At 43.8% G+C, this 72089-nt stretch overlaps 1 protein-coding gene across 1 annotated transcript; it reads right to left on the bottom strand.

The window, feature by feature from the left end:
* Nucleotides 1-32802: 32802 nt before the first annotated feature.
* On the bottom strand, nucleotides 32803-44098 carry LOC123411454 (phosphoinositide phospholipase C 2-like). Its single transcript, XM_045104438.1, has 9 exons — nucleotides 43642-44098; nucleotides 40043-40239; nucleotides 35696-35831; nucleotides 35196-35411; nucleotides 34160-34389; nucleotides 33932-34049; nucleotides 33670-33813; nucleotides 33407-33493; nucleotides 32803-33303 (listed from the first exon to the last, which is right to left on the bottom strand). The coding sequence occupies exons 1-9, from the start codon at nucleotides 43951-43953 to the stop codon at nucleotides 33010-33012; spliced, it is 1734 nt and encodes a 577-aa protein (XP_044960373.1). The 5' UTR covers nucleotides 43954-44098; the 3' UTR covers nucleotides 32803-33009.
* Nucleotides 44099-72089: the final 27991 nt, after the last annotated feature.

Below are 72089 nucleotides of genomic sequence, written 5' to 3'. Positions count from 1 at the left end.
AGTTGGTGTCTAGACACCAGTTTGTCGCATACAAATACAAAGAACACTCGACAGATTCATCACACTTTTGTTAACTTGAATTTATACTAGCTCATGAAAAATAAAGGCTACATAAACAATCCAATGTTGCATTGACAAGTCACATAACCCACATAAGTGACGAAGATAAGTTTAATACTACCTTCTATTCAAACAGCAATATGCAAGCAGGCTAAACTAAATAATACTATCAAAGAAGAGCCTATACTACATTAGCAGATTTTGATTCACATGAACCTTCCTAAAGCCAAATATTGACAGGATTTTTCCTTTTCCTTTTGTATAATAATAATGTAGAAGCAACACTTGAATAATATTCAATCACATTCAAGGTTTATTTTGTATGGACAAATTATGCCATGCATGCAATACAAGCGAGCCCACAGTAACTAAAAAGCAGCCATATCAGGAAGCCCCATTTTTGTCCTTCTTCTCGCAACTGTACATGGAGTGAATGTGCAGTGAGTAACAGTTCTCCATATATTATATCGTGACAGTAATATTTGCATCCACAATTAAAAGAACTTACACAGCTCCTTGCACTGTTAAACCACAATGTTCCTATCACAGTCCAAACCCACAGAAAGGGGTAGAGAAGAAGTACAAGGACTGAGAGAACAACTATCCTCCCACAGAAACGAGTATATATCTGTTGCCATCCAAGATCTCTGAAATTTGTTATAAGGAAGAGTCACTGATGTACAACAAAGTTTAGAGGATAACCTGGTTCTTTCCGGAAAGAAAGATAGAGAACGAGTCATCTTAAAACACTGATATAAGACTCACAACCATAGAGAGAGTAGCATCTGAGATTTTGTACAATTTTTTTGTCTTACAGACTAACTATCTATCCGTCGAAAAAACCCTACAGAAATAGTCACAACCAAAGAAATGATTATGGCCTATTTTATGGCATAAAGTTACTGTTGTCAAAGAACTCAGATCTGATAATGAAACCACACAGTCCCACTTATCTTCAAATAGATAAGTGGCGCATTCAGTTGGCTAGTTTTGTTTTTGGCTGGCATGAATTTGGGATGATATCAGTTTTTCATATCCAGAAGCAACAACGCGTTTAGAATTGATTGCAACAACCTGTATGGATGGAGGTTTTGCAACCTTTTGCCTAAGCAGAGCATCCGCTGGAGTGACTAGTAATACATACATGTAGAGCAGTAGTGTTGTTTAGAAATCTGGATGAAATATATTGGAACATTCAGTCAACTATAGGGAATGGGGAAGAAGTGGAGAGAGGGGGCTTACAGTCCCATCCCTGCAGCGAGGCCAATGTCGAGGAACATGAGGAGCCGGAAGACGAAGACAGCGGTGTAGTCGTCGACGGTCCATATGTGGAGTGGGTGCGCGTAGAGGCGGTACCTCCTCAAGTTGATGGAGACGATGATTCTGAAGAAGCAAGCAAGTCGTTAGGCGTACGGACATGGATGGACAGAAGCTGCAGAGGCGGAGGAACGGAAATGGGAGCGTGGACACGGGAAGGGAGGGAGGGGGAGAGGGACGTACACGCTGGTGGCGAACATGGTAACATGCATGGAGAGGGACATACAAACGCAGTGCACGGGACCATGGCTGGCCGGCTGGCCGGTCAATCAGTAGGCGCACGAGGCCCCGCACGAGGGAGGGGAGGGGAGGGGAGAGGTCGGAGCATCGCGTCCTCTGCGGGCCTCCTCTGACGTCAAACTGGACAACACAATGGAGCCCGTGGTGCATCCACGGAGGCACACGAGGCCGCGCGACGAGGCGTGGATCCAGCTTGATGACGACGAGTATTCGAAAGGCCCGACGTGGCCATGATGGAACTGGCGTGGATCCGGAAGACCTCGTCGGCGCGGTGGGAGGGGCGTTGGTGGAAGGGAGCGGCCGAAGGTGGTGGTGGGGAGGGGGAGGAAGGAGCCGACGCTCGATCTGGTCGGCCGGCTGGATTTAGCGCAGGTGGTGGATAAGATAGGCGGCAAAGGTGGGGGAGAGGGAGGGTATAGACCAGCGGCGAGGGGAGAGGGAGGTGGTGGCGGATTTGGATCGGGGAGCCGTGGTGGGAGGTAGCAGTGAGGGGAGAGAGAGGTGGGTGGCGGATCTAGATCGGGGAGAGGGCTAGGGTTCGCGTGCGCGAGAGAGAGGGATGGATGGATGGGGATGGAGAGATGGATGGATGGATGAACGCCATTTCATCGATCCATGCCACAACCAATTCCACCAATCAGAATAAAACATATGCAATTGTATTTTTCCTATTGTTTTGCTTCTACTTTTTCACATGATAAAATCCAAATATGATCTCTTGGAGTAGACAAGCTTGCATCTTGGAATTACAAACAATGTTGCCAAAGGGACTTTTCATTTTCTTTGCACGAAAAATCCATTTTCCATTTTTCGAGTGCCCAAAGTGAGTTTTTTTGGGAAGGACCTACCAAATATTTGTTGCAAAATTGGACCAAATCATTTTTCTAAATTTTTAAGTCTTATTAAATGTACAATTGACCAAATGATTTGGTGCCAAAAGCTTTTGATCCACCTCTCGTGAAAAAGACAAATTTCCTTTGATTCACTTCGAAGCAGGTCAAATTTGAACTACAACTGCTTGATAGATTGCTCTTTAATTTTCCCAAAAATCATTTCTAGGTACATAATTATCTATTTAATCAGAGAAACACCAAAATATTTGCAAAAATCAAGCCCTAGCTACGAACGGTCATACCCGCCGTTTGGACCACATTTTGAAATGAGCATGAAAAATTCAAAAAGAAAATTAGAAAACCTTCGCATTGTGTCATCATATGTGACCAAGTTACTAGGTAAAATAATGAACTTGTAACATGGTAATTATTTTGGAAAATTGTTCTTAGAAATGGGCTATCATGTGTGATGATTCATGGCTTTCAAGCCAAATGATCAATCTTATGGCCACATTCATGGCATAGTTTGTTCAAATGATCTCATATTGTGCACAAGGGTGCGTATTGGAATGGCAAACAATGTTTCCTAAGAAAGTTTTCATTTTCTTTGGACGGAAAATTCATTTTCCATTTCTCGAGGACCCAAAATGAGTTTTTTTTGTGAATGACCTACCATATATTTGTTGCAAAATAGGACGAAATCATTTTTCTAACATACTAGGACATATTTAATGTACAACTGGCCAAATGGTTTGGCGTTAAAGGCTTTTATTGACCTGTCGTGAAAAAGATAAATTTTCGTTGAATCAGTTGGAAGCGGGTCAAATTTGAACTCCAACTACATTATAGTTTGCTCTTTATTTTTCCCAAAAATCATTTCTAGGTACACAAGTATCTATTTAATCACAGAAACACCAAAATATTTCCAAGATTCAACCACTAGATAGGAACGGTCATACCCGTTGTTTTGATCGCATTTTCAAACGGCCATGAATAAAAGTGGAAAACCATTGCATTGTGTCATTATATGTGACAAAGTTACTAGGAAAAATAATAAACTTGTAACATAACAATTATTTTAAAAAAGTGTTCTTAGAAATGGGCTATCATGTGTGAAGATTCATGGCTTTCAAGCCAAATGATCAATGTTATGACCACATTCATGACATAGTTTGTTGAAATGGTATAATATTATGCACAAAGGCGCATATTGGAATGTCACACAATGTTGATTAAGGAAGTTTTCATTTTGCTTCTATGTAAAAATCATTTTCCATTTTTCAAGTTTCCAAAATGAATTTTTTTTGTGAAGGACCTACCATATATTTGTTTCAAAATTGTACCAAATCATTTTTCTATAATACTAGGCCATATTTAATGTACAATGGACAAAATGGTTGGGTGTTAAAAGCTTTTATCCACCTCTCATGAAAAAGACAAATTTATGTCGATTCAGGTGGACGCGGGTAAAATTTGAACTGCAGTTGCATTATAGTTTGCTCTTTATTTTCCCAAAAATCATTTATAGGTACGTAAGTATCTATTTAATCAGAAATACATGATGTGGTGGCTTGACGTCGAGGTTTGGATGGTGGTCGAGGGCCCCAAATCCAGAGCGCGTGAACTTGCATGCCAGTCGCATGGTCACCGCCTGACTGTTGCGTTGCCACGCGTTCTGGGTGGAATAGGCATGTCTGGTGGGTTGGAAAATCCCTCAGTAGGTGTTAGGAAGAAGAATACAGTAGAAGAATCTCACGAGTAGACTGAACTAAGCTCAAACATGAATTAGCAGCCAAGTGTTTGATTAGCGGTGCGGGTAATGCACATAGACAATGGGCCTAAATTTTTATTGAGGATGATCATCTACTAAGGAGACTCTCTTGGCAAATTTTTAGCTCAAATGGATGAACCTAGGTAGCACTTGCTTTGCAAAGTAACACACTGTGCAGAAATATGGATGTTGAAGGTGGGATCAAATGAATGAATGGATTGAGCTGAAAGTTGGTGTATGACGTTAATTTGGGCATATGAAGTCACTGTAAAAAAATTATACCATTTGGACATGCGAAAGTGACACTTCCTTCACAATGTGCCAATCTGGACAGAAATTGGTAATTGAAACTGGGCTCACATAGATGATAGGATTGAGCTAAAATTTAGAGGAGGATGATAATTTGGGCACATTAAGACACTGTAAAAATTTCATAAAATTTGGATAAACAAAAATTGTACTTCCTTCACAATGCTCTCTACTGAACACGATATTGGGAAATATATTGAGGGAAACTGGCTGAATTAAATGAGCTAAAATTTGGTGGAGTGAGGTTATATGGTCAGTTTCATCCCGTGGTAAATTTTCATCAACTATAAAGCAATATAAAATGTAGTTGCTTCAAAAAATGAAAATATTACCAGAAACAAAGATTGGATGATGAGCTCACATGGATTGTTAGATGGAGCTAAAATTTTGTGGAGAGCTGTGTTTTGGGCACATAGAAGATGCGGAAGAAATTCAACTCATCAGGATATACCTATCTAGTACTTCCTTCACAAAGCTATTAGCTGAACACAAACTTTGGAATTTGCTAAGAAAGATTTACTAGGAAAATCGTTACGAAAGTTTTCATGAAGCAATGATTTGGATAGGAAAGAGTGCCCAAAAAATATGAGGGTAATCAAAGAAATAGAAATTGCACTTCCTTCACAAAGTGCTATTCTGAACAGAATTGGAAAATGAATATTGCAGAATTATTTTTGAACTATGGAAGGAAGGGTTTTCACATATTTGAGGAATATATGATCCAAAGTATTTATGAGAATTTTTTGAGAATTTTTGAAATGATAGAATAGTAGGTTGCTTCACAAACTAGGATGAGGTGGGATAGAATAGACCCACGAGTGACATGTCAACAGAGTTAGAACATGTTACGATATTTTTATAATCATCGTAAAAGTTATGACGATCTCATCTTATGCGGTTACGACGTTTTTTACTCACATCGTCGTAATTTATATGTAGATTTCATCCCCTCAAACCGTTTACAACGATCTCGGATGAAATCGTCATAGATTTATGACGAATTCATCAACGACATCTTAAAAAACGTCATGTATGAGCATATTTCTTGTAGTGCATAGAGTTGTATCTGTGGTCGATAGAACTTGAGGGAATATTTATTCTACCTCTAGCTCATCATTGGGTTCAACACTCTTACTTAGCAAAAAAGGCAACAATACATCCCCTACACTTGTGGGTTATCAAGACCTTTTTCTCACGCCTTTGCTTGGGAGCAATAGCGTGGGGTAAATATTCTCGTGTGTGCTTGTTTACTTTATCACTAAGTAGTTTTTATTTTTTTATTGTTTTCTATCTTTAGTTATGGGTAGGAAACACAAAATGCCAAAAAAAATTGTTGTACCAACCGAACCAGCGGTGGAAGAACCACCCAAAATCTATCATACTGTTGAAGCTTTTTACTTAGATCATCTTTGATCCCTATGTGCTCGTACTGAAACCCCAACTAGTTTAGTTGAGGGAAAATCATTAGATGAGCATGCTTATTATGTGCGACACCACTTATCTCAAAAAGGGAAACTTTTATGGCATCATATTAATACTTTGCGTTGTTATGCTTGGAATTTATGTGAAATATATAATTTTACTTGTTGTTCTAAAGACCCAAAGAAACACCTTCCCAACCAATGTGAGTTTACTGATAATGGAATCTTATCTTCTTATGCTAAAGGTGTTTATAGTTATTATGATGTCGAACAAATTAAAGAATTTGTTGCTTTTAAGGGTGCTTATGAAATTGCTTATTTGATTTAAAGTATAATGCTACTCTTTACAAATCCGAATTTTTTGCCATACTTAAATATTGGTATGTTAAACTATATATTGAGGACTCCTCTGCTGTCCAAGAAGAGAATAATATTTTGCATGAGTCTATGGAAGAAGAAATTGCTGAAACTGTGAGCTCATTGGATGAAAAGGATGATGAGGAGAGCGAAGAACAAAAGGAGGAAGAGCGGCTTAGCTACCCGTGCCCACCTTCTAATGAGAGTAACTCTTCAACTCATACAATGTTTCATTTCCCTTCGTGATTAACAAAGGATGAATGCTATGATAATTGCTATGATCCCGTTGATTCTTTTGAAACATCCAGTTTTGCTGAATTTGATACTTGCTATGGTTGTGGACATGATGCCAACATGAATTATGCTTATGGAGATGAACTTGCTATAGTTCCTTATGTTAAGCATCAAATTGTTGATATTGCACCCACACATGATAGTCCTATTATCTTTTTGAATTCTCCCAACGACACTATTTCGGAGAAGTTTGCTCTTATTAGGATTATATTGATGGGTTGCATTTTACCATTACACATGTTGATTTTGATGGATATAACGTGCATGTGCTTGCTGCTCCTACTTGCAATTATTATGAGAGAGGAATTAGATATCCACCTCTTTATGCTTCCAACACGATAAATTGCAAGAAACTGCCTATGCTATGTATTGGCCTTTACTTTGTGCGAATGAATTGTTCTTTTATGATATGTAAATGCATAGGAAAAGAGTTAGACTTCATTTTCACATGATATATATCACTTTGTGCTCACTAGTAAATTACAAATCATTGTTAATTAAAATTGGCTTTGATATACCTTGGGATCCGGGTGGATCCATTAGTTGAGCACTTTATGCCTAGCTTACTGGCTTTAAAGAAAGCGTTGCCAGGGAGACAACCCGCAAGTTTAAGAGGGTCATTTATTTTTGTTGTGTGCTTTTAAAATATTAAAAAATTAAAGTGGGGAACTTAAAAAATGAAAAATAAAAGTGAAAGTGAGGAAGGACGAGCACCGTTGAAGTGGGGGCTAGCCATGAACTTTGTTCATGCCCATGGAAACATTGTGAATCTTGATTAGAGAAACTTTTCAATAAAAAATAATTATCCCCTAGTATAAATACCATTGTATTATAAAAATAATGTGTCAAGATTTGCCTTTAGGATGATTAGATTACTTGTTGGTATGTGCGGTGCAAAAAGGGATCGCCGCCGCCGGTTCTCCTCGCATCGTGTTGCTCCTATAGCCGCAACTAGCTAGGTCCATCAAGGGCTCTTGCCAAAGTGCGTCACGAGCGTTAGAAGCCGGTGCAACCCCGAAGATCGCGTCCCCGAGCCCGCCAGGAAGCCGTTTGCGCCAAGACCGGGCCAAGGTCTTCTTCCACGACGTACCCTACGGCCTGTTCTTCCCCTACATCTTTGGATCCGAGCCTCGCCGAAGCACGTCGCCTCTCTATTGACCTCTTGCTACGAATCTGACCCTCTTCTTGTCTAAGGTAGGAGGTATCATCACCTCTTCCATCCCTGGGTTTTTCCCCATCACTAGTCCCTCGTAGACGACGTCGCAGCCATGTCTCCGACGTGTCCCCCTTGCTCTGTCATTTTTTCTGAAGAAGTTTGTCAGGAAAAGGGTTGGGTTTTCTGCTCCGTGTTTGTAGCTTCCCCGTTCCGGTGCACGCGTCCGCGCATATCCCCCACAACCCCGGTCCCTCGGGCAAGTCGTGCTCCCTGTCATGCCGTGCCGAACCCCCGCAGGCTCGCGCGCCTTCCGTAGCGCACACCACTCCATGGCCCGAGATGAGTAAGAGCTCGAGCTCAAGCGCCCCGTCCCCCTCTACCCCTACACCATGCTCCACCTCCATGGCCCACCCGCCCGCCACCGTTTCGGAGGCCATGACGTCGCCGTTGTGGATCACTGGTGTCGAGTTCCTTCTGTGTAGAAGAGGAGAGGACTGCTCTGCTCTCACTTGTGTCAAAACAAAGGTGTCCCCTCTGCTTTCATGAGTAGCGCAGTGGTGCAGTGGTAATGCACTAGGGGTGCCATCGGGAGGTCTCGAGTTCGAATCCCCCTGAGCCCCTTTTGTTTTCCTTGCGATTTTATTGTGTGTGTATGACAGTGGGCCCGAGGACCCAAATTTTATACTCTGAGGGGCGTGGAGTCACTCCGAGGTGGCTCCTAATTTTTGTATCTGTTTTATTTTCACCTTGTGCCTTTGTTATGTTAATTCCATTTAGGACAAGTTTCCTAATAGAGTTGTCCATTTCTGTTTGTTTCCATTTAAGGCAAAGCCAAATCTGGACATAACCATTTTAGTTCATGCTAAATCTGGCAGCTGCCATTTTGCCAAGGTTTAAACTTATAGCTTCAAGTGTCGCTTTTCTGCTCTGGTTTGTTGGTGTTTTCGCTACAACAACATATGAGTGTGATATATAATTTTGGGGTAGAAAAATCTGAGGAATCTAGTGGTGCCATTAGTTTTGTCATTTGTGCAACGCTGTGAAAATGTTTTTTTGTGATAAGATGCCATTTTTGTGAATTTCATATGAATTAATCCTTGCACCCTTTGTAAAATTTATCAACATGAATGTGGTAGTGTTTTTAGGGTACTAGGCCCTGGTAATTTTCCTTGCCATGAAAACTTTGTGTATTTTTTGGGTTTCTTGTTGTGAACATGCCATCTCATTAACGTTTTTGGTGCCATGTTGAAAATATGAAAAAGCTTGAAAACTGTTTCAAGTTGCTATGTTTCCATGATAATTGCCAGGCTTATACAAGTTCTTTGTGCTAGTACTTTGGTGTAAATTAAAGAGCTTGTTGCCCTCTTCAAGTTGATTTCATTGCTTTGCAAGATAGGTGTTGCATATTAGTTATTCATCATGTCAAACATGCTATGATGATTTAAATTGATGGGAATACTCTTTGTGAAATTTGACCAAGTTTGAGAATCTGCTATTATATTCCTGCCACGTTTAGAGGATGCTACCATGAATTATGTGTAGTTTCAGCTCATGCCTAGTGGGAGTGACTTGTACTAGTTCTTGCGCTATATCACTCTGTTAAATTTCATTTCATTAAAGTTGTTGTAGAGTAGAGTTTTATTGTTGTCAACATGCCATCATGCTCAAAACTGCAAGTGTAAGCTGAGATTTTCACAAAGTCCTAATCTATGCTATTTCTTGTCATGTTGAGAGCTTGATTGCCATTCATCCATGAATATATCCATGCTGTTGTTAGTTAGGGATTATTATAATCTTTGACAGCTTAATATTCATGTTTGGGTTAAACTTGTTGGGTAGTTGTAGCTGCTAGTTTCACATGAACAAAGTGGTTTGTTGTTGTTTGTGGACATATTGGTTGTAGAATTGTTGTGTGCTTTGTGTGAGTTGTGCGTCTTTGTTTTTCATGTATTTAGGTCTATTTCACCTAGAATTCCATGCCCAATCCAGTGGCATATTTGGAATGCCAAGGAACTTCCCCTATCCTCAGTTAAATTATGTTTTAACGTCGTATCCTTCCGTATCTTTTTTTGCGAGTTCCGAGAAATCTGTAGCTCGGTTTGCGATGTTCCTCATGATGCATACATTTTTTCTGTATTCATGCATGACCAAATAAATAATCTTGAGGTTTTGTCTAGATTGGTAACAACTTAATAAATGCATGAGAAAGATGACTAGCGTTGCATTGCCATGCTTCTTTCATACCGTACCCATGCATCATGTTGTTTGAAGCATTGTACCTTGTTGTGTGTTTATTGGAGGTGTATTTTATTTTGAATAGAATCGGGTGCTGAGAATGAGTGCAAGGATCCTGTTGAGTACGTTCCTGAAGAGCAAGAGTTGTCCCGTCAAAAGAAGTACTAGGCAAGATGACCGTGACCTTGATATTGTTTCTAATTTTGTTGTGCTTAGATGACTCATTTCCTTCTTTATTTATCTCTGCCTACTACCTGAATATCAAACATCCAAACATTGCCATGAAAAGCCCCTGACCATCCACATCCTAGCAAACATTGATTGGCTAAGTTAGCGCATGCTCAACCCTCTTATAGCATTGTTAGTTGCAGGTGCAGTCTGATCCATGTGTTGACATGGACATTTTGAATATCATCTTATTTATGCTATTTAATTTAATGCACCTATATACTTGGTAAAAGGCGGAAGGCCTGGCCTTTTGCTTGGTGTTTAGTTCCGCCTTTGCCTCCCTAGTTTTGGTTACCGGTGTTATGTTCCATACTGAGTGCTCCTAACACGCTTGGGGTTGTTATGGGGACCCGCCTTATAATTCGTTTTGAGTTAAGACTCTTCCGGCAAGGCCCAACATTGGTACTACATTTGCTAAACAACTTAATAAAAATCCATAGGGAATAGCTACCCCGTGGATAATTAATCAACAACCCGGGTGAGTGCTCCTCATGAGTGTTAGTCCAAACGGGCAGACTGCAGAGCCATGATGACCCACAAGTATAGGGGATCAATCGTAGTCCTTTCGATAAGTAAGAGTGTCGAACCCAACGAGGAGAAGAAGGATCTGACAAGTGGTTTTCAGCAAGGAAATATCTGCAAGCACTGAAATTGTCGGTAACAAGTAGTTGTGTGGTGAGATGATTCGTAGCAAGCAACAAGTAACAAAAGTAGCAACGGTGCAGCAAAGCGGCCCAATCCCTTTTGTAGCAAGGGACAAGCCTGCACAAAGTCTTATAGGAGGAAAAACGCTCCCAAGGAGACACGGGAATTTCTATCATGCTAGTTTTCATCATGTTCATATGATTCGCGTTCGTTACTTTGATAGTTTGATATGTGGGTGGGCCGGCGCTTGGGTATTGCCCTTACTTGGACAAGCATCCCACTTATGATTAACCCCTCTCGCAAGCATCCGCAACTACGAAAGAAGAATTAAGACAAAGTCTAACCATAGCACTAAACTAGTGGATCCAAATGAGGCCCTTATGAAGCAACACATAAACTAGGGTTTAAGCTTCTGTCACTCTAGCAACCCATCATCTACTTACTACTTCCCAATGCCTTCCATTAGTCCCAAATAATGGTGAAGTGTTATGTAGTCGATGTTCACATAACACCACTAGAGGAAAAACAACATGCAACACATCAAATTACCGAACGAATATCAAATTCACATGACTACTATTATCATGACTTATCCTATGTCATCAGGAACAAAAGCAACTACTCACAAAGCATAATCATATTCATGACCAGAGAGGTAATGAGTAGCATCAAGGATCTGAACATAAACTCTTCCACCAAATAATCCAACTAGCATCAACTACAAAGAGTAATTAACACTACTAGCAACCTTACAAGTACCAATCGGAGTCGCGAGACGGAGATTGGTTACAAGTGATGAACTAGGGTTTGGAGATGAGATGGTGCTGATGAAGATGTTGATGGTGAAGAGTCCCCTCCGATGAGAGGAGTGTTGGTGATGACGATGATGATGATTTCCCCCTTCGGGAGGGAAGTTTCCCCGGCAGGATCGTCCTGCCGGAGCTCTAGATTGGTTCTGCTCAAGTTTCGCCTCGGTGCGGCGGCGAATCCACGAAAAAGCTCCTCCCTGGTTTTTTTCTGGACGAAACCCTTCATATAGCAGAAGAGGGGGGCCAGTGGGCCAGCAGGCTGCCCACAAGCCCCCTTGGCGCGGCCAGGGGGTGGCCGCGCCAAGCAGACTTGTGGCCACCTGCTGGCACCCCTCTGGCGGTTCTTCGGCCCAGTATTTTTTATAAATCCAGAAAAAAATCCTTGTTGATTTTTACGGCGTTTGGAGTTGCGCAGAATAGGTCTCTCAGACTTGCTCCACTTTCAGGCCAGAATTCCAGCTGCCGGCATTCTCCCTCTTCATGTAAACCTTGCAAAATAAGAGAGAAAAGGCATAAGTATTGTACCGTGAAGTGAAATAACAGCCCAAGAAGCGATAAATATCAACATGAAAACATGATGCAAAATGGACGTATCAGGCCACCATGGGGAAACTGGAGGTTTTGTTTGACTCGTAGTGTGACCCATACGGTAGGTCCCTGAGACAGAGATACACGTGGCTCCTATTGGGATCTGGCCTGTCGGGCGGTCTTGTTGGATTAGTCTTACTTTTAGTTAATGTCTTGAGCATTGGGATATCGGTGATACTTTGGGCTATCCCGAGGTTGAGGTTTTCTCTCGAGGGCAGCTTGTGATAGTTTGTGATGGACTAGTTCGAGCTCCCCTGCAGGGTTAATATCTTTCGGAACCCCATGCCCGTGGTTATGTGGCAACTTGGAAATTTTGTTTAACATGCGGTTATAGAAAACTTGAAGTAAACTTAACTAAAATATGTCAACTCTGTGCGTAACCATGATTGCCTCTTTCGCGAGCTTCTTCTCCGACTGAAGAAACGATGGGGTTATGACTGACGTAAGTTGGTGTTCAGGATCACTTAGTGATCATCTTTTATCTCAGGACCGTTATGTGTAGACCACTCACTTTACATTGTGTTCTCGGAGTTAGCCACCATATATGCTTAGTGTTGCTGCAACCACAACAATTAACCTTACCACACCAAATAACTTGATTAGTTCCGATATCACGGTCGCCAGATTGCTGAGTCCCCATGGCTCACAAATTACTACAATACCAAAGGTTGAGGTACCGTGGATCCAGAGGCATTTTGACGCTTCGCAGCTTCACTGGGAGTTTGATCAAGGCAGTGGGTGCATGTACATGACGTGCCCCGACGATTACAGGACCTTGGTCGTTGATACGTCTCCGTCGTATCTACTTTTCCAAACTCTTTTGCCTTTGTTTTGGACTCTAATTTGCATGATTTGAATGGAACTAACCCGGACTAACGTTGTTTTCAGAAGAATTGCCATGGTGTTGTTTTTGCGCAGAAATAAAAGTTCTCGGAATGACCTGATAATTTATGGAGAATTTTTCTGGAATCTATGAAAAATACTGGCGCAAGAATCAGCAGGGGAAGTGGAGCCTTGAGCCCACAAGCCCACCAGGCGCCCCCCCTGGTCGCGCCTGGCAGGCTTGTGGAGCCCACGATGCTCCACCGCCTCCAAATCCAGCTCTATTTAGTCCGTCTCGCCCGGAAAAAAATCAAGGAGAAGAGTTCATCGCGTTTTACGATATGGAGGCGCCCCCACCTCCTTTTCTTCATCTAGAGGGCAGATCTGGAGTCCGTCCTGGGTTCCGGAGAGGGGAAATCATCGCCATCGTCATCATCAACCTTCCTTCATCGCCAATTCCATGATGCTCTTCACCGTTCGTGAGTAATCTCATCGTAGGCTTGCTGGACGGTGATGGGTTGGATGAGATCTATCATGTAATCGAGTTAGTTTTGACCGGGATTGATCCCTAGTATCCACTATGTTCTGAGATTGATGTTGCTACTACTTTGCCATGCTTAATGCTTGTCACTAGGGCCCGAGTGCCATGATTTCAGATCTGAACCTATTATGTTGTCGCCAATATATGTGTGTTTTAGATCCTATCTTGCAAGTTGTATTCACCTACTATGTGTTATGACCCGGCAACCCCGGAGTGACAGTAGCCGGAACCACTCCCGTAGATGACCATAGTATGAGGAGTTCATGTATTCACCAAGTGTTAATGCATTGGTCCGGTTCTTTATTAAAAGGAGAACCTTAATATCCCGTAGTTTCCATTAGGACCCCTCTGCCACGGGAGGGATGGGCAATAGATGTCATGCCAGTTCTTTTCCCTAAGCACGTATGACTACATACGGAATACATGCCTACATTAGATTAACGAACTGGAGCTAGTTACTTATCTCTCCATGTTATAATTGTTGCATGATGAATAGCATCCGACATAATCATCCATCACCGATCCAATGCCTACGAGTCTTTTACTACTGGTCCTTGCTACGTTACTTTGCTGCTACTGTCACTTTGCTGCTACTGGTTACTCTTGCTACTGCTGCTATCACACTACCTTGCTACTGATACTTTGTTGTAGATACTAAATCTTTCAGGTGTGGTTGAATTGAGAACTCAACTGCTAATACTTGAGAATATTCTTTGGCTTCCCCTTGAGTCGAATCAATAAATTTGGGTTGAATACTCTACCCTCGAAAACTGTTGCGATCCCCTATACTTGTGGGTTATCAAGACTATTTTCTGGCGCCGTTGTCGGGGAAGCACAACTATATTCTCTGAGTCACTTGGGATTTACGTATGCTGATCACTATGGGGAATCCGATAGATACAAGAACTAAAGTCTTCCCCTCAACTACGAGGACAGGTAAGGAACTTCCATCTAGCTCTGCACTTGATTCACCTTCAGTTATGAGTAAGTTTGCGACATCACCTCCTGCTAGAAATCTTGATATGTCGCATGTGCTTGATGGTCCTACTTCTGCTGCCCATGATGCTTATGACGATGCTATGCTTGATACTGCTTTTCCTGATGATGCTATGCTTGATACTGCTTTGCCACTTGGTGCATTCCTTGATGCAAAAATTCCTCGAGTTGCTGCTAGATGTGTGATACTTCTGAAACTGCTGATACTATTGAAGTAGAACCTACTATTATGCCTGAATTGCCTGATATGCATGAGCGTTATGTTATGGAGGGAGAGATAGCTGAGGATTTTCTTGCGTGTAAGGATAGCTATGATGTTGAGAAATTACTGCGCAAGTGGAAAAAAAATCTCTGAACGCTAGGATGAAATACGACCCGAATTTTTCCACTTCACCTATCTTTGTAACCGATAAGGATTACGAATTCTCTGTCGACCCTGAGTTAATCACTCTGGTCAAATCTGATCCTTTTCACAGTTATGAGTCTGAAACGGTTGTAGCCCATCTTACCAAACTGCACGATATAGCCACCCTATTCACGAGTGAGGAAAAGATTCGCCACTAGTATATCCTTAAGTTGTTTCCTTTCTCACTAAAGGATGATGCTAAGACCTGGTTTAATTCTCTTGCTCCTGGTTGTGTGCGCAGCCCCCAGGATATGGTCTACTACTCCTCTGAAAAATATTTCCCTACCCATAAGAAGCAAGTTGCCTTGCAGGAAATATACAACTTTGCACAAGTTGAAGAAGAGAGTCTCCCACAAGCTTGGGGGGGCTTATCCAGCTACTAAATGATTTGCCTGATCACCCTCTTGAGAAGAACGAAATACTTGATATCTTCTATAATGGACTTACCGATGCTTCTAAAGACCACCTAGATAGTTGTGTCGGTTGTGTTTTTAGGGAACGAACTGTAGAACAAGCTGAGATTCTATTGAATAATATCTTGCGCAATGAGAATGCTTGGACTATTCCCGAACCACCTCCTAAGCCAACTTCGAAGAAAAGAGGTATTCTATTCCTCGGTCCCGAAGATATGCAAGAAGCTAAGAAATCTATGCGAGAGAAAGGCATTAAATCTGAAGATGTCAAAAACCTACCACATATCGAAGAGATCCATGGTCTTGATAACCCTATACAGGTAGTAGAATTAAATTCTGTGCGTAGGTTTGATGAGAGTGATATTCCTTTTGATAAGACTGCTAGCTTATGCCTGGAAGAATTTGAGAACTTTGTTGCCAAACAACAAAGTTTCAATGATTATGTTAGCAGACAATTGGAACAGAATGCTCATATGCTTAGTCATTTAAGTGCTTGTGTGGACAGAAATGTCAATGATCTTAAACTTCTGAGTAAACATGCCTCTAAGGTTACTACTCAGGTAGAACAAGTAATTAAATCTCAAAATGACTTGCTCAATGAGTTGAATGACAATTCCGTTAGAGTCGTCGCTAGATGCGGTAGAATGACTCAAGAACCCTTGTATCCTGAGGGTCATCCGAAGAGAACTGAACAAGATTCTCAAGGAGTTAGCACTGATGCACCTAGTCATCCTAGGAAGAAGAAGAAAGATGATAGGAACCTGCACGCTAGCAACCATGTTGCTGCTACACCTGAGAGTCCAAACGATGTCTCTGTCTCTGATGCCGAAACACAATCTGGTGATGAACATGCGCCTAATGATAATATCAATAGTGATGTTCATGATAATGCTCAACCTAGCAATGATAAGGATGTGGAGATTGAACCTGTTGATCTTGATAACCCACAGCCTAAGAATAAGCGATACGATAAGAATGATTTCGCTGCTAGGAAGCATGGTAAAGAAAGGGAACCATGGGTTCAGAAACCCATGCCCTTTCTTCCCAAACCATCCAAGAAAAAGGATGATGAGGATTTTGAGCGATTTTTTGAAATGATTAGACCTGTCTTTCTGCAAATGCGTTTGACAGATATGCTCAAAATGTCTCCGTATGCTAAGTACATGAAAGATATTGTGACTAATAAGAGGAGGATACCTGAGGTTGAGATTTCCACCATGCTCGCTAATTATACCTTCAAGGGTGGAACTCCTAAGAAACTAGGTGATCCCAGAGTGCCCACTATACCTTGCTCCATTAAAGGCAACTACGTTAGAACTGCTTTATGCGATCTTGGAGCCGGTGTTAGTGTTATGCCTCTCTCTCTTTATCGTAGACTTGAACTGGATAAGTTGACACCCACTGAATCTCTCTGCAAATGGCCGACAAATCAACTGCTTTCCCTATCGGCATTTACGAGGATGTGCCTGTTGAGGTTGCTAATGTTACTATCTTAACGGACTTTGTAATTCTGGATATTCCCGAGGACGATGCCATGGCGGTCATCCTTGGAAGACCCTTTTTAAACACTGAAGGGGCTGTTATAGATTGCAACAAAGGCAATGTCACTTTCCGTGTTAACGGTAATGAGCATACGATGCACTTTCCAAAGAAACAATATCGAGTACATTGCATCAATGCTATCGAAAAAACATCATTGATTCTTATTGGGAGCTTTGAATGCCCTATTCCTCCTGTTAAGATGAAGTATGATTTGCTTGTTGGGGATATACACATCCCCATTGAGGTAACCTAGTGACTATTCGAAAATTCTCTGTTCTCTTTTGCGATTCAAAAAAGTTTGTCAAGGAGACTTGATCAACCTCATTGACGGATTTCTTTCGATGACCATGAGATGGATGAATCGAGGAGTCACAAACCTCTGTTCCAAGTTTTCACCTTCAGTTGCTTAGAAGAAAAATGATAGATTTAGTTTAGTTTTCCCTGTTTTCTGTTTTAGCGTCCCGTGGAAAAGTACCACAAAAATAAAAGTTCTCCGAACATCCTGAAAATTAAGTATGATTTTTTCTGGAATTTTTGAAAAATACTGGGACGAAGAGCTAGTCTGGGGGCTGCACCAGTGGGCTACAAACCCTAGAGGCGCGGGCACCCCCTGGCCGCGCCTACCTAGCTTGTGGGGCCCACGTGCACCCCCTCCACTCATTCTAGCTCCCATCTGCTTCTCCTACCTCCAGAAAAAAAATCGTTTCGCAGCTCAACCCCGTGTTCTTGCTCTTCTTGCTGGGATTTTCAATCTCCTTGCTCAAAGCACCATTGTCCGAACTGTTTTGGCGAAATTACTCCTTGGTAAGTGACTCCTCCATTGGTTCAATTAGTTTTTGCTCTAGTGCCTTATACTTCGCGTATTTTTGCTACCTTGGTGACCCTGTTCTTGAGCTTTGCATGCTAATTTTAGCTGGTCCCAAGTAGTTTTGATGTGTAATATGGCCTCTAGGCACTTGTGGGAGTAGTTGCTATGAGTTTTGTTGAGCCTTGTTCACTTTTCCTTAGAGTCACTAAAAATTTCAGAAACTTTTAGAGATAGAAAAGGGAAAAGATGAGGAGGTTCTTAAGAGTCTCTTCAAGCCATGACTCCAAGGATGATGGAAGTGAGAACAAGTCCAAGTATCCGGTCCCTCGAGTCGCAGAAGTTCGAGCGTGCGAGTGGCCAAGCGATGTGTTCTTACGCGCCGCCGGACTTTATGAGGACTTTTATCACTTGGTGGAGAAAGCAGGCCTTACCGCCTTCGTTGAAGATAAGTGTCCGCAATACCTACTCCTCACTAATATCTTCGTACAAAGCTTTAACTTCTATCCGAGGAAGAATCCTCCTATGGTTGAGTTCAAATTATATGATATCCCCCAGCGCATGTCACTCCAGGATTTTTGCAATGTTTGCAAATTGCCTTTTGTTGGGGATATTCATGAACCTCGTCCACGGGACTTGGAGGCTTTCATCGATACAATTGTTGTAGGAGAGGAGAGAGGAGTGTCTTGCGCTAGCGCTGCTAGCATACATTTTCCCGTGCTTCGGTACTTCTCACTATTTGTGGGAAAATGTTTGATTGGTCGTGGGAAAGCTGGGTCCCTTAGCTCCCCAGATCTTGCGGTCTTGCGCGAATCCCTTTATAACGATAAAACTTATAGCTTGGGCGCTATAGTAGCTCAACGGTTGAACATGAACCGTTCTAAAGGTGTTGCCTATGGAGGTATCGGTGCTACCCGTCTCGCCAGACACTTTGAGATACCTATTAGACTGGACGAGGAAGAAGAGATTCTTCCTCAGAGATATCTAGATTATGATAGCATGGTTCGTCATGACTTTCTTGATAGAGATATAAATAGAAGGATGATTTATAACCTGGTATTTAGTCAGGGTACTCATGAGACTATTACTTTGCCTGCTCCTTCTTTGTTCAATCTTCATGCAGGCAGGTACATCATTATGCCCTCGGACATCTACGCATATTGGGACTTAGCCCAACCACAGGTGCCCGTGCCCGAGCCACAAGTCGAGTACGAGACGCCAGTTTATCAGTGGGAGCCAGAGGAGCTCACATAGCAGTGGCATCCTCACTCCACTCCGGAGCACACCGGAGCTGGTTATTTCCCTCCTTATGAGTAGACCAACTTAGGCCAAAAGCCTAAGCTTGGGGGAGTACGTGTTTCCCACCGACTTTACATTCTCGCTTATGCTTTCACTTTGTTCGCTGATGTTCACACTTTGCCACTGTATCATCCATGCTAGTTTATTTTCTTTTTCTCGTTTTCTTTTCATGTGTCTGTCTAGTTTGAGAAAACCCAAAAAGATTTTCTTTTTCTTCTTTTGCTTGTTGGGAGCTTTCCCATGTAAATAGTTTTCTTTTTCTTTGGGTCAAGGTAGAAGACCATGGTTACAATGTTTAGTGGCTCTCGCATGCATACCTGCTTATTTGTAATAGAGCCATATTACTTTTTCTTCTCCTTTGTGTTTGCGTGCAGATTCTAGCTTTATTCCAATGCACGAGCACTCTTATTATTGTTCACATCATTCGGTCGTGCAAGTGAAAGGCAATAATGACGATATATGATGAAGTGACTGAGCCTGGAAAAGCTGGTATGAACTCGATCTATTTTGTTTTTGTAAATATGAATAGCTCACTCTTCCTAGTTCAGCTTTGTTGTGAGAGAAACATGTTTGCAATGACAACTTAGAGATCATAGTTTCTGATGCCATGCTTAATTAGCTAGGAGCTTATAATGGTTTGTCTTGGTTGCCCACATGAATTTTGAGATGACTATGATGTAGTATGATAGGATGGTATCCTCCTTTGAATGATTCAAGTGGCTTGACTTGGCGCATGTTCACACATGTAGTTGAAACAAAGTCAACATCGCCTCTATGATATTCATGTTCATGGTGATTTATGTCCTACTCATGCTTGCACTCAATGTTGGTTAATCTCAATGCATTTTGATGACTGTTGTCGCTCTCTAGTTGGTCGCTTCCCAGTCTTTTGCTAGCCTTCACTTGTACTAAGAGGGAATACTGCTTGTGCATCCACTTCCATAAACCCAAAGTTGTTCCATATGAGTCCACCATATCTACCTATATGCGGTATCTACCTGTCGTTCCAAGTAAATTTGCATGTGCCACTCTCAACTTTTTCCCGTCTTTCTTACGCTCGTCTTTGTGCCATCGCATCAACTTGGCATGCTCATTGTTTCTGAATAGACGTTTCAACTGTGGTATTATAGGAGCATACCACATAACCTTAGCACGAACCTTCTTCCTGGGGGGCTCGTCATCGCCCTCAACATCACCAGGGTCATCATGTCTGATCTTGTACCGACATGCAGTGCATACCGGGTATTTATCCATATTCTCGTACTTCTCACCGTGGTACAGGATGCAGCCATTAATGCATGCATGTATCTTCTGCACATCTAATCGAAGAGGGCAGATAGCCTTCTTTGCTTCGTACGTAGTCTCGGGCAATTCGCTATCCTTTGGAAGCTTCGGCTTCAATATTTTCAGCAACTTCTCAAATCCCTTGTCAGATAAATCAATTTCTGCCTTCCATTTCAACAGTTCCAGTGTGGTACCGAGCTTTGTGTTGTCATCTTCGCAATTTGGGTACAAGAACTTTTTATGATCCTTCGGCATGGCCTCCAATTTCAGCTTCTAATTTTCTGTATCGCATTCTCTCTTTGCATCAGAAATGACCCGACCAAGACCATCAGTGGGCTCGTCTGATGCCGGTTGTTCTTCACCTCCTTCTTCTTCATTGTCTTCCATTGTAGTATCACCGTATTCTTCAGCGAACATAGGATAGTTGTCATCATCATGTTCTTCTTCATTATCTTCCATCCTAACCCCTCTTTCTCCGTGCATGGTCCAACAATAATATGTGGGTGATACGTCCATTTTGCATCATGCTTTCATGTTGATATTTATCGCTTTATGGTCTGTTATATTACTTTGTGGTACCATACTTATGCCTTTTCTCTCTTATTTTGCAAGGTTTATTTGAAGAGGGAGAATACCGGCAGCTGGAATTCTGGACTGGAAAAGGAGCAAGTCTGAGTCCTCTATTCTGCGCAACTCCAAATGCCCTGAAAATCAACATGGAATTTTTTGGGAATATATAAAAAATATTGGGTGAAAGAAGTGCCAGAGGGGAGCTACCAGGGGCCCACAAGCCTGGTAGCCGCCACCTGCCCCCCTGGCGGCGGCTACAGGGCTTGTGGGCACCTTGGTGGCCCACTGGCCCCCCTCTTTTGCTATATGAAGGGTTTTGTCCGAGAAAAAATCAGGGTGGAGCTTTTTCGTGGATTCTCCGCCGCCACGAGGCGGAACTTGAGCAGAACCAATCTACAGCTCCTGCAGTACGATCATGTCGGGGAAACTTCCCTCCCGAAGGGGGAAATCGTCGCCATCGTCATCACAAACACTCCTCTCGTCGGAGGGGGATCATCACCATCAAGATCTTCATCAGCACCATCTCCTCTCCAAACCCTAGTTCATCTCTTGTAATCAATCTCCGTCTCGCGACTCCGATTGGTACTTGTAAGGTTGCTAGTAGTGTTGATTACTCTTTGTAGTTGATGCTAGTTGGATTACTTGGTGGAAGAGTTTATGTTCAGATCCTTGATGCTACTCATTACACCTCTGATCATGATTATGATTATGCTTTGTGAGTAGTTACTTTTGTTCCTGGGGACATGGGATAAGTCATGCTGATAATAGTCATGTGAATTTGGTATTCGTTCGGTATTTTGATATGATGTATGTTGTCTTTTCCTCTAGTGGTGTTATGCGAACGTCGACTACATAACACTTCACCATGTTTGGGCCTAGAGGAAGGCCTTGGGGAGTAGTAAGTAGATGATGGGTTGCTAGAATGACAGAAGCTTAAACCCCAGTCTATGCGTTGCTTCGTAAGAGGATGATTTGGATCCACTAGTTTAATGCTATGGTTAGACGTTGTCTGAATTCTTCTTTCGTAGTTGCGGATGCTTGTGAGAGGGGTTAATCATAAGTGGGATGCTTTTCCAAGTAAGGGCAGTACCCAAGCGCCAGTCCACCGACATATCAAACTATCAAAGTAACGAACGTGAATCACATGAACATGATGAAACTAGCATGGCAGAAATTTCAGTGTGTCCTCGGGAGCGTTTTTCCTCCTATAAGACTTTGTTCAGGCTTGTCCCTTGCTAAAAAAGGGATTGGGCCACTTTGCTGCACCGTTGCTACTCTTGTTACTTGTTACTTTTCACTTGCTACGTTTCACCTCACTACACCATCACTTGTTACCGCTACTTTTACTACTTGCAGTTATTACCTTGCTGAAAACTGTTTATCAGAGCCTTCTGCTCCTCGTTGGGTTCGACACTCTTACTTATCGAAAGGACTACGATTGATCCCCTATACTTGTGGGTCATCAAGACTCTTTTCTGGCGCCGTTGCCGTGGAGTGAAGCGCCTTTGGTAAGTGGAATTTGGTAAGGAAACATTTATATACTGTGCTGAAATTTATTGTCACTTATCACTATGGAAACTGTTCCTTTGAGGAATTTGTTCGGGGTATCTTCACCACGAACGGAAGCATGTGGAGTTTCTCCTCAACCTGAGGTACCTACTGAAAATATCTTTTATGAAATTCCTTCGGGTATGCTTGAGAAACTGCTGGCTAATCCTTTTACAGGAGATGGATCTTCACATCCAGACTTGCATCTAATCTATGTAGATGAAGTTTGTGGTTTATTTAAGCTTGCAGGTTTGTCCGAGGATGAGGTAAAGAAGAAATTCTTTACTTTATCTTTGAAGGATAAGGCGTTGACATGGTATAGGCTATGTGATGATACTGGATCATGGGACTACAATCGGTTGAAATTGGAATTTCATCAAAAGTTTTATCCTATGCATTTACTACATCATGATCGGAATTATATTTATAACTTTTGGCCTCGTGACAGGGAAAGCATAGCTCAAGCTTGGGGGAGGCTTAAATCAATGCTATATTCATGCCCCAATCATGAGCTCTTGAGAGAAATTATCACTCAAAACTTTTATGCTCGGCTTTCTCATGAAAATCGTACCATGCTTGACACTTCTTGTACCGGTTCTTTTATGAAGAAGGATATTGACCACAAGTGGAATTTATTGGAAAGAATCAAACATAACTCTGAAGATTGGGAGCTTGAAGAAGGTAAGGAGTCAGGTATGAATTTCCAGTTTGATTGCGTTAAATCTTTTGTTGAAACAAACACTTCTAGAGATTTTAGCGCTAAGTATGGACTTGACTCTGAGATAGTAGCTTCTCTATGTGAATCTTTTGCTGCTCATGTTGATCTTCCCAAAGAGAAGTGGTTTAAGTATCATCCTCCTGTAGAAGTCAACATAGTTAAATCCAATCTAGTTGAAGAGAATGTCATTGCCTTTAGTGATCCTATTGTTCCTTGTGCCTACGCTGAGAAACCACCTTACCCTGCTAGGAAAAAGGATTATTCTAAAGCTCCAACTGTGATACGTAGGGGTTACATTAGACCACTTGCACCCCCTGAGGAAATTAGAGTTGAACCTAGTGTTGCTATTATCAAAGATCTCTTAGCTGAAGACATAGACGGGCATGTTATCAAATTCTGTGAGGACTCCGCTAGAATTGCTAAACCTCACGCGAAAGACAAATACGGACCTGTAGTTGGCATGCCCGTTGTTTCTGTCAAGATAGGAGATCACTGTTATCATGGTTTATGTGATATGGGTTCTAGTGTTAGTGCAATACACCGGTCCCTATATGATGAAATCAAAGATGAGATTGCACCTGCTGAGTTAGAACCCATTGATGTCACTATTATGCTAGCTAATAGAGACACTATCTGCCCTGTGGGAATTGTGAGAGACGTAGAAGTACTGTGTGGTAAGACGAAGTATCCTACTGATTTCCTCGTCCTTGCTACTGCACAAGATAGCTTTTGTCCCATCATATTTGGTAGACCCTTTCTCAACACTGTCAATGCTCATATTGATTGCGTTAAACAGACTGTCACTATTAGTTTCGAGGGTGTGTCTCATGAATTTAACTTCTCCAAGTTTGGAAGACAACCTCATGAAAAAGAGTCGTCTGGTAGGGATGAAATCATTGCTCTTGCCTCTATTGTCGTACCTCCTACGAATCCTTTAGAGCAATATCTGCTTGAGCATGAAAATGATATGCATATGGATGAAAGAGATGAGATAGATAAAATTGTTTTAGAACAATATCCTATTCTCAAGAATAATCTGCATGTTGAACTGCTTGGGGATCCTCCCCCGCCAAAGGGTGATCCCGTGTTCAAGCTAAAACAGTTATCAAATACACTTAAGTATGCCTATCTTGATGAAAAGGAGATATATACTGTTATTATTAGTGCTCACCTCTCGAATCACGAAGAGAAGAAGTTATTAAAAACTTTGAGGAAGCACCGTGCTGCTATTGGATATACTCTTGATGATCTTAAGGGTATTAGTCCCACTCTATGTCAGCACAAGATTAAAACCGACCCTGATTCTAAGCAAGTTGTTGATCATCAACGGAGTTTAAATCTGAGGATGAAAGAGGTCGTGAGAAAAGAAATATTAAAGCTTCTGGAAGCAGGAATCATTTATCCTGTTGCTCATAGTGATTGGGTAAGTCCAGTACATTGCGTACCTAAGAAGGGAGGTATCACCGTCGTTCCTAATGATAAGAACGAACTAATCCCGCAGAGGATTATTACTGGCTATAGGATGGTGACAGACTTACGGAAACTGAACAAGGCAACCAGGAAAGACCATTATCCTTTGACGTTTATCGACCAAATGCTAGAAAGGCTATCTAAACACACACACTTCTGCTTTCTAGACGGTTATTCAGGTTTCTCACAAATACCTGTTGCACAATCTGATCAGGAGAAAACCACTTTCACCTGCCCCTTCGGTACCTTTGCTTATAGATGTATGCCTTTTGGCTTATGCAATGCACCTGCCACCTTTCAAAGATGTATGATGGCTATATTCTCTAACTTTTTTGAAAATATTGTTGAGGTTTTCATGGATGATTTCTCCATTTACGGTTCTTCCTTTGACGATTGCCTCAGCAACCTTGATCGAGTCTTACAGAGATGCAAAGATACCAACCTCGTCTTGAACTCGGAGAAGTGCCACTTCATGGTTAATGAAGACATCGTCTTAGGACACAAAATCTCTCAGAAAGGCATTGAAGTTGATAAGGCTAAGGTTGATGCAATTGAGAAAATGCCTTGCCCCACAGATATCATAGGTATACGAAGTTTCCTAGGTCATACTGGTTTCCATAGAAGATTCATTAAAGACTTCTCTAAGATTTCTAGGCCTCTTACCAACCTCTTGCAGAAGGATGTTCCTTTTTTGATGAGGATTGTGAGGAAGCTTTCGAAATACTTAAGAAGGCCTTGATAACCGCACCTATTATTCAACCACCTGATTGGAACTTGCCCTTTGAAATCATGTGTGATGCTAGGAATTATGTTGTTTGTGTTGTTCTAGGACAAAGAGTTGACAAGAAGTTGAATGTTATTCACTATGCTAGTAAAACTCTAGACAGTGCCCAAAGAAACTATGCCACTACGGAGAAGGAGTTTTTAGCAGTCGTGTTTGCATGTGAAAAGTTCAGATCTTATATAGTTGACTCCAAAGTCACTATTCACTCTGATCATGCTGCTATTAAGTACCTTATGGAGAAGAAGGACGCTAAGCCTAGGCTAATCAGATGGGTTCTCCTGCTACAGGAATTTGATTTGCACATTGTCGACCGAAAGGGTGCTGATAACCCTGTAGCAGATAACTTGTCTAGGCTAGAGAATGTCCTTGATGACCCACGACCTATTGATGACAGCTTTCCTGATGAGCAACTGAATGTCATCCACACTTCACATAGTGCACCGTGGTATGCTGATTACGCAAACAATATCGTAGCCAAATACATACCACCCAGTTTCACCTACGAGCAAAAGAAGAAATTCTTCTTTGATTTGAGACACTACTTTTGGGATGATCCTCACCTTTATAAGGAAGGAGTAGATGGTGTTATTAGACGTTGTGTGCCTGAACATGAACAGGGACAGATCCTGCAGAAGTGTCATTCTGAAGCCTACGGAGGACACCATGCTGGAGGCAGAACTGCTCATAAGGTACTGCAATCAGGTTTCTATTGGCCCACTCTCTTCAAGGATGCTCGTAAGTTTGTCTTGTCTTGTGACGAATGCCAAAGAATAGGGAACATCAGTAAGCGTCAGGAAATGCTTATGAACTATTCACTTGTCATTGAACCATTTGATGTCTGGGGCTTTGATTATATGGGACCTTTCCCGAGTTTCAATGGGTATACTCACATCTTAGTTGCTGTGGATTACGTCACTAAGTGGGTAGAAGCTACCCCCACTAAAAATGTTGATCACCACACCTCTATTAAGATGCTTAAAGAAGTCATTTTCCCAAGATTTGGAGTCCCTAGATATCTGATGACTGATGGCGGTTCACACTTCATTCATGGTGTTTTCCGCAATATGCTCGCTAAGTATGATGTCAATCGTAGAGTTGCATCTCCTTATCATCCTCAGTCTAGTGGTCAAGTGGAGTTGAGTAATAGGGAGATCAAATTGATCTTACAAAAGACCGTCAATAGATCTCGAAAGAATTGGTCTAGCAAACTTGACGATGCACTATGGGATTATAGGACTACTTATAAGAATCCCATGGGCATGTCTCCGTATAAAATGGTTTACGGTAAGGCATGTCATTTACCTCTTGATCTGGAACACAAAGCTTATTGGGCAATCAAAGAGCTCAACTTCGATTTAAAACTTGCCGGTGAGAAGCGGTTGTTTGATATCAGCTCATTAGATGAATGGAGGGCCTAGGCATATGAGAATGCCAAGTTGTTCAAGGAAAAGGTTAAGAGATGGCACAATAAAAGAATACAAAAACGAGAGTTCAATGTAGGTGATTATGTCCTGCTATACAATTCTCGCTTAAGATTCTTCGCAGGCAAGCTTCTCTCTAAATGGGAAGGTCCTTACGTTGTCGAGGAAGTATATTGTTCCGGTGCCATCAAAATCAATAACACGGAAGGTAATTTTCCTAGAGTGGTAAATGGGCAAAGAATCAAGCATTATATCTCTGGTACTCCCATAAATGTTGAGACCAATATCATAAATATCATAACTCCAGAGGAGTACATAAGGGATGTTTATCAGCCTGTTTTGGACCCTGAAAACGAAGAGGTATGTGTTTCGGTAAGTAATTGGACTCCGAAACTTCTCCAGTAGGAAATTTTCTCCGTTTTGGAATTTTTGGAAAAATAGAAAAATAAAAAGCAGTCCGGAGAGTGCACGAGGCGGCCAGAAGCTTGGTAGCCGCCACCTGCCCCCTTGGCGGCGGCTACAGGGCTTGTGGGCACCTCGTATGCCTCCCGGACTCCGTTTTCTTGCGGAGAACTCCTTCTGGTCCAGAAAAAATCATTATATATACGCCCGAGGGTTTTGATCTCCGTATCGTGTAGTTTTCCTCTGTTTTCGTTTCGAGCATGTTGTCTGCCGCAGATTTAGAGCAAAGATGTCTCAGGAATCTGTTGGGGAGAATAATCTCCCTCAAGTTCATGAAGAAGTAGATGATGATCTGAAAAGAGTAGAAGTCACGGAAGCCAGGGACAAAGCTAAGGAGAAAACCCAAGCTAGGGAGGAAGTTCAACCTATGTTCAACATTGAAGACGTTGAAGGAGTGGACTTTCTCCAATCCTTCCTCCATGTGATGTCCCCATCCTTGATTGAACTCTTGAGGTTTTGTGAAACAACTCGTGCTCGCAATATTTCCCTTTCTCGTGAAGTTGTTTTGCTGGAGAATCATGTCGCAGATCTCCAAGGTATAAATCAAAGATTGATAGCTCTCTTGGAATCAAAGGCAAAGACTCCACCACCATCACCACCAAAGGAAGATAACTAAGCATTGGTATGGGCAACTCCCTTGGCTTGTGCCAAGCTTCGGGGAGTAGCCCTGGTATCGTATCACCTTTATATCTTTTGCTTTTACCTTTGTTTTATTTCTTTCCTTTTCAGTTTTTATTTCTTCTCTTAGTGGAATAAGTCTTTAGTGTTTAGTTTGAGTCTTTTGCCTCGTGTCTCCCCTGATGTATTCGAGCTTGCGAGCTATATAATAAAGAGTATCTTAGTCAAGGGCTTTGCTTTGTGCCATGATCAAAAGTACGGAAAGAACGATAGCATGAAAGATCATGAGATGATCTTATGGAAAGTGATAGCTTCACATATGACAAGTATGATGATTGAAACTTGTTGAGAATAGACCAACATAGACCTCAGTCATTGTTGCAATTAATAAGAAGTAATAAGGAAAGAGAGGTTCACATATAAATATATCATCTTAGACACTTTTTACAATTGTGAGCACTCACCAAACTATTACATGCTTAGAAGTAGATGTTGGACAAGGAAGACAACATAATGAATTGTGTTTGCTTGGTTCCAAACAATGTTATATGTTTAGAGATCCCTTAGCATGTGACAATTGCTTCCACCTCATATTAGCCAAAACTACCGCACCAAGTAGAGATACTACTTGTGCATCCATAAACCTTCAAACCAGTTTTGCCATGAGTGTCCACCATACCTACCTATGGATTGAATAAGATTCCTCAAGTAAGTTGTCATCGGTGCAAGCAATAAAAATTTCTCTCTAATATGTATGATCTATTAGTGTGTGGAAAATAAGCTTTATACGAACCTGTGATGAGGAAGACATAAAAGCGACAGACTGCATAATAAAGTTCTTTATCACAGGGGGCAATATAAAGTGACGTTCCTCCGCACTAAGAGGACACGCATCCAAACCTCAAAAGCGCATGACAACCTCTGCTTCCCTCTGCGAAGGGCCTATCTTGTACCTTTACTTTTAGCCCTTGAAAGAGTCATGGTGATCTTCACCAATTCCTTATTTTGCCTTTGTCTTGGCTACCGTCACATGCTAGGGAAAGATCTATATTCATATATCAACTTGGAGATGAGTACTTATGCTTTATTATTGTTGAATTTACCCTTGAGGTAAATGGTTGGGAGGCAAAACTATAAGCCCCTATCTTTCTCTGTGTCTAGCTGAAACTTTGATACCATGAGTACCACGTGAGTTGTAACAATTGTGGAAAACAAAAGAGATGATTGAGTATGTGGGTTTGCTTTACAAGCTCTTATTTGTCTCTTTCTGATGTTATGATAAATTGCCACTTCTTCAATGACTATGGACTGTTGTTGGCTACTTCTCGGTAAGGTTTTTGTTTCATACTTTGCTTTGTGAAGGAATTGTTACTTTCCCATAAGAATCTTTATGATGTATTGTTGTTCTATGTGTGATCATGATGCCCTCATGTCCGTATTATGTTTTATCGACACCTTCATCCCTAAACATGTGGACATGTTTATGGATCTTGGTTTTCGCTTGAGGACAAGCGAGGTCTAAGCTGGGGGAGTTGATACGTCCATTTTGCACCATGCTTTCATGTTGATATTTATCGCTTTATGGTCTGTTATATTACTTTGTGGTACCATACTTATGCCTTTGCTCTCTTATTTTGCAAGGTTTATTTGAAGAGGGAAAATACCGGCAGTTGGAATTCTGGACTGGAAAAGGAGCAAGTCTGAGTCCTCTATTCTGCGCAACTCCAAATGCCCTGAAAATCAACATGGAATTTTTCGGGAATATATAAAAAATACTGGGCGAAAGAAGTGCCAGAGGGGAGCTACCAGGGGCCCACAAGCCTGGTAGCCGCCACCTGCCCCCCTGGCGGCGGCTACAGGGCTTGTGGGCACCCTGGTGGCCCACTGGCCCCCCTCTTTTGCTATATGAAGGGTTTCGTCCGAGAAAAAAATCAGGGTGGAGCTTTTTCGTGGATTCTCCGCCTCCACGAGGTGGAACTTGAGCAGAACCAATCTAGAGCTCCGGCAGGACGATCCTGCCGGGGAAAGTTCCCTCCCGGAGGGGGAAATCATCGCCATCGTCATCACCAACACTCCTCTCGTCGGAGGGGGGGGTCATCTCCATCAACATCTTCATCAGCACCATCTCCTCTCCAAACCCTAGTTCATCTCTTGTAACCAATCTCCGTCTCGCGACTCCGATTGGTACTTGTAAGGTTGCTAGTAGTGTTGATTACTCTTTGTAGTTGATGCTAGTTGGATTACTTGGTGGAAGAGTTTATGTTCAGATCCTTGATGCTACTCATTACACCTCTGATCATGATTATGATTATGCTTTGTGAGTAGTTACTTTTGTTCCTGAGGACATGGGATAAGTCATGCTGATAATAGTCATGTGAATTTGGTATTCGTTCGGTATTTTGATATGATGTATGTTGTCTTTTCCTCTAGTGATGTTATGTGAACGTCGACTACATAACACTTCACCATGTTTGGGCCTAGAGGAAGGCATTGGGAAGTAGTAAGTAGATTATGGGTTGCTAGAGTGACAGAAGCTTAAACCCCAGTCTATGCGTTGCTTCGTAAGGGGCTGATTTGGATCCACTAGTTTAATGCTATGGTTAGACATTGTCTTAATTCCTCTTTCGTAGTTACAGATGCTTGCGAGAGGGGCTAATCATAAGTGGGATGCTTGTCCAAGTAAGGGCGGTACCCAAGTGCCGGTCCACCTACATATCAAACTATCAAAGTAACGAACGCGAATGACATGAACATGATGAAACTAGCATGACAAAAATTTCCGTGTGTCTCCGGGAGCGTTTTTCCTCCTATAAGACTTTGTTCAGGCTTGTCCCTTGCTACAAAAGGGATTGGCCCACTTTGCTGCACCGTTGCTACTCTTGTTACTTGTTACTTTTCACTTGCTACGTTTCAGCTCACTACATCATCACTTGTTACCGCTACTTTCAGTGCTTGCAGTTATTACCTTGCTGAAAACTGTTTATCAGAGCCTTCTGCTCCTCGTTGGGTTCGACACTCTTACTTATCGAAAGGACAACGATTGATCCCCCATACTTGTGGGTCATCAGTGGGCATGAAACCTCTCCGAGGCAAGTGGAGATGAATGTTTTTCGAGCTAGAGTACTCCTTTACGTTTCGACAGACAACACATGGACAAGGCATAAAATTATCCACTTCGTTTGTCTCACCCACATCGATAAATTTATGCAGGCCTTTTATAAATCCGGAACCGCGTCCTTCGCCGTACATCCATCGCTTCCGTGCATCGATCTGGCATCATACATGAATAGTGAAATGACCACCGTACATTGGCACATGCAATATTATTGTATCAATTACAGATGAAAAGGATAAGGTTGCTAACCTCGGTCGAGGATACCATTTTGTGTGAACTTAAGTGTGACTCGGGCATTAGTCCCGGTTCGTAATGTACTCCGAAGTGCGTCGGTCACCGTACATCATTGGCGGTTCATCTCCATTATGAAATTAAGTATATTAAAAAATCATTGCAGAACATATGACCAAATTAATACAAGTTCATCATCACATTAAAACCAAAGCACAATAGTGATCAAATATTATTATTGCAAAAAATAAATACATAAAGTTCTCTCATAAAATAACATACAACTATGTAAAACATTTAAATGCAACAACAAATACGATCAAAATCGCAACTAAGGTAACAATTGACCCAACAACATAATGATACCAAGCCTCTTTATCAATGGCATATTTTCTAATATTTCTAATCTTCAAGCGCATTGCATCCATCTTCAACCACATAGCATTGATCTTCATCTTGCGATCATCGATGACATCGGCAACATGCAACTCCAGTTCCATATTTTTATCCTCAATTATTATCAATTTTTCTTTCAAATATTTGTTTTATTTTTCAACCAAATTTAACTTCTCGACAAGAATTTCTATGTGGGTTGGAATTTCCGGTTCACATACCTCCTAGATTAAAAAATATATGTCACGTTGGTCGTCATAATTGTCATAAACACTACATATAACAAATAGTTATAAAAGATAATATATATACCACATCCAAATCATAGACAGGACGAGGGCCGACGGAGGCGGATACCAAAACCATCGCACTATATAATAACAAAAAATAATAAAAGTAAGTAATTTATATAAGTATGTATCTAAATCATACAAGTAAGATTTTTTTAAAAAATATAAGAACAAGAGGCTCACTACGGTGGTGCTCGCGATGAGATCGACGCGGGGCGATCGACAACGGTGAGGACGGGCACCGGACGACACCCTACACATGTGCAGACTCTAAAAAGTTAATTTGAGCATTTGAAATGAGTTAAACTAGCAGTGACAGATGAAAGGATGAAGTAGCTAACCTTTTTAAACACTTGTGCAGTTGGTGCACGGCCAAACCTACACAAATATTGAGGGAAATGGAGCTTGGAGGTCGAGCTTGGAAAGGAGAAAGCTTAAGCAGTGTGGCTCGGATATTTAATCGAACACGCCATGTGCATGAACTAGAGTGGCAAGAGCATGACATGGTCACACTTCAACAGCCAAAAAACAAAGAAGAGGGTGGGTAGGGACGAGGGTTTATATAGGCAACATTTTAGTCCCGGTTTTTGTCTAAAACAAGGACTAATAGCCTACCCTTTAGTCCCGGTTCTTTCCAAAAACCGGGACTAATGCTCCGCGGCACGTGACAGTCGCTGGATCTTTAGTCCCGATTTTTGCCCCGAACCGAGACTAATGAGGTAAACCAAACCGAGACCAATGCCTGACATTGGTCCCGGTTTTCGTTTGAACCGGGACTAATGGTCTTGACCCTTTTTCTACTAGTGTACACTAGCCGAACAATCTTTGATCTTTCATTAGCTCACCCAACAAACACCCTGTGGCAAATAATAGTCGCAGATTGAGTTCTAATCATATCATATACAGCAAGAGTACGCACACAATGACAGAGGTACCAACGAACAAAAAATTTCAATCTTTTTACACACGCCACCAACATCGCCAGGATCAACAGGGAAACGCCCGCGAGCTCCATCCTTTATGAGAACTCGAACCGCATGAGGAGCTTGACCGAGCGCAGCACCTCGCCATCACGGGCGTAGAGCCTGACGGATCGTATCCCAGACCGGAGCTCCCACACCGGCAGGCAGGTCTGGCCAGCGAAATCGTCCTTCTGGTGGTTGTCAGATTCGTGCACCTCTACGCGGAGCAGCGCGAGCTCTGGCACGGCCAAGGGGAACTCGAACTCTTGATCCCATGTCGGTATCCAGTTATCCTTGATCACCTTGGTCTCCTTCATCGTTGTGTCTGCAACAACTCCTGCTATACCCACCTGTCTTAATTTATCAGACGTTAGACATACATTTCTTCAGTATGTAACTACATCACATTTCATCTCACTGATTAATTGCTGGAAGCATGAGGAATGGACCGACCCTTGCATAGAAGTCTGGTGGCGAGCACTTATCGAAATGCGTCTTACGGAAGTCGAATCGCCATCCGTCTCCCATGTAGACAGTAACCTTCAGATGGTAACAACATTGAGAAGAAAACAAGTTACACATTGAAGTTACTGTAGCAAATCCAGCAAATAGAAAAGAAGTTACACACTGAAGTTACTGGCAGCAATTTAGCACGGTGTATGGTAATTTTTGTTCGCTTGGTTCATCATAATGTAAAAAACAAAACTTCACTTCACCTTGAGCCTTGTCTTCACTGGTAGTTCCGATCTAGGGTCAAACATTTTATCCGTCTTCATAAGAAAATCAGGCTTTTTCACATAACCACAACCGCCATTTGCTCGGAACATCCCTTGAGTCAGCCATAGTTTCCTTCCATGACCCTGCGGAGTGCCAGAAAATTTCAAAGTCAAATCGGGAAACACTTTGTTTCAGTAAACTTAGTTTTGTGGACAAATAAGATCAATACTGCAGAAGCCTGAAGAAAATGATAGATGCTACCTGCATGTTTGCTGCAACCATCTGAGCTCCATATGTCCATCCCATCAGTGGATTGTAATTGGATGAAGTAATGCGCGTTGTCTTTGGGAAAATCCGTAGCAAGTTCCTCTGTGTAAACCTGAAAGAAAATTACCAAAGATTCATTAATCTACCGTATTAACTTAAATTTTATTCGCGAGCGCAGAAGAAATAAAATGTTACACAAAGAGACACTTAAATTAATCTCACTTTATAATTTCAGATCCATGTGTAATTGTGGCCTTCTCGTATGCCGCCTCCCCCAAGCTCATCCGAGACACTTTCTCGGGATCAACCTTGAGATCCTGATCCATGTCATGCTTTCTTCGGGTGAGGGGGATTGAGATGAGACTTTTATACTCCTCATTGACCCCCAATTGTCCCTGCATCTCCATCTCTTCATCCTCTTCCACATACTGCTCGGTGTCCTTCTCTGAAACCTGCAAATCGGATTCACAGTTGCTACATCATAGACCTGAATATATTTACGCTGTTCTAGTGCAAAATTCGTGGTGATTTCATTATTGCATTTTAGGCGTTCAATAATTTTTAGATCAATGAATTTAAGTAAATTCCACTTTTTACCCTTGAGTTATGACTTTCTGAGAACTTTTACATTATTAAAGAAAAGTCTTGCTACATATTTATCTTCTCGATTTTACCTAAATTTATTATTTCCACCAAATTGAAAACCTGGATCCAATTGTTACGACAACGAAAAAGCTAGCAGCACAGATAGCTTGGGCTCACATTTATTATAGAAATGCCTAATTATATCAAATTGCCTCTGCTTTCATCGAATTCCATGAAATTGTGTTAATTCTATGAAACAAGTGTGTCATTGTACCAATTAATTTTCTCCTACATCATATCGGATACACCCCTAACGAATATGTTGAGTAACTTGAGTTGTCTGTCTAGTAAGCTGTCAGATCTTCCCGACACATGCATCTGTCTACTTAGATCGCAAAAATTAATGAAATAGGGAAATAGTCATCACAAAGTCGCAACTAAATGTAAAATGTGGCAAACAGAAACTAAACGGGGTAACTTTTGTCACTAGATTGCAGCTAGAAGGTGAAACCTTCAATCTTGTTAACAATTTACTTATATATTTTTTCAGAACTATATCATTACTTATATATTTCATATTTTCCACACGTAAAAAAATTATAAAGGTCAGGTACCATAAACCATACTGGAGACCATGCCAAGTAAAAGAGAATACATAGCGAGCAGCAGCCACCTGAGCCTTGCTGTCGGGGATCTCATCCCCCCACACGCTCTCCTCCTCTGTGCTACCATTTTGGGCCTCCTCCTTGCTGGTCTTGGTTTCAAGGTACTCTTTGGGAGGTTTGGTCGATATGAGGATCTTGCCCCTGAGGTCCTCAGGGGAAGGGAACACGGGCATTGCCTCAGAGTCCGAAAGGTGGAGCAAGTCCCCGAATGTCTCCTTGATCATCTGCGACATAATCAAACACGCATGGTCATCATCTGATCCTCAAAAAATTGCATGGAAATTCAATGCTCTTCAAATACTGTTTTAAACCCTTTTTCTCCCATATAATAAAACATTTCATAAAAATGCTCCATCTTAATATGGCCTTCGACAAGGCATGACTTTTTTATCGAAGGCCAAACTAAGGTTTTGCATATTATTTTTATCAAATCTCTTCCTGAATTTTAGAGTTGAAGACTGCAGATGAGGAAAAGGCCAGGATAGCATTGGGCAAGCCGGAAATATACCTTTGCTACTTTGGCTTGAAGATGGGGAGTGAGGTGATCTTCGAGGGTGAGGATCACGGGATACGGGGAGGAGACGAAGGCATGCTCCTTGATGGCCTCCAGGCATTTCATTAGGTTCACCGGCGACGTCCATGTCCTGCAAAACGCAAATCCATGTCACGTCACTGGTCAAAGGGCTGCCACAGGCATCACCGGCCACTCGTGGTGACCGTGCACTCTATCTCCGATCTCGTCGACGGTGTGAATCCCCCAAAATATTCTGTAACTTGGGCCTGTAATCGGATCGATTCTATGGTAACTTGGACCTAAGCCAACACTATATACCTCTGGCCATTTCAACATGATCTTGTATCCTTAAAAAAATCAACACAATCCTGCAATATAATTCCCTGAACGTCGTTGTTGATCAATAAAGTATAGTAAAGACCTCTAAAAAAATCGTATTCACTTATACTTGTAAAACAAAGGTTTGTTTTCACTTGTTCTCAACAAATAAAACACTTGATTGTCAATTGTTCTCTACAAAAGGAAACTTCATTTTCACCTTTTTGGAGGTCGTTCACACCATTAGGCTTAAGCTGGGCCCTGGCGTCATTCTTAGAGCATCTCTAGCAGGCCCCGTATACTTCTGACCCGCAAAAATCATTTACAGTCCATGAAAAACGGATTTTGTAGGCCGGCGCGGGTGCGGACATAGGCAGATTTCCTAAACTGGACCCGTATAAAAGCATATTCGCAGAAGATGCTATTATACGGGTCCTTAATGCGGAGTCTGTTCGGACGCCACCGCGGCGACCCGCAAACCGGAAAACCACACGATAAAATATAGTTGCAATTTGACAGCGACTCGAGTGAGAATGTAAACAATAAAGCATAGTTGGCGCGCAAAAAATAGAGCATAGTTTGAAAGACAAACGTAAAAGGACTTCATGCATCCTGGTCGTTCTTCACTCTGCACCATGGAGTTCATCGCCGCCCCAGAATCCATCAACTCCCCCGAATCTATTACCTGCACTTGTTCCTACTCCGGCACTTGCCCCTACTCCGGCACCAAAATCATCGGTTTCGATTCCAGAGGATAAACCATCGCCACCATAACACGCAAGCATCCTCTTCTTCAAGATTTCTCTCCTTGTCATATCATGTCGTCCATGTCATTGCGGTTCAAAGTCATGATCCTATTCTCTTCGGCAAGAAGGTTGTCCATGGTTTTGTTCTCAGCGGCACGTGTTTTTCTCTCCTCAACTTCCTTCGGTAATTTCCATCTCTCTTGTTTCTCTCGTGCCTTGTTCTCGGCCATCTCTATCTTTGCATCCATAGACTTTGCTAGCAATACCTCATCTGATTGCAGCATGGAGTCTATCTTGTCTCGCAGGGTCGATGCTTCGCGTTCCCTTTTCATCTTCTTCTTCGTCTTTTTGTCACCATCGGGCTTGTTCAAATTTCTTGGGCCATCTCCATCTTCATCTTCATCCATGTTCGTAAGTGAAACTATCTTCGATGGGGATCTTCTGTTAATCAATGTCCACTTGCCATAGTTTTTGAGCAATTCCCAACAATGCTCTAGTTTAAAAAATCTGCCTTTGGAAGCATCCTTGTCTTTGTACCGTTGTTGGGCAATTTTTCCTACACAATAAAAACAAAATCAAACCGATGGAACCATTGTACATTGTGCAAACTAATGGAACCATTTGATTGCAATCAACTCACATAGTCGTCTTCGACGGTTCCATTTGGAGGAGCATTGTAAACTTCTTCCAAGTAAGCCGCCCAGCGGCTACAAGTCGGCTTGATCACGTCCCAACGATCTTGGAGTGACCGACAGGTCTCTGCTGTCCTGTTGGGATACTTGGCCATCAAATGTAAATATTGATCTTCAATTCTTTACTAATACGTCTTGGTGATTTGCGACACGCCGGTGCAAGGATCCATAAACACCGAACTCCAAGCCTTGATCAATATTTGATCTTCCAAGACCGTGTAGTTCTTTGATCTCATGCTTTTTTTCCTTCTGATTGCTGATATGTCGCCTCATCTATCTCCTCCACCTCTTCTTCACCATCGTGGTCATCAAAGCCCCATTCTAATTCATTGTAATTGAAACCACCGATCGGGGCTTGATCGATGCCGGCAGCATTGGTGGCCAACAAGTGCACGAACTCGGCAGCGCCATTGTTCGAACCACGGCTACATCGAGTGAAAGCACATCTCAATGAGCGAATAATTGAAGCTGGGGCGTACGGAGTGGTCGGAGGTTTCTTCGTGGGAACCTTCTTCCACTTCACGCCCGAAACCTTGTTCATCTTCCCCGCTGGCGGTTGGGCAGATCGCGCAGCGGCGGCGGCGCCCGGCGAGCATTCCCTTCCGGCTGGGCCAGCCGGAATGCCGTCCTCCACGACAACGTTGCCTTGCCGCTTGCGGGCTGGCGCGTTGGCGACAGCGGGAGCGGGGCTGACATGACCGGCGACGAGATCCGCAGGAGCGGGGGCGACATCCACGGTGACGAGATCCGACGGCTGGAAGACTTCATGGCGGGGAAGAAGGTCTGGAGCATGCGGTGGGCGGGGCAACGGCTGCCGGGGAGGGGGAGCGGGGGGAACGACGCGGAAATTTCCCTCGCGCCAAATCTCGTTGCGGATAAGGGGCGAGCTCGGGTCGGCCTCCCACCCCGTGAATCTGAAGGTTGAGGACGAACATTTGCAGCGCCCCGCAAGAAATTTTACGGGCCGGACGCGTTTGCGGGTTCTATTCTAGCAGCTTTTTTTTTTCTCCGACCTGTGTTTTGACAGTTATTTTGCGGGTCAGGACATTATATGGGGTCTGTTAGAGCAACTCTAGCACACCCCGCAAAATGCCCGGCCCGCAAAAATTCCGGCGAGTATGCGGGCTCGGCCTAATTTTCCGGACAGAACAGAGCCCGCATACTCGCCCGCCCCGCAATTTTTTTTGCCGCAGCCCGCAAACCGCACGCCCGAGCAGTATAACTGCGGTTCCGCGACCATTTTGCGGGTCCAAACCCTATCCCCTTGCCGCCGTGAGCCACCCGATTCCCCTTTCCCCTCTCCACATTTCTCGCCGCCGGTGACCACCCGCCCCGCCTCCAGCCGTCATGTGGGGCCGAATGTGGAGCTCCGAACGCGGCTCCGGCAGCAGATCCGGCCGTGAGAGGGACCCGGAGCGCGAGCGGCGCTCCGGGCGGACGGCGCGAGGAAGCGCGGCGCCCGGAGGTGGACCAACCGCGGGATGTCGCCGCCGGCGAGCTTCAACCGCCGCGAGACGGAGGAGTACGACCGTCGTAGCGCGTCCTTCTCCTCCGCGAGATCTTCCTACGCCGGATCCTCCTCGTACTCCGGCGCGGGCTTTCTCCCCGTGAAGAGGGAGTGGTCGGAGGACGAGGACGAGCCGGAGGAGCCGGCGCCGTTCGCCTTCGTCCCCGTGAAGGAGGAGCCCGCTCCGCTCGGCCACCGCGGAGTGGTCGGGCCCGAGGACTACGTCGCGTACTTCGACGCCGTTGCTGTCACCATCGCCGAGCGGAGCGTGCGCGAGGAGGCGGAGCGCCGGCGCCATGCCAAGGAGCTCGAAACCCTCCAGTGGCAATAGACGGTCGCCGCCAACGAGAAGGCTGAGGAGTGGCGTCGCATCCGCGCGGAGCAGGCGGCGAAGTACGTCGACCTGTGCAGCTCCGGCGAGGAGGATTGAGCATCCGGCTCTTCCACGGCGTCGTCCATTTGCCGCGACCTCGCCGCCGTCAGATCCGACCCCTCTATTACTAGTTTAACGTAGTATGTAGTATAACTATGATTGTAGTTTGTTGATCATGTGATAAACTATGTAGTATATGATGAACTATGTTTGTGCAATTTCTCCAGCGAAAGTGTTTTTTTAAATTATGGAGGTTTTGATACGGGTTCTGTTCTGCCGCGCATGTTTTCGACCCGCAAACGCGATTTTCGTAAAACAGCAAACACGTTTTGCGGGTCGAATTTTTGCGGGATCTGCTAGAGTTGCTCTTAGAGATGCTCTCAGAACACCAAAATCATTCTAACTTACGTGCCAAACGTGCTACAACAAAACATTCTGTCGTCTATAATCACGTTATATCTAGATGATGGAGACGTTGTCTTGAGCCTCATCATCGATCGACGTCCAATCATGTGTTTGTTCTTGTTTGGTTTTCCATCAGTTTTTCCAGATGTGTATTGTATGTCGTCGTCGTCCGATAGCCAAGTTACCAACAAGTGTAGGGTTAAAGAAGGAAAACAGCCATCCATGCATGCAAATCGATGGAGAGGTCGACGATTTTAACCTCTTTTTCTAATAAAAAAAATGCATGCAACTCGATCATACCTTCCGTGGACGACCTCTACGTCGTCCTTGGCGGCGTTGGGCCAGAGGTCGAGCTCGATGACCCTGACGCCGTCACGGAGGGCCTTGGCGATGGGCACCTCGCTGCACCCGCTGCTCAGCTGGTTCCCGGTCAGGTACGAGTTGTGGCCCGTGTAGATGAAGTAGTGCGACAGCGGCAGACCCATATCATCGTGAACCTGCACCAAATTTTCCAGAGATACAAGAATGGTTGGAGAAAGCTCCCCGGTACCAACCGTGAGCTATATACGTACATACGGCCAAGAGGAAAGTACCAAATGCGTACAATAATACGCAAGCATAGGTCGACATCGGACAGGTCAGAATCGGGCCGAAGGATCCACGCACACAACCGTCCAAGCATTCTATATGGGCCACTTAAATACTTTTTTTAGGCCCTGTTTGGTTTCAAATAAGTCACCAACTTATAAGTTGAAAAGTGGAAAAAGTGACTTATTTTGCCAAACAAACCCAACTTATAAGTCATCCCAACTTATAAGTCACCCCAACTTATAAGTCATAAGTTACTTCACCCCAACTTAAAACTTATAAGTCACCCACTTTTGCATGAAAAGGTGACATATAAGTCACATGACAACCAAACAGGCGTGACTTATAAGTCATTAGTTTTAAGTCACCTGACTTATTAAAACCAAACAGGGCCTTAGACTTACGAATGAGTTTTACGTAAACTTCAGGTGGCAAATTTGGATTAAGAGTTGAGGGGATGAGGGGCCCACCCACCTAAAAATCAGGGGGAGAGAGAACGTGGTGAAGGAAAGTTGCGTAAGAGTTTGTAAAAAAATTACGTAGGTGTAGTATTATTGGGAAACTAATGTTAACCAAGCCAATAATGTAGGGTCGGACCGAAGATCTACACATACAGTTGGGGTATCCAAACATCGCTATTGAACAATTAATTCATTTCGCAAAAAGAAAGAATAATTAATTCACAGGAGTACTGAAATAGTAAGTCATTTTCAATCATTTTTGGAGCAGATTGCGCTTTAGCTCACCGGCCATGCATGGTTCTGTATGTGATAGTTAGGACAACATCAGGCAAATGAAGTCTGGGAAGAAATGCCGTCTAGCTATTATTGTAGGGGGTTTAATGGAAGTGTTAAGTGTACACTTATGTTATGAGGTGTGTTTCGATAGACCCCTCCCTCTCCCCTTCACAAAACGTAAAAAGGAATCATATATCCACCTCGTATTATATACCATAGATCGTTGTACGTATACAATACAAGATAGAAATATATAGGGCAGCCTGTAATATATAAAAGTGTATAATATAATATGGGTATACGTTTCTTTTTCTATGTTTTATGAAGGGGATCTACCAAAGCGAAAGTGTTATATTTTTTGTCCACCAACTGTATCTTATAAAAAGGAAAACCGTATACCGAGTTCAACAAAGTTGGTAGACGAATGCTGTTTTAGCCTGTAGCTAACAGAACAATAATGATACTCCGTTTTTTATCACTCTGCCGCAAAGACAGCTGAAGCTGGATCATGTATGTCCAATAACAAACCCACCCATACCTCAAGACCAGACCATGTGAGACTCATAAAATTCTGCACAGATGGAAGAGCTTGGTATCCAAGCACGTCTACATTGAACCATTCATGTGCCGTGTTGACTCAACCCATCGTTGCGTTCTTAATTCCAAGGAATAGATTTACTTGTTTAAGGACATTCTAATAAAACCAACATCTGATTTCATTAGGGCACTTTCTGATAAACAAATAATTAGTAGACATAGTGAGTTAAGCAACCAATAACACTAGCTCAAAGCGTGGGAGCAGGTGATTTAGTTCACTAAGTACCTGTACCTAGTGTCCTTTAGTTGTTTACTTTAACCTCACATGTTGCATGCATGATTGTTTTAGCATGCTTTATGAAAAAAGCTTGAATCTGTATATACATCTAAATGCTTGCGGAAACGTGGGAAATGGTCCATTTTGATAACTTTATGCACTGGCAGCAGGTTCAAAACTGCTCCAAAGTGTCAAGTCTATCCTTGTATATAAGGGGAACCTTATCTCCCTCACACACGTCCAACAGAAACAGAAAAGGTTTAAGAATTCCTCCACCCATCATTATTACTTCTTTGTACCTAAATAATTATAGTTGAAGAAAATTAGTCTAGTTTTCTTCAACTATAATTATTTACGTATAGAGGAAGTGGAATATAAAGTAGTTGTAGTTCTGAATTGCTAGAGTTACACGCATACTATGAAATTTAAGTTGCGCAAAACTTTGCGTACTTTCAAGGCTCAAAACATTAATTTACTAAACCTAGTTACTCCCTCTGTCTCGGTGCATTAGACATCTTATTATGAAAATTAAATATTCCCAAAACGCTAAGGCACATTACGCATGCATATTAATTAAACCTCATTTATTAATTGAAGAATCAATGCATGCAATTTATGGGTCATGTTTTTTGGATTTGAAGAGGTCTTCTAATTAATAGCATGATTTTAGTTGAGAAAGGAATAGTGTGATTGACTTCCTCTACAATTTAATATTTTCTCTTATCCAATTTCTACGTGCCTAGGTTGCAGTGCATCTTCTAATGTCCCTAATGCACCGAGACGGAGGGAGTAGCAAATACATTGAAACTGTTGCATTTATAGCACCTTGATCTAATTTCAAGATCACATAAAATCACCACTAGTTTCAAGAATTCAAAATGTAGCAGCGCAGTTCTTGCAATATCATCGCACATGAATTTTAGAATGCTTACCTACCTAATTGAAGTGGAATCTAATTCCTACGGGTTGTATGGCCTGACTCGGATTTCATAACTAAGATTTGACAGATTCTCCGTCAAGTTTACACAAGAGATGCCCTTCAATCAATCAATCAATCAACCGCATAATTTTTCCGCAAAAAATTATTCTCAAAAGTTACAAAGAATAGTATCATGGATATTAGTAAACAGCTTCATCATCTTATGATGATAATTGCCAAACGTTCTAGCTAGGTCTCTGCCAAAATAACAGAGAGAAGCAGAAACAAAAGACAGAAATCCTTGTGGCTAGTTAGGGCTAGTAGTACGTGGAAAGATCGTAATCTTGGCGTCACTCTCTAGCATGGGGGGCACCGCACAAGCTTAACACTGATGCATGATCCATACATGAGGGACATTGCACATGTGCCTACACTGTTTATCCACAGTAAACTGTTGTACAATGTTGATATAGGTGGAGGACCTAAATCATTTTTGCAGAAACCACCCTGTTTTTCATAAAATTATTATCTTCTCTACTTTGTTACGGGCCTAGCCATATCTGACCAGGAGTCAATCAATTTCAGCCCACTATTAACCAATTTGTTTAGAACCTCCGATGGCACTGCTGAGAAGCGAGAACATGGTTTATGTATTTACTAGCTAGTAGAAAAATATTTCAGGATCTTTGTCCAGTTCAAACCATGGAAAATCGTAGAAGCTGTTTTCTTGGAAAAGTTCCTTCTGACATTTTTTAAGCAGGAAGAAGATAACTGTTTTGATTAATTATTAGTACGGGCGGATGGATGGATGGAGGTGTAGTGAGGCAGCTAGTGAGCTTACCCCACGGCGAGGATGGAGGGCGGCGTTGGCGTCGCTGCAGAGCCACCGGTGGAAGCCCTTGACGGTGAGCCCGCCGCCCTTCTTGAGCAGCCTGTGCTCCGCCGCGAAGGCCATGGCCTCCCTCGCCACCGCCTCGACGTCGTCGTCGCCGGCTTCCCGCTGCACCTCCCGGAGGAACCTCCTGAGCGCCTCCTCCCTGAGCGCGCCGTCGGCGCCGGCGTAGGCCTGGAACACGTCGCAGATGGCCTCCGTCGGCTCGTTGGACGCCGGCCGGAACCGGCGGAGGAAGCAGCACACCCTGTACGTCGTCATGGGCCTCGCTCTCTATGTACAGGCAGCTAGCTAGAGTGAACTGATTCTGGTTTGGCTCGTCTGCGAGGGCTAGCTAGCTGGTGCACATCCCTGTGTGTGCTCTTGTTATGCATCCAGTGTCTCGTTTGTTGGCGACAATATTAAAAGCAGCTCGTTACCAAAACCAAGTACAGGTGTGACGTTGTATAATAAAGAAACTCCAGTGTTTCACTGACACGTGGCTCTAGACCTCACATGCCAGACTGTGGATAAATTTTCAGGTGAATATATAGATATTGTTGCGCCCCAAATTCTCCGCTTTCGTTCAAACCGTAAAAGTCATCTAACACGGATTTATATCGGTCCGTTAAATGGTATAGACATAATTTTTTGGATAAATTAAAAATAAATACAATGAGCTTTGCCGGTGTCTGGACAACAGACAAGTAAGACGCATACACCCTGGGCCCATCCAAAACATTTTCAGGACCGCTCCTTCCTTCCTACTTTCTCTCGTTCCTTCTTTCTCTCTTGCCTCACAAGATGAGTGATCTTCACGATGAGTTCATCCGTATGAGTGAGTCTACATGCCTAGAATCGTTATACAGATCCTGCAAGACTGTGACTGCAGTGTTTGGTCCTGAGTATTTGAGAGAGCCGACTGCTGCAGACACAGCCCGCTTGTGGGCAACCAATGCCAGCGGGGGCTTTCCATGGATGCTTGGCAGCATAGACTGCATGCACTGGGTATGGAAGAAATGCCCTTCTGCTTGGCAAGGCCAGTACAGGGGCCATGTCAAGGCTTGCACTATCATACTTGAGGTCGTGGCCTCACAAGATCTCTGGATCTCGCATTCTTTTTTTGACATGGCCGGGTCGTACAATGATATCAACGTGCTTCAGCGGTCGCCGGGGTTTGCATGACTTGCCGAAGGCAACAGCCCGCCGATCAATGTTAACATCAACGATCACAACTACAACAAAGGATACTATCTAGCTGACGAAATCTATGCACAGTGGACCACTATTGTGAAGACAATCTCCAATCCCGTGCTAGAGAAGAGAAAAAGATATACCCAAGAGCAAGAGAGTGCTAGGAAGGATGTCGAGCGTGCCTTTGGTGTTCTGCAATCTCGATGGGGCATGGTTCGGTATCATGCTAGAACTTGGAGCACCAAGAAGATGTGGGAAGTGATGACTTCTTGTGTGATCATGCACAATATGATCGTAGAGGATGAGCGTCCGAAATGTCTACACGATCAAGTTTTTGAATTTCAAGGTGGCAATGTGGTGCCTCAATATGACGGAGAAGCGGCATCGTTTGCATAGTTCATCCAATTTCATCATTAAATACGTGATCTGAAAACTTATATTCAATTACAAAATGATTTGATTGAGCATGTATGTGGGATCATGTTGGCAATCAGTACTCGTCGTCCACGATCTCTCTCTCTCGTCTGCTAAAAGAAACGACAAGTTGTATGCGCGAGTGAGCGGGAGCGGATAGGGCATGCAGTCACGACCACGTTCCGGTGCTGGGCGCGGCTGCTGCATCCTCGATCACGAGTGTGTGCATCAGTGCATGGGACCATGCATGCAAAGATCAGGCAAGACGGCAACGGAATCGCCAGCCATGCATAGCATTAACAGTCAATCTATTCCGGCCGTCGTCAAGCATCATTCCCTTCACGCTGACGTTTGGGCCCACGCAAGCCGAATGGAGGGTCCAAATGCACAAAGGACAGATCACGGATTGGATCGCTTGCCCATTGTTTGTTGCTCGATCGTGCATCGGTGCATGCAAAACCCGATTCCGTCCCCGCGCCCATCGTTATCGTCAGCGTGGAACACACATGCCGTGGATCCATCTCGAGCAGGATATATGCTTCAATTATTCGCTATCGTCTACCAACCAAATGGCCCCAATTAGCACGGGGCCAGTACTGTCCCCAGGCTTCACGGGTCACTGCTTTGATCCTCTTTTTCCAGCACACGTTAGATGAAACATAAATACCATTCTGATCTTCTCCTAGTTTCCTTCCCCTGATCCTAACACAAAAACATTTGTTCAGGTCCAATTAAATTGTTTATTTCTCACGGTGCGTCCGTTTAGGTAAGAGTCACTCAATGTATAATAGACAAAACTGATGTTGGATAATTTTGAATGAAATTATAGAAGGCCCAGCTAGCAACGGCTAGAATTCATCTAGAATGTCATGGGCCATTTCCAACGCCCATTCTATCCTATCTGAATCAACTGAGCATCCGTATGCATAATTCTTTACCTAATAATAAAGAGACTATCGATTCTGTCGGAATTTCCACCACGGCCGTTTTACACAAAAACCCTTCTGTTTTTAGGAAATCAACCCGCAGTCCTTTTTCTTTAAAGAAAATAACGTTTCACTTTACAGAAAAAATCCCTTTTTGCTCTCAGCGCCTTATCCACACACGCTCGCTCCGGTGGCCAGAGGTGGGTTGCGCGAAGAGCAGAGAAGTTGGCGGCGGAGGAGATCCTCCCGGCGGCGGTCGGGCGTGGGGCCGCAATTAGGCAGGGCGGCGCTGGGGAGGTCGTTCCGCTGGCCACACACGCTCGCTCCGCTGGCGAGAGGTGGGTTGCGCGAAGAGCAGATAAGTTGCGGCGGGGCGATGTGGATCCTATAGGGACGGCCTGGATCTAGACGGGGTTGAGGAGGGCGGCGCTCCCAGGGGTTCACTGTTGGACTTGAGCTCGGTACAACATCCATGGCAGCTTGAGGTCCTGTGGCAACGAGAAGAGAGGAGAAGTTAAGGGAGAGAAAGAAGAAATAGGAAGGAGGGAGAAGAAGGAGAAGGGAGCATAGGGCAGGGGCGTCGCGGCTTGCTGTTGCTGCTCGCCCGATGCAAGCGGCTCGGGCGCTCGTGCAGTTCCATGGGAGGAGCTCGTGTGGGAGGAGCTCGTGGATGGCCGGATGGATGGTAGAGAGGAAAAAGAGCAACGCTGCTGGGAGGATTGGATAAGGACATTATATTTCAAAGTAGAAAAAATTTAAATATGAATTAATGTTAATGGGGATTTCGGGGAGAGAAGAAGAACGATAGGACAATACGTGGACGCATGGGATGGTTTACAATGTTCCCCGTTGTAACCCATGGGCATTTGTGCTAGCAAATCTCTAAAAAAGAACGGATGGAGTAGAGTTCTAAAATAAAAAAAAGCGGAGATAGCAACATATATACCATTCCCAAGGAGACGCGGAGGTGCTCGGCGGCGACGAGGGTCGGCGGGCGGCGTTGGGCGTCGGGCCGAGCGGCGACAGCGTGCGTCGGGCAGGCGGCGGCGGGCGGGGTGGCAACGAGCAGCATTAGGCGTCGGGCGGGGCGGCATCGGGGATCGAGAGGAGAGACGACTGGTGGCGTTCGGGATTGTGAGAGTGAGGACGACCGATAAAGGTTTTTTTACTGCGTTGAGAGCCGATAGTGCTGGCACAACGGCATGCCCAATGTGCAACACTATCACTAAGCTAATAGCTATGTTGTACGAATTTGTCCCATGCCGTCACTATTTAAAAATACTAGTGCTGGCGTCGGCTAGAAATGACGCGCCACCAACGTAAGTTGTGGCTATCCATTTCTTCACTAGTGAACCATCTCTTTACTATTCTCAGTTATCACATATGCACCCATCCAATTATCAAACAGTAAGAGCATCTCCAACAGCAGCAGAAAAAAATTGCGCCCAATAAAATTTTTAGCGGTAGCACTTTTAAAGCGCGGAGACCGGAGTATCTACAACAGACGCGCGCTAGTGGGGCGTCCAATCCAGCCCAATCCAGCGACCCTACCGACAACAGCACAGAGTTTGCTACGTGCGCTTTTTTAGCACGCGCACTGTTTTGTTGGGTCTGTTGGAGCTGTCCGGCGCCCGGAAAACAAACCTTTTAGTGCGCGGAGCACTTTTTGGACGCCTATTGAAGATGCTCTAACAATGCTACCTCTTGCTTCGGACTCCAAAAAAATGCTCTCTTTAATTTTCTCGACATTATTCTTCACGGCCCTCTCTTCCATGCTCTGCATTTCTTGTGGATCAATCTCTGAAAATTCAACCTCACGTTTCACAATTGTATCTCTCTCTATGTCCCTCACACTACCATCAACTAGCTTTGTCTTAGATGGAAAAAATTGAACAGTGAATTCGAATGTCCAAGCACCATAGCCCTTGTTTATCAATTTTCTTTGTTGACGATCGTTCCCCTCATTTTAACCACCTAGTCGCATAGGGACTATTATTGCCATAAAAAACGACGCACACGAGCTATTCACCTGTGCGGATGCAATGGAGGAGGACGAAGCCATAGAGGGGCCTGGTGAGGGGAGCGGGGAGCAGGAACTCGTTGCCCATGAGCTTCATGACGGCGCCGCCAGGCTGCCAAGCGTAAAAAAAGTAGTCGTCCGAGGGCTCGTTTGTAGGGCTGATGAAGAGCCTTGGCCGGCCGGCAGCTGACTGGTAGTTTGCTCGCCTGAGGTGGAGCTCGACGATCAGCGCCGACGAGAGCGTGGCATGCCAGGAACGAGAGACGCAGCGGAAGCAGCCGGCAGGAAGGAGAGGATCTCCCTGGCAACGTTGTTTGGGAATGACGACCAGGCTGCCCGGGCATCATCATCGTGCTGGTTTTTCTGTTCGTACGGCGCCATCAATCTCGTTGTGTTTAATTATTTGTCGTAGCTTCCGATGATGGCCCCCGATCGATCTGTTGCGTGGCTCAATCTTACTATTTAAATGGCCGTGCTATGCGTTGGCCGATGGATAAGTAAAAAACATCTGCCGCTTAGGCTGATCGTTGGATTGATGCGGGGAGCGGTCCGATCTAGCTGTCCATGTGTGCCATCTCTCTTGCAACAAGAGCGGTTGCAGAAATATTTATAACTTGAATGTGTCTAAGGCACATCTAGATATGCATAGTTATTGCATAACTAAATAACTAAATTAAATTAAAAAAACCACACAAATCTTCACGTAACATCAATGATATAGGACTTAGATGTGCAATACTTATATGTGATATATATGTGTTTTAACAAAACCGTTAACATAAGTTCTGTTGTACAAACATTTATAATAGAGATGATGTTGTGGAATTTTTTGCAACAAAGATGATGTTGTACAAGAAATTTATAGTTTTTTTTGCAATAGAGGTAATGTTGTAGATATTTTTGCAACAAAGATCATGTTACAGAAAGCATCTACAGATTTTTTTTGCAACAAATGTTATGTTATATAATTTTTTTGCAACACAAATCATGTTGCTGGAATTGTTGCAATACCTCAAGGAGGCAAAAGCCATGGATGGAGGCAACGGCGGATGCGGCCCCAATGGCGGCGTGCCTCGCAAAACCGGGTGGTGAAGCTGGCTTCAAATCCTGCCGGACCTTGTCTAGTCGAGCCATCGCTGCTGCCGAACATCACCGCCTCCTACCAGCGCGTCGTCCTCGTCGGATCTAGCTGGAATCTTCACCGCAGTGACACTCCCAGTCGCACGAGTCTTTCTTCCCCATCGCTCTTGGATGTCCCGGCCTCCTGCCCATACGCCATACTCGTCAGATCCGACGAGATCCGGCGGTAATCCTCGCCGACGTTGCCCTCCCTGCCACACAAGTCTTCGCCCCGCCGCGAGATCTAGCTAGGCAGTTGCAAACTCTTTTCTCTGGAACAAAGCCCCAGACACAAAGGAATTGCTCTCGACCCGTCTCATTGATCAACAGCCAATATGATGGATAAGGGGGCGGCGAACGCTCGCACCGGATCAGCCAATAGAAGGTAAGTGTTTTCCTATTTAAATAGGTAAGAAGTCCAGGTTTGATATGTCTGAAGCAGGAATCATGGCTGTGTACGTAGACGTAGCAAGTTGGAACGGTGGATTCACGAAGGGAAACGTTTCGCGACGATTGCTCGTCTCGCGGTCGGCTTTACGGGTTCACACAGCGGTATCTATATGCCGCTCTCTCCGACAAACAGTCATCGTTTCGCACAAGCTAGCCTTCGACTGGGCCGACACATGAAGGCAACAAACATGTATTGTAGCTTCAAACAAATTCTACTTCACACGGAATCGAACCATGGATCTTGTATTACATACCAAACGCTGTAACCTACCGAGCTAGCGAGTATTACTCATGAGTCAGCAACGTCAATTTTCATGAACAAATCTAGAACGCAGATCTGAATTATTTTTGAAATGTAGAATACAATTTAAAAAAAAAAGAAAACTGTGTGTTTTGTGAAGCACAAATAGTTTTAAAATGTTCGAATGTTTTTAAAAAATGAAACATTTTAGAAAAGCAGGAACATTTTTCGGAAATCATGATAATTTTATTTGAAAATCGGAACAATTTCTATAGTTCCAAAACAAAATTGGGCAAACGCGAACATTTTTAAAAATCCGTACTAAAAATACAATTCTTTCCATATTTTTGAACAAAAGTTTGAAACAGGGACATGTTTTGAAACTAAAAACAACATGATGATTATAAAACACATGTGAGCAATTTTTTTAAAAAAACTGGATTTTTTTAATACTTGATCAACTTTATGAATTTGTTTTTCAAAACAATATATTTTCTGATTTTCATCGTCTTTCTTGAAGAAAGAACATTTTTTTTAATTTGTAAACATTTTGATGAACTGAAATAAAATTGAAAAACCAACAATTATTTTAGTAGGTGAACATTTTTTGGATTCATGAATAAAATTTGAAATCATAAGTTTTTCTATTTTACATTAAAAAACATTTTTCAAATTTCTGAAAGTTTTTTCTGAAAAACAAAATAGGAAAAAGATAAGAAACATAAAACATTTTCTGGCATTTTTTGTAATCCGAATTCAGAAAATACACAAACATTTTTTTTGCAAAAACCAAGCAGTTTCCTAAAACGTGAAACATTTCCTGAAAGTTGAACATTTTCCAAAATTGTTATTTTGTTCTAAACAAGAAACATTTTCTGAAATACGTAAACATTTTCTGAAATACTAAAATTGTTCTTATACTACGAACAAATTATTCAAATGAGAATATATTTTGAAACTCCTGTACATTTTATGAATGCCATTAAGAGCTAATTTTGATCAATATAACAATTTTCAAATTCCCAGCATTTTTTTTCAAAACATGAACATAACAAAATTTGAAAGCGAGAACATTGTTTTGGAAATTACTGAACAATTTATAAGACACGAGCATTTTTGAAGTTGTCAACACAATATTAAAACAAGAATATATTTTGAAATACCTGAAAGGCTTTTTGAAACATGATTTTCTTAATTTTTGAATTTTCTTTGAAAGCATGAACATTTTTTGAAATTCCTGATTTTTCCTTCAAATTGGGAGCAAATTTTGAAAACAAGAATATGTTATAAAATAACGGGAAAATAGTCAAACTTTTCAAACAAAATAAAGACGAAAATAAAAAATAAAAAGAGGAAAGAAATGAAAACAGAAAACAAAAGAAAAAAATGAAAATTAAAAAGAAAAATAAACAGCAAAAAAAGGAAAAGATGGGGAAATAGAAAAAGAAAATTAAACAGAAAAAATTGCTACAACCGTGCTCACCGTAGCTGCAACCGGCGATGCCCTCTCGAGAATTTTGCTGCAACCATGCTAACCGGAGCTGCAATCAGCGACGCCGTTGGATGATTTGCTATAACCATGCTCGCACATGCCACACCTGTGCTCACCGGAGTTGCAAACAACGATGGCGTCGTCGGATGGTTTTTGCTACAACCATGATCGCACATGTTACAACCGTACTCACCGGAGCTGCAACCTTATTCAACTCCCGAGGCAATAAATGGTACAATCTATCTTTCATTCGACTTGTATAATGCATATAGAATAAGATACATGCATGATCATTAATTCCTTCATTTTCATTAAATGTGGCGTCAGATTCAAAGTATTTAACTCAAGTGGAAAGAAAACTGCTTGAAAGAGGATTCAAACCCATGTCTATGCAATAGCTATTGAGCCTAATTACAAACTAAGCCATATTTCGTTGTTATACATTGTAGATAAGCAATGTTGTTTGAACCTTTCTTATATTTTCCATATCAGAACAAATAATAAAAATTAGCTTGGTAACTTCGGCATGACGAACATGATAAATATGGTACGAGCAAGATAATAACTATACCAAGATAAGATTGCTAACTATAGTACGAAAAGGTTAAAGCATGGTGTAGTTATAATGCATACTGTGCGTATATTACCTTGCTATTAACACTAGTAGAAAAATGTCCATTTGTCCCGGTTTCAGAGGCTCATTAGCGCCGCTTACGGAACCAGGAGTAAAGTGTCGGGACTAAAGCCCAAAACATTTAGTCCCGGTTCGCTTACCAACCGGACCGAAGGGTCTCCACGTGGCCGCTACGGGGAGCCCGGGCATGAGGGCCTTTAGTTCCGGTTGGTCACACCAACCGGGACAACATGTTATCCACGCGTCAGCATCTGGTAGGAGCTGGGATATTTTTTTTTGGAATGGGGGGGGGGGGGGGGGGTTGGGGGAGGGGGGTTGGAGGGTTAATTTAGTGGTTTCATATTGTGTTAGCTAGTTAATAGAGAGAAGTGTCCTCTCTTTCTCCATGCTTGGTCGACGCTAGCTACTATACATATAGAGAGAACATGACGCTAGCTAATAATAAAATGAAGGAAATCATTTACAGTCCCTAACATATTTTACAATATAACATCTTTTACAATGCCGAACATCATCTACCTAAGATCCAATCACAAATAGCTCACATGGTATTCTCCGTCTTTAGGTATGACGTGGTCAAGAAAGAATCCCACCAATTCCTATTGAATTGCTCGTATGCCATCATGTGATAGGGGTTCATCCCGCTTCTTCCAGATCTAATTTAAAGAAGGGGGTTAATACATGCATATATATGAAGAAAACACAACACAATTGATGGTAATATATAAAATAAAATTGTGAATATTATTTACGTACTTCAAATTGTTTGTCAAAGGTGCCCTGCCCAGATGTCGAAAGGCGAAAGAACTCGCATACGTAGTATGCACATTTTTCAGTCTCAGCTACCTGGTACAAGCACTTTACGAGAATAGAGTTCAATCAAACTGATAAGCAAGCATGGTAATGATATATTGATTAAAAATTGAATCAATTAGAGATGCGCGGAACTAGCTAGTACTACTTACTAGGGGGTGCGTAAGTTGCAACTCTTTGTTTAGACCGGGAGACTTTGAGGTGAACTTCTTCCAAACCCTGTCACGCAAAGAAAATGATTACTTGATATCAAGAAATTAACGAAAATTGCATGCATGTATGATCCCGGTATTGACCGAACTTACTTCTTAAGCATTGCAGTCATGTCCGTATAATCCTCGGGATCTTTACGTCTCGAGTCAAAGACAGTTACTTTTGCTCCGTCAAGCTTAATGGATAGCAGAATAAAGTGATAACTGCACACGCATATATAACTCATCAATTACATTTACTTAACCTCGAGTAAGCGAAACCAAGTATACAGAGAAGGCAACAACACTCACTTGAATTTGTAAGGAAAGAGTATTTCCCTTTTGTTTTGATTTGCAAGCAACGAGTTTAGCAAGCTAACCTCGGTCTCTTTGGTTTCATTTCGTACCGACAATACATTTACGGCTTGTGGGCTAATGAACCCAACGTCGAAGATTCCTGCTTTTTTTTAATTCGACAATCTTCAATCTGCATAATATATATAGTAAGGATACTTATATATACATGCAATGAACGAGCTGAGTTAGAGACTTAACTATAGAAGTAATACTTACAAACAGTAGGAAGTCAGGAGTTGTCTGTCGAGGGCCAGTTGATTGTATAACTGAAATAACTCCTCAAATTGAACAAGCAGCACCGAAGTTCCAATAAAATCGTGATCTTTTTTCACTCTCATATAGATAGTGTATTTCCGAGTCTCCTTGAAGATGTTCATGTACCACTCATGCAATTCGTGTTGGGGAATGTCGCATGGGAAACAAAAATTTTCCTACGCGCACGAAGACCTATCATGGTGATGTCCATCTACGAGAGGGGATGAGTGATCTACGTACCCTTGTAGATCGTACAGCAGAAGTGTTAGAGAACGCGGTTGATGTAGTGGAACGTCCTCACGTCCCTCGATCCGCCCCGCGAACAATCCCGCGATCAGTCCCACGATCTAGTACCGAACGGACGGCACCTCCGCGTTCAGCACACGTACAACTCGATGATGATCTCGGCCTTCTTGATCCAGCAAGAGAGACGGAGAGGTAGAAGAGTTCTCCGGCAGCGTGACGGCGCTCCGGAGGTTGGTGATGATCTTGTCTCAGCAGGGCTCCGCCCGAGCTCCGCAGAAACGCGATCTAGAGGAAAAACTATGGAGGTATGTGGTCGGGCAGCCGTGAGAAAGTCGTTTTAAATCTGCCCTAAAAGCCCCATATATATAGGAGGAGGGAGGGGGACCTTGCCTTGGGGTCCAAGGGACCCTCAAGGGGTCGGCCGAGCAAAGGGGGGGAGGACTCCCCCCCCCCCAAACCGAGTTGGACTTGGTTTGGTGGGAGGAGTCCCCCTCCCTTCCCACTTCCTCCCTCTTTTTTTTTCTTTTCCTTTGATTCTTTGTTCTTGGCGCATAGACCCCCTTGGGGCTGTCCCACCAGCCCACTAAGGGCTGGTGTGTCTCCCCAAAGCCTATGGGCCTCCCCGGGGTGGGTTGCCCCCCCGGTGAACTCCCGGAACCCATTCGTCATTCCCGGTACATTCCCGGTAACTCCGAAAACCTTCCGGTAATCAAATGAGGTCATCCTATATATCAATCTTCGTTTCCGGACCATTCCGAAAACCCTCGTGACGTCCGTGATCTCATCCGGGACTCCGAACAACATTCGGTAACCAACCATATAACTCAAATACGCATAAAACAACGTCGAACCTTAAGTGTGCAGACCCTGCGGGTTCGAGAACTATGTAGACATGACCCGAGAGACTCCTCGGTCAATATCCAATAGCGGGACCTGGATGCCCATATTGGATCCTACATATTCTACGAAGATCTTACCGTTTGAACCTCAGTGCCAAGGATTCGTATAATCCCGTATGTCATTCCCTTCGTCCTTCGGTATGTTACTTGCCCGAGATTCGATCGTCAGTATCCGCATACCTATTTCAATCTCGTTTACCGGCAAGTCTCTTTACTCGTTCCGTAATACAAGATCCCGCAACTTACACTAAGTTACATTGCTTGCAAGGCTTGTGTGTGATGTTGTATTACCGAGTGGGCCCCGAGATACCTCTCCGTCACACGGAGTGACAAATCCCAGTCTTGATCCATACTAACTCAACTAACACCTTCGGAGATACCTGTAGAGCATCTTTATAGTCACCCAGTTATGTTGCGACGTTTGATACACACAAAGCATTCCTCCGGTGTCAGTGAGTTATATGATCTCATGGTCATAGGAATAAATACTTGACACGCAGAAAACAGTAGCAACAAAATGACACGATCAACATGCTACGTCTATTAGTTTGGGTCTAGTCCATCACGTGATTCTCCCAATGACGTGATCCAGTTATCAAGCAACAACACCTTGTTCATAATCAGAAGACACTGACTATCATCGATCAACTGGCTAGCCAACTAGAGGCATGCTAGGGACGGTGTTTTGTCTATGTATCCACACATGTAAATGAGTCTTGATTCAATACAATTATAGCATGGATAATAAACTATTATCTTGATACAGGAATTATAATAATAACTATACATTTATTATTGCCTCTAGGGCATAATTCCAACAGTCTCCCACTTGCACTAGAGTCAATAATCTAGCCCTCACATCACCATGTGAATTACATTGTAATAAATCTAACACCCATACAGTTCTGGTGTCGATCATGTTTTGGCCGTGGAAGAGGTTTAGTCAGCGGGTCTGCTACATTCAGATCCGTGTGCACTTTGCATATATTTACGTCCTCCTCCTCGACGTAGTCGCGGATGAGGTTGAAGCGTCGTTTGATGTGTCTGGTCTTCTTGTGAAACCTTGGTTCCTTTGCTAAGGCAATGGCACCAGTGTTGTCACAGAACAAGGTTATTGGATCCAGTGCACTTGGCACCACTCCAAGATCCGTCATGAACTGCTTCATCCAGACACCCTCCTTAGCCGCCTCCGAGGCAGCCATGTACTCCGCTTCACATGTACAATCTGCTACGACGCTTTGCTTGGAACCGCACCAGCTTACTGCACCCCCATTAAGAATAAATACGTATCCGGTTTGCGACTTAGAGTCGTCCGGATCTGTGTCAAAGCTTGCATCAACGTAACCTTTTACGGCGAGCTCTTCGTCACCTCCATACACGAGAAACATCTCCTTAGTCCTTTTCAGGTACTTCAGGATATTCTTGACCGCTGTCCAGTGATCCACTCCTGGATTACTCTGGAACCTGCCTGCCATACTTATGGCCAGGCTAACATCCGGTCTAGTGCACAGCATCGCATACATGATAGAACCTATGGCTGAAGCATAGGGGACGGAGCGCATATGCTCGCTATCTTCATCAATTGCTGGGCACTGAGTCTTACTCAATCTCGTACCTTGTAACACTGGCAAGAACCCTTTCTTGGACTGTTCCATTTTGAACCTTTTCAAAACTTTATCAAGGTATGTGCTTTGTGAAAGTCCTATCAGGCGTTTTGACCGATCCCTATAGATCTTAATGCCTAGAATGTAAGCAGCTTCTCCTAGGTCCTTCATAGAGAAACTTTTATTCAAGTAACCTTTTATGCTCTCCAAAAGCTCTACGTTGTTTCCAATCAGTAATATGTCATCCACAATAATATTAGAAACGCCACAGAGCTCCCACTCACTTTCTTGTAAATACAAGATTCTCCAACCACTTGTATAAACCCAAATGCTTTGATCACCTCATCAAAGAATTTGTTCCAACTCCGAGATGCTTGCACCAGTCCATAAATGGATCACTGGAGCTTGTACACCTTGTCAGCATTTTTAGGATCGACAAAACCTTCGGGTTGCATCATATACAACTCTTCCTTAAGGAAACCGTTAAGGAACGCCGTTTTGACATCCATCTGCCAGATTTCATAATCGAAAAATGCAGCTATTGCTAACATGATTCTGACGGACTTAAGCATCGCTACGGGTGAGAAGGTCTCATCGTAGTCAACTCGTGGAACTTGTGAAAAACCCTTTGCCACAAGTCGAGCTTTATAAACGGTAACATTACCGTCAGCGTCCGTCTTCTTCTTAAAGATCCATTTGTTCTGAATAGCCTTGCGGCCCCCAGGTAGTATCTCCAAAGTCCACACTTTGTTCTCATAGATGGATCCTATCTCGGATTTCATGGCTTCTAGCCATTTGTTGGAATCTGGGCCCACCATTGCTTCTTCATAACTTGCAGGTTCATTGTTGTCTAACAACATGATTGATAAGACGGGATTAGCGTACCACTTTGGAGCAGCGCGTGATCTCGTCGACCTGCGTGGTTCAACAGAAACTTGAACTGGAGTTTCATGATCATCATCATTAACTTCCTCCTCAACCGGCGTCGCAATGACAGAGGTTTCCCCTTGCCTGCGCCACCATCCAGAGGGATGAGAGGTTCGACAACCTCGTCAAGTTCTATCTTCCTCCCACTCAATTCTCTCGAGAGAAACTCCTTCTCGAGAAAAGTTCCGTTCTTAGCAACAAACACTTTGCCCTCGGATTTGAGGTAGAAGGTGTACCCAACTGTCTCTTTTGGGTAACCTATGAAGACGCACTTTTCCGCTTTGGGTTCCAGCTTTTCAGGCTGAAGCTTTTTGACATAAGCATCACATCCCCAAACTTTAAGAAACGACAACTTTGGTCTTTTGCCATACCACAGTTCGTATGGTGTCGTCTCAACGGATTTTGATGGTGCCCTATTTAAAGTGAATGCAGCTGTTTCCAATGCATAACCCCAAAATGATAACGGCAAATCAGTAAGAGACATCATAGATCGCACCATCTCTAACAAAGTACGATTACGACGTTCGGACACACCATTACGCTGTGGTGTTCCAGGTGGTGTTAACTGCGAAACAATTCCACATTGTCTTAAGTGAGTACCAAACTCGAAACTCAGATATTCAACCCCCACGATCAGACCGTAGGAACTTGATCTTCTTGTTACGATGATTTTCCACTTCACTCTGAAATTGCTTGAACTTTTCAAACGTTTCAGACTTGTGCTTCATTAAGTAGACATAACCATATCTACTTAAATCATCAGTGAAGGTGAGAAAATAACGATATCCGCCGCGTGCCTCCACGCTCATTGGACCACACACATCGGTATGTATGATTTCCAACAAGTCACTTGCACGCTCCATTTTTCCGGAGAACGGAGTCTTAGTCATCTTGCCCATGAGGCATGGTTCGCACGTGTCAAGTGAATCAAAGTCAAGTGACTCCAAAAGTCCATCAGCATGGAGTTTCTTCATGCGCTTTACACCAATATGACCCAAGCGGCAGTGCCACAAAAATATGGCGCTATCATTGTTTACTCTAACTCTTTTGGTCTCAATGTTATGTATATGCGTATCGCTATCAAGATTCAATATGAACAATCCTCTCACATTCGGTGCATGACCATAAAAGATGTTACTCATAGAAATAGAACAACCATTATTCTCAGACTTAAAAGAGTAACCATCTCGCAATAAACAAGATCCAGATATAATGTTCATGCTCAACGCAGGCACTAAATAACAATGATTTAAGTTCATCACTAATCCTGATGGTAGTTGAAGTGACACTGTGCCGACGGCGATTGCATCAACCTTGGAACCGTTTCCTACGCGCATCGTCACTTCGTCTTTCGCCAGCCTTCGTCTATTCCGCAGTTCCTGCTTCGAGTTGCAAATGTGAGCAACAGAACCGGTATCAAATACCCAGGCACTACTACGAGAGCCGGTTAAGTACACATCAATAACATGTATATCAAATATACCTGATTTTTCTTTGCCCGCCTTCTTATCTGCCAGATACTTGGGGCAATTGCGCTTCCAGTGACCCATACCCTTGCAATAGAAGCACTCTGTTTTAGGCTCAGGTCCAGCTTTGGGTTTCTTTGGCGGATTGGCAACAGGCTTGCCGCTCTTCTTCGAATTGCCCTTCTTGCCTTTGCCGTTTCTCTTGAAACTAGTGGTCTTGCTCACCATCAACACTTGATGCTCTTTACGGAGTTCAGACTCTGCGACTTTCAGCATCGCAAACAACTCGCCGGGAGACTTGTTCATCCCTTGCATGTTGTAGTTCAACACAAAGCCTTTATAGCTTGGCGGCAGTGATTGAAGGATTCTGTCAGTGATAACTTCTTGCGGGAGTTTAATCCCCAGTTTAGCTAGACGGTTTGAGTACCCAGACATTTTGAGCACATGTTCACTGACAGACGAGTTTTCCTCCATCTTGCAAGCATATAATTTATCGGAGGTCTCATACCTCTCGATCCGGGCATTCTTCTGAAAGATAAACTTCAACTCCTGGAATATCTCAAATGCTCCATGACGCTCAAAGCGACGTTGAAGTCCCGGTTCTAAGCCATACAAGACTGCACATTGAACTATTGAGTAGTCCTCCTTACGCGCTAACCAAGCGTTCTCAACATCCTGATCAGCCGTAGTGGGTGGTTCATCTCCTAGCGCAGCATTAAGGACATAATCCTTCTTTCCAGCTTGTAAGATTAGCTTAAGATTACGAGCCCAGTCTACAAAGTTGCTTCCATCATCTTTCAACTTAGCTTTCTCTAGGAACGTATTAAAATTCAGGATGACACTTGCGTGAGCCATGATCTACAACACAAATATATTCAAAGTGGACTTAGACTATGTTCAAGATAATTAGAGTTCAACTTAATCAAATTATATGCTAAACTCCCACTCAAAAAGTACATCTCTCTAGTCATTTGAGTGGTTCATGATCCACTTACACTATCCCAAGTCCGATCATCACGTGAGTCGAGAGTAGTTTCAGTGGTAAGCATCCCTATGCTAATCATATCAACTATATGATTCATGATCGACCTTTCGGTCTCATGTGTTCCGAGGCCATGTCTGCACATGCTAGGCTCGTCAAGCCTAACCCGAGTGTTCCGCGTGCGCAACTGTTTTGCACCCGTTGTATGTGAACGTTGAGTCTATCACACCCGATCATCACGTGGTGTCTCGAAACGACGAACTGTAGCAACGGTGCACAGTCGGGGAGAACACAATTTCGTCTTGAAATTTTAGTGAGAGATCACCTCATAATGCTACCGTCGTTCTAAGCAAAATAAGGTGCATAAAAGGATTAACATCACATGCAATTCATAAGTGACATGATATGGCCATCATCACGTGCTTCTTGATCTCCATCACCAAAGCACCGGCACGATCTTCTTGTCACCGGCGCCACACCATGATCATCCATCAACGTGTTGCCATCGGGGTTGTCGTGCTACTCATGCTATTACTACTAAAGCTACATCCTAGCAAAATAGTAAACGCATCTGCAAGCACAAACGTTAGTATAAAGACAACCCTATGGCTCCTGCCGGTTGCCGTACCATCGACGTGCAAGTCGATATTTCTATTACAACATGATCATCTCATACATCCAATATATCACATCACATCATTGGCCATATCACATCACAATCATACCCTGCAAAAACAAGTTAGACGTCCTCTAATTTTGTTGTTGCATGTTTTACGTGGTGACCAAGGGTATCTAGTAGGATTGCATCTTACTTACGCAAACACCACAACGGAGATATATGAGTTGCTTTTTAACCTCATCCAAGGACCTCCTCGGTCAAATCCGATTCAACTAAAGTTGGAGAAACCGTCACTTGTCAGTCATCTTTGAGCAAAGGGGGTTACTCGTAACGATGAAACCAGTCTCCCGTAAGCGTACGAGTAATGTCGGTCCAAGCCGCTTCAATCCAACAATACCGCGGAATCAAGAAAAGACTAAGGAGGGCAGCAAAACGCACATCACCGCCCACAATACCTTTTGTGTTCTACTCGAGAAGACATCTACGCATGAACCTAGCTCATGATGCCACTGTTGGGGAATGTCGCATGGGAAACAAAAATTTTCCTACGCGCACGAAGACCTATCATGGTGATGTCCATCTACGAGAGGGGATGAGTGATCTACGTACCCTTGTAGATCGTACAGCAGAAGCGTTAGAGAACGCGGTTGATGTAGTGGAACATCCTCACGTCCCTCGATCCGCCCCGCGAACAATCCCGCGATCAGTCCCACGATCTAGTACCGAACGGACGGCACCTCCGCGTTCAGCACACGTACAGCTCGACGATGATCTCGGCCTTCTTGATCCAGCAAGAGAGACGGAGAGGTAGAAGAGTTCTCCGGCAGCGTGACGGCGCTCCGGAGGTTGGTGATGATCTCGTCTCAGCACGGCTCCGCCCGAGCTCCGCAGAAACACGATCTAGAGGAAAAACTATGGAGGTATGTGGTCGGGCAGCCGTGAGAAAATCGTCTCAAATCTTCCCTAAAAGCCCCATATATATAGGAGGAGGGAGGGGGGCCTTGCCTTGGGGTCCAAGGGACCCTCAAGGGGTGGGCCGAGCCAAGGGGGGGAGGACTCCCCACCCCCAAACCGAGTTGGACTTGGTTTGGTGGGAGGAGTCCCCCTCCCTTCCCACTTCCTCCCTCTTTTTTTTTTCTTTTCCTTTGATTCTTTGTTCTTGGCGCATAGACCCCCTTGGGGCTTTCCCACCAGCCCACTAAGGGCTGGTGTGTCTCCCCAAAGCCTATGGGCCTCCCCGGGGTGGGTTGCCCCCCCGGTGAACTCCCGGAACCCATTCGTCATTCCCGGTACATTCCCGGTAACTCCGAAAACCTTCCGGTAATCATATGAGGTCATCCTATATATCAATCTTCGTTTCCTGACCATTCCGGAAACCCTCGTGACGTCCGTGATCTCATACGGGACTCCGAACAACATTCGGTAACCAACCATATAACTCAAATACGCATAAAACAACGTCGAACCTTAAGTGTGCAGACCCTGCGGGTTCGAGAACTATGTAGACATGACCCGAGAGACTCCTCGGTCAATATCCAATAGCGGGACCTGGATGCCCATATTGGATCCTACATATTCTACGAAGATCCTATCGTTTGAACCTCAGTGCCAAGGATTCGTATAATCCCGTATGTCATTCCCTTCGTACTTCGGTATGTTACTTGCCCGAGATTCGATCGTCAGTATCTGCATACCTATTTCAATCTCGTTTACCGGCAAGTCTCTTTACTTGTTCCGTAATACAAGATCCCACAACTTACACTAAGTTACATTGCTTGCAAGGCTTGTGTGTGATGTTGTATTACCGAGTGGGCCCCGAGATACCTCTCCGTCACACGGAGTGACAAATCCCAGTCTTGATCCATACTAACTCAACTAACACCTTCGGAGATACCTGTAGAGCATCTTTATAGTCACCCAGTTACGTTGCGACGTTTGATACACACAAAGCATTCCTCCGGTGTCAGTGAGTTATATGATCTCATGGTCATAGGAATAAATACTTGACACGCAGAAAACAGTAGCAACAAAATGACACGATCAACATGCTACGTCTATTAGTTTGGGTCTAGTCCATCACGTGATTCTCCCAATGACGTGATCCAGTTATCAAGCAACAACACCTTGTTCATAATCAGAAGACACTGACTATCATCGATCAACTGGCTAGCCAACTAGAGGCATGCTAGGGACGGTGTTTTGTCTATGTATCCACACATGTAAATGAGTCTTGATTCAATACAATTATAGCATGGATAATAAACTATTATCTTGATACAGGAATTGTAATAATAACTATACATTTATTATTGCCTCTAGGGCATAATTCCAACAGTCTCCCACTTGCACTAGAGTCAATAATCTAGCCCTCACATCACCATGTGAATTACATTGTAATAAATCTAACACCCATACAGTTCTGGTGTCGATCATGTTTTGGCCGTGGAAGAGGTTTAGTCAGCGGGTCTGCTACATTCAGATCCATGTGCACTTTGCATATATTTACGTCCTCCTCCTCGACGTAGTCGCGGATGAGGTTGAAGCGTCGTTTGATGTGTCTGGTCTTCTTGTGAAACCTTGGTTCCTTTGCCAGGGCAATGGCACCAGTGTTGTCAGAGAACAAGGTTATTGGATCCAGTGCACTTGGAACCACTGCAAGATCCGTCATGAACTGCTTCATCCAGACACCCTCCTTAGCCGCCTCCGAGGCAGCCATGTACTCTGCTTCACATGTAGAATCTGCTACGACGCTTTGCTTGGAACTGCACCAGCTTACTGCACCCCCATTAAGAATAAGTACGTATCCGGTTTGCGACTTAGAGTCGTCCGGATCTGTGTCAAAGCTTGCATCGACGTAACCTTTTACGGCGAGCTCTTCGTCACCCCCATACACGAGAAACATCTCCTTAGTCCTTCTCAGGTACTTCAGGATATTCTTGACCGCCGTCCAGTGATCCACTCCTGGATTACTCTGGAACCTACCTGCCATACTTATGGCTAGGCTAACATCCGGTCTAGTGCACATCATTGCATACATGATAGAGCCTATGGCTGAAGCATAGGGGATGGAGCACATATGCTCTCTATCTTCATCAGTTGCTGGGCACTGAGTCTTACTCAATCTCGTACCTTGTAACACTGGCAAGAACCCTTTCTTGGACTATTCCATTTTGAACCTCTTCAAAACTTTATCAAGGTATGTGCTTTGTGAAAGTCCTATCAGGCGTTTTGATCTATCCCTATAGATCTTAATGCCTAGAATGTAAGCAGCTTCTCCTAGGTCCTTCATAGAGAAACTTTTATTCAAGTAACCTTTTATGCTTTCCAAAAGCTCTACGTTGTTTCCAATCAGTAATATGTCATCCACATATAATATTAGAAACGCCACAGAGCTCCCACTCACTTTCTTGTAAATACAAGATTCTCCAACCACTTGTATAAACCCAAATGCTTTGATCACCTCATCAAAGCGTTTGTTCCAACTCCGAGATGCTTGCACCAGTCCATAAATGGACCGCTGGAGCTTGCACACCTTGTCAGCATTTTTAGGATCGACAAAACCTTCGGGTTGCATCATATACAACTCTTCCTTAAGGAAACCGTTAAGGAACGCCGTTTTGACATCCATCTGCCAGATTTCATAATCGAAAAATGCAGCTATTGCTAACATGATTCTGACGGACTTAAGCATCGCTACGGGTGAGAAGGTCTCATCGTAGTCAACTCCTCGAACTTGTGAAAAAACCCTTTGCCACAAGTCGAGCTTTATAAACGGTCACATTACCGTCAGCGTCCGTCTTCTTCTTAAAGATCCATTTGTTCTGAATAGCCTTGCGGCCCTCAGGTAGTATCTCCAAAGTCCACACTTTGTTCTCATACATGGATCCTATCTCGGATTTCATGGCTTCTAGCCATTTGTTGGAATCTGGGCCCACCATTGCTTCTTCATAATTTTCAGGTTCATTGTTGTCTAACAACATGATTGATAAGACAGGATTACCGTACCACTCTGGAGCAGCGCGTGATCTCGTCGACCTGCGTGGTTCAACAGAAACTTGAACTGGAGTTTCATGATCATCATCATTAACTTCCTCCTCAACCGGCGTCGCAATGACAGAGGTTTCCCCTTGCCCTGCGCCACCATCCAGAGGGATGAGAGGTTCGACAACCTCGTCAAGTTCTATCTTCCTCCCACTCAATTCTCTCGAGAGAAACTCCTTCTCGAGAAAAGTTCCGTTCTTAGCAACAAACACTTTGCCCTCGGATTTGAGATAGAAGGTGTACCCAACTGTCTCTTTTGGGTAACCTATGAAGACGCATTTTTCCGCTTTGGGTTCCAGCTTTTGAGGCTGAAGCTTTTTGACATAAGCATCACATCCCCAAACTTTAAGAAACGACAACTTTGGTCTTTTGCCATACCACAGTTCGTATGGTGTCGTCTCAACGGATTTTGATGGTGCCCTATTTAAAGTGAATGCAGCTGTTTCCAATGCATAACCCCAAAATGATAACGGCAAATCAGTAAGAGACATAATAGATCGCACCATCTCTAACAAAGTACGATTACGACGTTCGGACACACCATTACACTGTGGTGTTCTAGGCGGTGTTAACTGCGAACCAATTCCACATTGTCTTAAGTGAGTACCAAACTCGAAACTCAGATATTCACCCCCACGATCAGACCGTAGGAACTTGATCTTCTTGTTACGATGATTTTCCACTTCACTCTGAAATTGCTTGAACTTTTCAAACGTTTCAGACTTGTGCTTCATTAAGTAGACATAACCATATCTACTTAAATCATCAGTGAAGGTGAGAAAATAACGATATCCGCCGCGTGCCTCCACGCTCATTGGACCACACACATCGGTATGTATGATTTCCAACAAGTCACTTGCACGCTCCATTGTTCCAGAGAACGGAGTCTTAGTCATCTTGCCCATGAGGCATGGTTCGCACGTGTCAAGTGAATCAAAGTCAAGTGACTCCAAAAGTCCATCAGCATGGAGTTTCTTCATGCGCTTTACACCAATATGACCCAAGCGGCAGTGCCACAAAAATATGGCGCTATCATTGTTTACTCTAACTCTTTTGGTCTCAATGTTATGTATATGCGTATCGCTATCAAGATTCAATATGAACAATCCTCTCACATTCGGTGCATGACCATAAAAGATGTTACTCATAGAAATAGAACAACCATTATTCTCAGACTTAAAAGAGTAACCGTCTCGCAATAAACAAGATCCAGATATAATGTTCATGCTCAACGCAGGCACTAAATAACAATGATTTAAGTTCATCACTAATCCCGATGGTAGTTGAAGTGACACTGTGCCGACGGCGATTGCATCAACCTTGGAACCGTTTCCTACGCGCATCGTCACTTCGTCTTTCGCCAGCCTTCGTCTATTCCGCAGTTCCTACTTCGAGTTGCAAATGTGAGCAACAGAACCGGTATCAAATACCCAGGCACTACTACGAGAGCCGGTTAAGTACACATCAATAACATGTATATCAAATATACCTGATTTTTCTTTGCCCGCCTTTTTATCTGCCAGATACTTGGGGCAATTGCGCTTCCAGTGACCCATACCCTTGCAATTGAAGCACTCTGTTTCAGGCTTAGGTCCAGCTTTGGGTTTCTTCGGCGGATTGGCAACAGGCTTGCCGCTCTTCTTCGAATTGCCCTTCTTGCCTTTGCCGTTTCTCTTGAAACTAGTGGTCTTGCTCACCATCAACACTTGATGCTCTTTACGGAGTTCAGACTCTGCGACTTTCAGCATCGCAAACAACTCGCTGGGAGACTTGTTCATCCCTTGCATGTTGTAGTTCAACACAAAGCCTTTATAGCTTGGCGGCAGTGATTGAAGGATTCTGTCAGTGATAGCTTCTTGCGGGAGTTCAATCCCCAGTTCAGCTAGACGGTTTGAGTACCCAGACATTTTGAGCACATGTTCACTGACACACGAGTTTTCCTCCATCTTGCAAGCATAGAATTTATCGGAGGTCTCATACCTCTCGATCCGGGCGTTCTTCTGAAAGATAAACTTCAACTCCTGGAACATCTCAAATGCTCCATGACGCTCAAAGCGACGTTGAAGTCCCGGTTCTAAGCCATACAAGACTGTACATTGAACTATTGAGTAGTCCTCCTTACGCGCTAACCAAGCGTTCTTAACATCCTGATCAGCCGTAGCGGGTGGTTCATCTCCTAGCGCAGCATTAAGGACATAATCCTTCTTTCCAGCTTGTAAGATTAGCTTAAGATTACGAGCCCAGTCTACAAAGTTGCTTCCATCATCTTTCAACTTAGCTTTCTCTAGGAACGTATTAAAATTCAGGATGACACTTGCGTGAGCCATGATCTACAACATAAATATGTTCAAAGTGGACTTAGACTATGTTCAAGATAATTAGAGTTCAACTTAATCAAATTATATGCTAAACTCCCACTCAAAAAGTACATCTCTCTAGTCATTTGAGTGGTTCATGATCCACTTACACTATCCCAAGTCCGATCATCACGTGAGTCGAGAGTAGTTTCAGTGGTAAGCATCCGTATGCTAATCATATCAACTATATGATTCATGATCGACCTTTCGGTCTCATGTGTTCCGAGGCCATGTCTGCACATGCTAGGCTCGTCAAGCTTAAACCGAGTGTTCCGCGTGCGCAACTGTTTTGCACCCGTTGTATGTGAACGTTGAGTCTATCACACCCGATCATCATGTGGTGTCTCGAAACGACGAACTGTAGCAACGGTGCACAGTCGGGGAGAACACAATTTCGTCTTGAAATTTTAGTGAGAGATCACCTCATAATGCTACCGTCGTTCTAAGCAAAATAAGGTGCATAAAAGGATTAACATCACATGCAATTCATAAGTGACATGATATGGCCATCATCACGTGCTTCTTGATCTCCATCACCAAAGCACCGGCACGATCTTCTTGTCACCGGCGCCACACCATGATCATCCATCAACGTGTTGCCATCGGGGTTGTCGTGCTACTCATGCTATTGCTACTAAAGCTACATCCTAGCAAAATAGTAAACGCATCTGCAAGCACAAACGTTAGTATAAAGACAACCCTATGGCTCCTGCCGGTTGCCGTACCATCGACGTGCAAGTCGATATTTCTATTACAACATGATCATCTCATACATCCAATATATCACATCACATCATTGGCCATATCACATCACAATCATACGCTGCAAAAACAAGTTAGACGTCCTCTAATTTTGTTGTTGCATGTTTTACGTGGTGACCAAGGGTATCTAGTAGGATCGCATCTTACTTACGCAAACACCACAACGGAGATATATGAGTTGCTATTTAACCTCATCCAAGGACCTCCTCGGTCAAATGCGATTCAACTAAAGTTGGAGAAACCGTCACTTGCCAGTCATCTTTGAGCAAAGGGGGTTACTCGTAACGATGAAACCAGTCTCTCGTAAGCGTACGAGTAATGTCGGTCCAAGCCGCTTCAATCCAACAATACCGCGGAATCAAGAAAAGACTAAGGAGGGCAGCAAAACGCACATCACCGCCCACAAAAACTTTTGTGTTCTACTCGAGAAGACATCTACGCATGAACCTAGCTCTGATACCACTGTTGGGGAACGTCGCATGGGAAACAAAAATTTTCCTACGCGCACGAAGACCTATCATGGTGATGTCCATCTACGAGAGGGGATGAGTGATCTACGTACCCTTGTAGATCGTACAGCAGAAGCATTAGAGAACGCGGTTGATGTAGTGGAACGTCCTCACGTCCCTCGATCCGCCCCGCGAACAATCCCGCGATCAGTCCCACGATCTAGTACCGAACGGACGGCACCTCCGCGTTCAGCACACGTACAGCTCGACGATGATCTTGGCCTTCTTGATCCAGCAAGAGAGACGGAGAGGTAGAAGAGTTCTCCGGCAGCGTGACGGCGCTCCGGAGGTTGGTGATGATCTTGTCTCAGCAGGGCTCCGCCCGAGCTCCGCAGAAACGCGATCTAGAGGAAAAACTATGGAGGTATGTGGTCGGGCAGCCGTGAGAAAGTCGTTTTAAATCTGCCCTAAAAGCCCCATATATATAGGAGGAGGGAGGGGGACCTTGCCTTGGGGTCCAAGGGACCCTCAAGGGGTCGGCCGAGCCAAGGGGGGGAGGACTCCCCCCCCCAAACCGAGTTGGACTTGGTTTGGTGGGAGTTGTCCCCCTCCCTTCCCACTTCCTCCATCTTTTTTTTTCTTTTCCTTTGATTCTTTGTTCTTGGCGCATAGACCCCCTTGGGGCTGTCCCACCAGCGCACTAAGGGCTGGTGTGTCTCCCCAAAGCCTATGGGCCTCCCCGGGGTGGGTTGCCCCCCCCGGTGACCTCCCGGAACCCATTCGTCATTCCCGGTACATTCCCGGTAACTCCGAAAACCTTCCGGTAATCAAATGAGGTCATCCTATATATCAATCTTCGTTTCCGGACCATTCCGGAAACCCTCGTGACGTCCGTGATCTCATCCAGGACTCCGAACAACATTCGGTAACCAACCATATAACTCAAATACGCATAAAACAACGTCGAACCTTAAGTGTGCAGACCCTGCGGGTTCGAGAACTATGTAGACATGACCCGAGAGACTCCTCGGTCAATATCCAATAGCGGGACCTGGATGCCCATATTGGATCCTACATATTCTACGAAGATCTTATCGTTTGAACCTCAGTGCCAAGGATTCGTATAATCCTGTATGTCATTCCCTTCGTCCTTCGGTATGTTACTTGCCCGAGATTCGATCGTCAGTATCCGCATACCTATTTCAATCTCGTTTACCGGCAAGTCTCTTTACTCGTTCCGTAATACAAGATCCCGCAACTTACACTAAGTTACATTGCTTGCAAGGCTTGTGTGTGATGTTGTATTACCGAGTGGGCCCCGAGATACCTCTCCGTCACACGGAGTGACAAATCCCAGTCTTGATCCATACTAACTCAACTAACACCTTCGGAGATACCTGTAGAGCATCTTTATAGTCACCCAGTTACGTTGCGACGTTTGATACACACAAAGCATTCCTCCGGTGTCAGTGAGTTATATGATCTCATGGTCATAGGAATAAATACTTGACACGCAGAAAACAGTAGCAACAAAATGACACGATCAACATGCAACGTCTATTAGTTTGGGTCTAGTCCATCACGTGATTCTCCCAATGACGTGATCCAGTTATCAAGCAACAACACCTTGTTCATAATCAGAAGACACTGACTATCATCGATCAACTGGCTAGCCAACTAGAGGCATGCTAGGGACGGTGTTTTGTCTATGTATCCACACATGTAAATGAGTCTTGATTCAATACAATTATAGCATGGATAATAAACTATTATCTTGATACAGGAATTATAATAATAACTATACATTTATTATTGCCTCTAGGGCATAATTCCAACAGTCTCCCACTTGCACTAGAGTCAATAATCTAGCCCTCACATCACCATGTGAATTACATTGTAATAAATCTAACACCCAAAGAGTTCTGGTGTCGATCATGTTTTGGCCGTGGAAGAGGTTTAGTCAGCGGGTCTGCTACATTCAGATCCGTATGCACTTTGCATATATTTACGTCCTCCTCCTCGACGTAGTCGCGGATGAGGTTGAAGCGTCGTTTGATGTGTCTGGTCTTCTTGTGAAACCTTGGTTCCTTTGCCAGGGCAATGGCACCAGTGTTGTCACAGAACAAGGTTATTGGATCCAGTGCACTTGGCACCACTCCAAGATCCGTCATGAACTGCTTCATCCAGACACCCTCCTTAGCCGCCTCCGAGGCAGCCATGTACTCTGCTTCACATGTAGAATCTGCTATGACGCTTTGCTTGGAACTGCACCAGCTTACTGCACCCCCATTAAGAATAAATACGTATCTGGTTTGCAACTTAGAGTCGTCCGGATCTGTGTCAAAGCTTGCATCGACGTAACCTTTTACGGCGAGCTCTTCGTCACCTCCATACACGAGAAACATCTCCTTAGTCCTTTTCAGGTACTTCAGGATATTCTTGACCGCCGTCCAGTGATCCACTCCTGGATTACTCTGGAACCTACCTGTCATACTTATGGCCAGGCTAACATCCGGTCTAGTGCACAGCATTGCATACATGATAGAGCCTATGTCTGAAGCATAGGGGACGGAGCGCATATGCTCTCTATCTTCATCAGTTGCTGGGCACTGAGTCTTACTCAATCTCGTACCTTGTAACACTGGCAAGAACCCTTTCTTGGACTGTTCCATTTTGAACCTCTTCAAAACTTTATCAAGGTATGTGCTTTGTGAAAGTCCTATCAGGCGTTTTGATCTATCCCTATAGATCTTAATGCCTAGAATGTAAGCAACTTCTCCTAGGTCCTTCATAGAGAAACTTTTATTCAAGTAACCTTTTATGCTTTCCAAAAGCTCTACGTTGTTTCCAATCAGTAATATGTCATCCACATATAATATTAGAAACGCCACAGAGCTCCCACTCACTTTCTTGTAAATACAAGATTCTCCAACCACTTGTATAAACCCAAATGCTTTGATCACCTCATCAAAGCGTTTGTTCCAACTCCGAGATGCTTGCACCAGTCCATAAATGGATCGCTGGAGCTTGCACACCTTGTCAGCATTTTTAGGATCGACAAAACCTTCGGGTTGCATCATATACAACTCTTCCTTAAGGAAACCGTTAAGGAACGCCGTTTTGACATCCATCTGCCAGATTTCATAATCGAAAAATGCAGCTATTGCTAACATGATTCTGACGGACTACCCCGAGCGCGTCCCTATCCATCCCCGCTCTCCATTCCTCCCCCTCCTCTCGGTTTCTTCCCTCTCCACCTGCCGCCATTGACAGAAGCTTGAGCTCGAGGAGCCCGAGCTCTCTGGCCACAGGGAAGCCCTCCCGAGTGCTCCATCCTCTCCGCAACGTCGAGCTCGACGCGCACGTCAATGAAACCGTCCTCCCCGAGCCCTGTAACGCCCCCAGTGCCGTCGTCTTCAACCTTCGGCCGTCGGCAAATCGACGGTGGATCGCTGGCTACAGCCCCTCCCCGAGCAGTCTGAGCCCAGCTTCGTCTCCATCGTGAGCTTGCGAGCATTTCCCCTCGGTTTCCCCTCTCTCTCCGGCACACTAGCCCCGAGTCCCATGAACCCGAGCTCCGGCAGCCGCCTCGGCTCGTCGCCGGCATGCTCCGGCCACCCATAGCCCCTCCCGATGCCCGTAGAGGATGAGGCCAAGCCTGGGGATCATCCCAGTGCTCTCGGCACTCGATCCCGAGCACCACAACGCGATTTGGTGCGTCTCCGGCGAAGATCCGCCGCGGATCTGGTCGCCGCCGGTGAGTCTCCGGTGGGGGACGATGTGGCCGGTCTAATACCGGTGGATTAGCACTAAGTAGCCACTCACAGTGGGCCCTAGCAGTGGGTCAAACCATTTAGGGGCTGGTCAGCGCGGGATTAACTCCCGAGATGCTGACCAGTGGCCCCCACCTGTCAGGTTTGACCTGACCAGGTCAGTTGACCTGCTGACGGAGTGCTGACG

This window comes from Hordeum vulgare, chromosome 1H (assembly GCF_904849725.1).
Source record: "Hordeum vulgare subsp. vulgare chromosome 1H, MorexV3_pseudomolecules_assembly, whole genome shotgun sequence".
Classification (NCBI taxonomy): domain Eukaryota; kingdom Viridiplantae; phylum Streptophyta; class Magnoliopsida; order Poales; family Poaceae; genus Hordeum; species Hordeum vulgare.
This window is presented reverse-complemented; position numbering and strand designations above follow the sequence as displayed.

Coding starts and splice junctions, on each gene's coding strand:
- LOC123411454 (XM_045104438.1), bottom strand. CDS start 43,953: ATGACGACGTACAGGGTGTGCTGCTTCCTCCGCCGGTTCCGGCCGGCG. Junction 35,832..40,042: donor GTAGAGGTCGTCCACGGAAG/GTATGATCGAGT, acceptor TGCGTTTTGCAG/GACATGGACGTCGCCGGTGA. Junction 34,050..34,159: donor CATGGATCTGAAATTATAAA/GTGAGATTAATT, acceptor ATTTTCTTTCAG/GTTTACACAGAGGAACTTGC.